This window comes from Amborella trichopoda, chromosome 5 (assembly GCF_054954075.1).
Source record: "Amborella trichopoda isolate Santa Cruz 75 chromosome 5, AtrichopodaSantaCruz75HAP2 v2.0, whole genome shotgun sequence".
In the NCBI taxonomy this organism is placed as follows: domain Eukaryota; kingdom Viridiplantae; phylum Streptophyta; class Magnoliopsida; order Amborellales; family Amborellaceae; genus Amborella; species Amborella trichopoda.
Window position 1 is genome coordinate 7793291 of NC_142340.1, and position 61843 is coordinate 7855133.

At 34.7% G+C, this 61843-nt stretch overlaps 3 protein-coding genes across 8 annotated transcripts; 1 reads left to right on the forward strand and 2 right to left on the reverse strand.

Annotated features, from left to right (window-relative positions):
- Nucleotides 1-3388: 3388 nt before the first annotated feature.
- LOC18443764 (SNF2 domain protein) lies at nt 3389-13581 on the reverse strand. Of its 2 annotated transcripts, XM_020673224.2 has the most exons (6): nt 13129-13581; nt 11883-12745; nt 6019-6071; nt 5635-5801; nt 4700-4848; nt 3389-4081 (listed from the first exon to the last, which is right to left on the reverse strand). In XM_020673224.2, the coding sequence occupies exons 2-6, from the start codon at nt 12736-12738 to the stop codon at nt 3624-3626; spliced, it is 1683 nt and encodes a 560-aa protein (XP_020528883.2). In that variant the 5' UTR covers nt 12739-12745; nt 13129-13581; the 3' UTR covers nt 3389-3623. The 2 variants fall into 2 exon arrangements, with proteins under 2 accessions (XP_020528883.2, XP_006854008.3); XM_006853946.4 differs by having other exon boundaries at nt 11883-13581.
- Nucleotides 13582-13890: 309 nt separating this feature from the next.
- Nucleotides 13891-25515, forward strand: LOC18443762 (nucleophosmin). 2 transcript variants are annotated; one of them, XM_088867306.1, is made up of 7 exons: nt 13891-14192; nt 14743-14853; nt 21430-22912; nt 23243-23374; nt 24574-24651; nt 24740-24862; nt 25153-25515. In XM_088867306.1, the coding sequence occupies exons 4-7, from the start codon at nt 23246-23248 to the stop codon at nt 25336-25338; spliced, it is 516 nt and encodes a 171-aa protein (XP_088723432.1). In that variant the 5' UTR covers nt 13891-14192; nt 14743-14853; nt 21430-22912; nt 23243-23245; the 3' UTR covers nt 25339-25515. The 2 variants fall into 2 exon arrangements, with proteins under 2 accessions (XP_088723432.1, XP_006854006.2); XM_006853944.4 differs by having other exon boundaries at nt 21430-21498.
- A 3587-nt stretch (nt 25516-29102) lies between these two features.
- PRMT11 (arginine methyltransferase 11) lies at nt 29103-49980 on the reverse strand. 4 transcript variants are annotated; one of them, XM_088867304.1, is made up of 10 exons: nt 49265-49980; nt 40174-40275; nt 35382-35392; nt 33916-34071; nt 31917-31980; nt 31666-31808; nt 30628-30715; nt 30405-30520; nt 29899-30049; nt 29103-29534 (listed from the first exon to the last, which is right to left on the reverse strand). In XM_088867304.1, exons 1-10 carry the CDS (start codon nt 49494-49496, stop codon nt 29329-29331), a joined length of 1269 nt encoding a protein of 422 aa, XP_088723430.1. In that variant the 5' UTR covers nt 49497-49980; the 3' UTR covers nt 29103-29328. The 4 variants fall into 4 exon arrangements, with proteins under 4 accessions (XP_088723430.1, XP_088723429.1, XP_006854005.2 ...); XM_088867303.1 differs by having other exon boundaries at nt 40174-40416; XM_006853943.4 differs by lacking the exon at nt 40174-40275.
- Nucleotides 49981-61843: the final 11863 nt, after the last annotated feature.

Below are 61843 nucleotides of genomic sequence, written 5' to 3' on the forward strand. Positions count from 1 at the left end.
AAAGGCTACAGTTTTTATGGAGGCCACTATTTAGTGCTCCAGGCCCCCCAATTTTCTTAACCTTCCTTTACTTCATGATGTAGTGCAATTACCCTATTGTAGAGTTGTAAAATAGTATGGTGTAATTTTTCTTGTCTTTTATTAATGAAAAATAGGTAGAGGGCTTTCTCCCTCACTGATTTATAAAAAAAAAAAAAAGTGATGCAACAAAATAATCACATGCATTCTATCCTAATCATGTACCTTCGCAAAACTCTTTTTTACTAGTATTCAAATATTTAATTTTGAATTTTAATATAAAAATATTAATTTCTATTTTCTATAATTAAAATATTAAGAAACTGTAATAATGTAATAGGGTACATAACAACATTTTATACTATTTTTTTATATTCACGCAATCTTATTTTTTAGGACTATATATGGAGAGATTCCTACTTATCACTTATTTTAGATTGATAGAAATTTTTTGAACAATAAAAGTTTGTAGTAAAAAACTAAAAAGTTAATTTGAGATTCTATTTTCATCATAAACATGTAAAGAAACATTATTTAATTCGAAACTATGTATTCTGTAACAATTAGTTTTTTATCACTTAGGTTTACATTATTCAAATAATTAAATTATAAAACTTGAAATCGATTCCATTAAGAAAACTAAAAAAATGTCACAATCTTTTTATTTAAAAAATATTAAATAATTTTTAAAATTAATCATAATATTGGTACTGCGTAGAAACCTTGCTTACTAGGACCCTGAGATTCCTACCTTTAAGGGGGACTATATAATGCAAATTTAGCAACTAAAATTATCATTATTTTAATGATTGTTATCAAATCCAGCAATTATTTCATGATGATGACATACATACATTTTTAATTATTTAATATATAACTTAGAGGGAAAGGAATTCTCGGTTACATGGTAGACGAAATATGCCAAAGAATCCCCTTTAAGGTGCATTCTTCATTGGTTTAGATCGTTGGCCAAAATTTAAAATTCAGCTTTCCATCTATCCAAATTCAGTATAGCATCCAACCTTAACCTACATTGGAATTTGGTTCCTCCCCAAGTTCATGTTCAGGTAGCGTGTTACCTCCTCTTTTAGGAATTTTCAAGCTTAACATTGATGGGGGCATCTAGGCAAAATCCGGATAGTGCTGGTTGTGGGAGTGTTATCAGGAATGATGTACCGTTGGGAACTAATTCAAATAATGCAGCTGAATTCCATACACTTCAGAGGAGTATTGCATCGGCAATAGAGCTGAATTGTATACCTATTTTCATTGAGAGTGACTCTAAACTTCTTATTGATTCTATGTGTCAGTGTTGCAAGCCTCCTTGGAGATTGCGGCTAACATCGATTAATAGTATATCTAAACTTGCAGCTTTTGTCAATCAGCAATGGAAGGTTCAACAAGTTTTATAAGGAGGCTACTATGGCTGCGGACTCTTTAACCAAAGTAGCGATTTCTTTGAATGAAGCTATTGTGAGATGTGTGTACCCCTCTAATTTTGTAATACCTTTTATTTTATTTGATATTGATAGTGTTCCCTTGCCAAGGGTTGCATAAGAGTTGTTCATGTTATACCCCTTTAGATTCTTCAATAAAACGGGTAGGGCCCATATCCCATTGATTCATCAAAAAAAAAAAATATCAGTTATAAATTTTATTGCTCTGTGCCCCGCGTACATTGTACACTATTTTTTACTTAACAAAATGAGTCTCATCTTATAAAATTCCTGCATTTTCCCCAAGGACTTTCCATTGTATTCTTCCATATAATTCTTGATAATTTTCCATTATATTCTTTCACATGCATCTTGGGGGCACGTACTGTCATTAGGATTTAGCATTTAGCATTAAAATTACATCACATCCCAGGTTCGAATCCCATTGCTGACCTACTATGGAAATGGAACGTTGGGTAAAAATTTCTCATGCGGTTAACTGTGAAAATATTTTCATACCAATACATCTTGGTACATCTTTTCATCCCAATTGACAACTAATCGATGTAAAAATATTCCCAAAATAGTATTTCTATTCCCAAACCTAAAGTTTTGCAAATCAAACCAACATATAAACCTACATCTTAAAAATCTCCCCTTATCTATCTAAATATAAGTCCATATCATGTTATATATCTATAACGCCTTATATATGATAAAGGTTTTTTCATAACCTCAAGAAATTATCACTGCAATGATATATATCTACTACATTATCCAAATATAAGTCTATGTAATGTTATGTCTATAGTATCTTATATATCATGAAAAGTATATCATAACCTCCAGAAATTAGCACTACAATTGCATATATCTAGAGTTGTATATCAGGAAAGTATCAAAATAATGCGATGACAACTTAATAAATTGATCAATGACTTTTCTTAATGACTACGTGCTTCAATCAAGTTGTCGAATGACTTGGAATCGATGAATTAATTAATTGAGTTTTCTTTTAGATAATTCTTTGTGCTTTCAATTCTCATGCTTACCAAAGGAGGGTAATCCCATTGATGTTCGCTGTAAAAAGTTGGCTCAAGCGGTATATTGATCGGTTTGTGCATGTTACCTAGCTATTATGGCTTCAAACTGAGCTGATACATTGAAAAAGAATTATACAGAATATTATGTAATCCTTTGCAACGTTTTTTAGTATTTAGGTAAACTTAATGGGTGCATAATTATATGTGTTTGGCTCATTATGTTCATTTTTTAACAAGAGATTAAACAAATTTAAACATATTCATAATTGCAATATTTTTCAGTATTTACGTAAATTTAATGCGTGCATAATTATGTGTTTGGCTCATTATGTTAATTTTTTAATAAAATATTACAAAATTAAAAATATTATAATATTGGATATGCATGGGAACCTTGTTTATTAGAGCCCTATAAAGATATACTCCTATTTTTATGGGGACTATATAATGCAAATCACCAGACACGTTTGGTACCAAGTAAATTTAGTTATATTGGGACTCCCTCTCAGAGGTTAAGTGATGCTTTTTTATAATTATTTTAATGATTATCAAATCTATTAAATTGAAACATAATTATTTCATGATGATGATAGACATACATTCTTGGTAATTGAGTATAAGATATAAAGTTGATTGTTTCCTATGCATAGCTCTTGATTGAGTATATGAATTATTAACTCTTGATTTAGTTATAATTTTCTGTAACCACATACTTATTTGTGATTGAAAGTTGGAGGAGTTAATGAACAAGTAACAAGTTACCTTTGTAAAAAAGAAATGAAGAAGTAAAAAGTACCTTTGTAAAAAAAAAATTTCAAAAAACAAAATCCAAAAAAAAAAGAAAAAAGAAAGAAAGAGCAGCAACTGGCCCTTCCAACCTATTCCAATGTCACCTGGAATATGGATATCTAGTTTTAAATTTTAAGAGAAGTTATCTTACCTCTTAAAAAGCAACTTAGATTTTTTTTCTCTTGAGAAGCCCAAAAAGATATGAATTCCCATATATAAGACATCCAAAACAAGTGCAGTTATCAGATTGCACTATCGGTTACAAGCTTTAAGAGAAGATGCAAGGTGCTCTCATTAGTCAGCAAACCCCATCATAGGCAGTTCCCAGCTACAATCATCATTCACTTGATTCTTCCTCATTATCCACATCACTATGCCTTCCATCACCAAGAGGTGGAGAAGTTTTGTGTTTTAAATCATTGTCGAGCTTGTGCTTGAGAAATTTTACTTGAGATTTTCCACCTCTTTTCTTCTCTTCTTTCCTTTTTCTCTTCTGATCATTTGGTGTGAACTTCATAGACCGGGCAGCGATAGAAAATGCATTATCCATATCGTCACCATGATCATCAATATCTACCTTGCCCTTCTTATCAATGTAAAAGGGGTCATCACCCACCTCTTCCTTTTGTCCCTTCTTTTCAATGTAAAACAGATCATCAGATTTGTCAAAGTTATGCTTGCTCACCTTGTGGAAAAGAACCTGCGTAAAATCTTCATCTACAAACTTAATTCCAAGTTCTCTTATCTTCTCCTGGAATTTTCTTAATCCTTCATCATCGAGTTTGAGTAGACATTCTAACAAAGGCAGAAGTCAAATGCAGAAACAGTGAATATGAGAGAAATGCCAATGGCGTCTAAATAAATAAATACCAGTAGTCAAAGATTTACACAACTGTCAATAGCATTCGGTATCACATGATCCAAAGCTCAATTTCCTTTTGAAATACTATGAAACCACCAACAGTTTCAGATACTATGAAAGCCAAAGTAGAATTTCTTAACATAACAAGCCCATCTGCCTCCTCCCTCCCTCCCTCTCTGAATTTCTCAGAGAAATATGAATTTCAGTTAGTGTGCAGTTTTGGGGTTGAGACTGAATTTCTCAGAGGAATTGGAATTTCAGGTAGGGTGCAGTTTTGGGATTGTGACTGAATTTCTCAGAGCAATTGGAATTTCAGGTAAGGTGCAGTTTCAGGGTTGTGAATTGTCCAACAAGTACTTTAGGCCTGGTCAAGTTAAAGGGAGCAGAAATCTCTAAAGATAAGACAACGATCAGGAAATTGGTAGCAGATTTGTCGAGCTCACAAATTTTCTCAAAAAGTTTAATCATATTTTCTGAAGCTGACAGCTTCGGCACGTATTTCAACAAGTAAAGCAGAAAAAACTATTTCAAAGCAGAGATAGATGACTCACTGAGAAATACTTGTGGGGTTGCATCCCTTGAGTTACGTAGCTTCTCTTTACTGGTCTGAGAGGAGACACAGTTCACCAAAATTGAAGGCACACATGATCTCGAGAATGCTTCTATATGAGCAATAGCTTTCATTTGATTTCCTTTCATACTGTGCCCAAGCAACAATTTGTAAATAAGAAAAAGTGGGACCCCATCTAGTGACAAACATTATACTTGGAAGCTAATTACTGAGCTTAATAGGCTGGACTCTCTCTCTCTCTCTCTCTCAATATGTATATGTGGGTGTATAATATGGGACCCCATAAAATAATACTGTTGACCTTCATACAAAAAGTTAAAAAACACCCCAAGATGTCAGATATAAAATCTGACAGACTGGGATCATTTCTCTATGGAAAGTCCAAAGTAAATTTCCCAGAGTTCAGTCCAATGATACACCCCCAGCAGTCAGATTTCACACCTGGCTATTGGGGGCATTTTTACCTTTCTATATGAAAGTTAAATGAACTCACTGAAAACTCCCCTTACACCCACGTGCACACCCACACCGCGCACGCATGCACCCATGCGCACGCGCACACACACAGCGACCCCAATTTACATGTAAGTAAAACTTAGTTGTGTGTGTATGTGTGTGTGTTTGAGAGAGAGAGAGAGAGAGAGCGTTTGTGTGTATATTGTATTATTGTATAACGATGCATCAAATCATATCCAACACCCATGTCGTGTCCAACAATGAAAACTACGGACTGTCCATATTCTATAGGGTGGACCACATTGCAGGGAGTCAGTCATAGATTTAAATGAGTACACAATGATTAGTGTATGTTTCACCCATTTGTTTGAAACTAAATTTTGATTGTTGATGACTAAAGCACTTAACATCAAATCATCAGATGATCATCCCATCAAAACACCTCTATTCTTCACTTACCTATAAACCTGTACAGCTTGATGGGCAACAACTACTCTCAACAGAGCAAGACTTTCTAGATGAGCATTAGATTGCTTATCTTCAGTGACGGACTTCATAAAAGAGTAATCTACAAGCAACACAGCATCATATAGTACTTCGCGCAACAGGTCCTCATTGACGGAACCCTGCAATCAGATATATTTCTGCGTGAGAGTATGGGAGATATCTAGAAGAGGACATGGTCATGAGGTTAGCACCATAGATCAGTAGCCTGGAAAAGTAAACTCTCTTTCTCATCCCAACACTTGGAACTCTAGTTTGTATAGAGAGAGAAAGAGAGAGAGAGAGTAATTTGTGGATGTTTAGAACCACATGTATAAGTAGGGGAGAAGGGAAGCTTACCAACAGGGAGGTGACAGGTAGAGCTGGCTCCAACAACAGTCGCATAAGTATCACTGGCGAGCATTAGCGAGGGGAAAACGTTAGCGCCAGAAGACTTGAAAAGCGTGAGCAAGACAGCAAAGATTTTATATTAAAGAACATGTCAAATTCAGAATGAAAACTCAGCGAAATAAATGTTACAAGAAGCGGTTGATTCAATTCTAGCAGAACTCTGTTCGAACCATAATTGATTAACATTCAAAACTACAACAGTTCGCTTTGAGCACTTTGAACTAGGATTTGGAAAGTAGTAATGCCATTTTTCCATGTACACTGTCAGTCATCATTAAATCAGGATGATCATTTTTTGGTGGGCCCCATCATATTTAGAGTAGCAAAAGGTGTAAGGGTTTTGTGAGAATGCTGTGATTACTGCAAACCTGCGCTTGGATGAATCTCCATTTTTAAGCCCCAACTAACTGTCTACCGATAATGGTCCTCAAGAAAGGTAGGATTCAGGTGATTCCAGGGACACACCTACTGCAAAGTGCCCACTCGTCCAAAATCCATCTTGGAGATAGATTTTAAATTTAAAACTTCAGTCAATCTCGACCACTAAAGTTATGAGTCTGAGAAAAAAATTGAATTTTGAGCCTTGAAATTGGTCCATCCTGCCCTTTTTCGTATTTGGACCAATCATTTCAATTCATCAAAAATCATCATATCTTCATTGTCTTTGAAGCTCCAAGTTCATGGATCCAATGCCGAAATAGATTTGTAATGGTCGAGGGTGTGTTTCGATCCCTGAAAACTTTGAAAACCAAGGCAGATGCATGAACTCAACAAAAACATTTCCATTCAAGATATAGACCAGAAACACTTTGCATGCAGCACAAATCATAGTTCAGGGAAGCGTGTGGGTATGGTGACGATCCCACCTTGAAACCTCGATCCCACAGTTCCTGTAAGGGATCTTGTAGGGACCCCAAATTTTCAAATTTGTAACCTCGCCAAAAAAAGGGACCACGTTCCATCCAACAGTGGAATCCAATTCCATTTCAAAATATATCCATGCTCCCATCAGCCATGGTCTAAGGTTTTGGTACATTAAAATCTTCCATGTTTGTCGAAACTACTTTCATTAACAAATGATACCATGTTAGCGATGGCCATTGTCCCAAGTTCCCATTATTTAGGAATCACAAGTTCCATGATGGTAGAATCCAGACCCTTGTTTCGCATAGCACAAAGTTCCATTATTTTAGATTCTTAAGTTCCATTATTTTAGATTCTTAGTTTGAACTTTGAAGGTTTAGTCTAGACCCAATGTTTTATGAAGTCCTATTGTTTTAGATTCTTAAATTTTCATAGGATCCATAGAGATTCTTTGATGTTTTCTTCTATTTCACAAGAGTTAGTCATCCCTCTTAGTTGTGAGAATATATATTTCATTGGAAATCTTATATTTATTATGTCCCATTGTTTTAGATTCTTAAATCATAAATGTCATATGGTGTTAGATTCTTAAATCACAATGATGAATCCATAAAGATTCTTTGATGTTTGCTTCTATTTCGAGTAAGCCATCCTCCTAATTGTGAGAATATATATCCGAGTTGTGAGAATATATATATTTCATCTTCAGTAGCTTTCATTTCAAGCTATAAATCTAGAAGAAGCTTCTTGATTTACATAAGAGAGAGAGAGAGAGAGAGAGAGAGAGAGATTAGTTTAGCTTGTCCTCTTGCACCTTCAAAGAGCCAGCCTTTAAGAAACAATTGAAGCGGAGGAGCCTACATTCGAAGAAGATGGCCCTTGAGTAGCAAGACTCTAGGTTGTCTCGGACTGAGAGGGAATGGTGCAGCCAAACTTGTGTCATGGCCTGAAGATGTAGTGGGAGGGACAGGCCTTGGTAATGGAACACTATGACGAACCTCATCATCAGCATCAAGGCGGTCGCCCAATCCTTCTAATTGTCCAACATCATCCTTGAGGTGGTCATCATCAATATGAAATCCCATCCTTTGTATTTTCCATAGTCTAATTGCAATCTACGTAACAACCTGTCATTGTAGTGAACATAAACCAATGACTCGGAGCATTAAGCATTTAACCTGATCCGCTTAACATTGTGAACATAACTATACATACTCCAACACTTCTCAACACATGACGAGTTGACACTCTGAAACAACACCTCAATAGCTAGTGAATATAATTCAGGAACCCCACCACCATATAGATCCCACCACGAAAAAGCTGACATTGTTCCTATGTCAGAAATGAATGCCGAGACTGAGAAAACTTCTTTATTACTTACAAAATCGTTGATGTACAACCTCTCAAGCGCAACAAGATAAGACGCTTGTATTTCTTTATCATGGTATGGCTTTAGCCTCTTCTCCCCAACAGGAGTTGGCATAGTTAACCCTTCCCGAGAGTGATATTTAGGACGTAAAACATAGGCCAAACAATGTAATAGAAGATTGATCCGATCCCATCGATCAACGACTAACTTATGTAATTTTTGATACAAAATAGGTTCATCATAGAGGGCCATTGCAAGTTCGCCCAGCATCGTGTCCATGTGCTCAACATAAAGCATCGTCTACATGAGCTCAATAAAAGGGTGTATAAGGGACTTGAAATAATAGGAGTAGAGATGAGGAAGTAGTTAAGATTGTCGTCTAGGAAGTACAAAAAAGACCACACTTTCGATATCTTCGGTCGATAATCCAAAAAAATGAAAAGATTGAAGAAGATGTGGCACATAGAATTAGAGCTAAGTGGGCGAAGTGGAGATGTTCAACTGGAATTTTATGTGATCGCCGCTTACCAATGAAGCTGAAGGGTAGGTTTTATAGGACAGCTGTGAGACCAGCTTTGATTTATGGGGCAGAATGTTGGGTGGACAAAAAATAATATACCTATAAAATGAGTGTAGCGGAGATGAGGATGTTGAGATGGATGAGTGGCAAGACAATAAGGGATAGAATCCAAAATGAATACATTCGAGAAAGTTTAGCCATGACATCAATAGGCGATATGATGAAAGAGAGTAAACTTAGGTGGGCTGACCATATGTGACATCGACCTAGTACAACACCTATTAGGAGGTGCGAGTTAGTTCAGATGGAAAGATTGAAAAGGGTAAAAGGTAGGCCCAAGAAGACATGGTTGGAAGTAGTCCCAAAAGATATGAGGACTTATAGCCTCACTAAGGATTATGACCTTAAATAGAGCAGAATGACGGATCAAGATTCGTGTAGCTGACCCCAATTAATTAAGATAAGGCCATGATGATGATGATGATGATGATAAGGGACTTGAAATGAAAAATTTTAAATTGTAATCACTTACAACACCATTTTGTACACCCAACAGAAATCTCCGAGAAAATTATAAGTGACTCTCACCAATCACAGCCTTTATTTATCAGTCCCTTTTGGGGTTGATCCAATGGTTTAAAAAACGGATCGGTGACCCGGATCGGGCACCCAAAAAACCGATCCGGATCGGGAATCGGGTGAATCGGTCAGAATAAAGCTTCAAAAAAATCCGAAAAAATTATTAAAATTCATTATAAATATTGTTTTTTAGGAATTCAATAAGAAATGAGGGTACTCCATTAAGAATTTTCATGTTTTTCAATGAATATGCGAATATTGATATGTTCTTTCCCTGCATGAACCGCCATTCAGCATTTAATTTACATCACACAAAAGGATAAATATAGAATTATCATGGAATCAGTATATCAACATACATGGACTATAATAAAGCATAAAATTAGTAACATACGATCTAAAAATAAAATGATAGACGATGTTGTTGTTCTTCTTGGTCACGCTGGTGACCTTGATTGAATTCGTTTGACAATTAATTGAATTGATCTAAAAACGAATCATCGATATTAGCAGGCGTCTGACTATTCCCAAATCCCTGAGTGTTAGTGTTTTGTTGTGTTCCCAATCCAAAATCCCCGAAGCTTGTCCATCCTTCATGCTCACCTGCACTGTCGTGCTCATCCCTACACTGTTGTTGTTGGGACTCGATATGTGAATAATATGGCTAGGATAGGGTGGCCTCAGAATCATCATCTCTCTCATTTTCTCTTTGAATAATATGGATTAAAAAAAAAAATTAACAAATTTTCAAAAAAATCGATCATGGATTAAAAAAAAAAAAATCACAAATTTTCAAAAAATCGATCATGGATTAAAAAAAAAAAATCACAAATTTTCAAAAAAATCAATCATGGATTAAAAAAAAAAAAATCACAAATTTTCAAAAAATTCTATCATGGATTACAAAAAAAAATTCGATCATGGATTAAAAAAAAAAAATCACAAATTTTCAAAAAATTCTATCATGGATTACAAAAAAAAATTCGATCATGGATTAAAAAAAAAAAATCACAAATTTTCAAAAAATTCTATCATGGATTACAAAAAAAAATTCGATCATGGATTAAAAAAAAAAAATCACAAATTTTCAAAAAATTCAATCATGGATTACAAAAAATTCGATCATGGATTACAAAAAATTCGATCATGGATTACATAAAATTCGATCATGGATTACAAAAAAAAAAAAAAACATAAAAAAACAAAAAATTCCATCGTGGATTACAAAAAAAGAAAAAAACAATTCGATCATGGATTACAAAAAATTCAATCATGGATTACAAAAAATTTTATCATGGGTGACAAAAAAAAAAAAAACAAAAAATTTGATCATGGATTACAAGAAAAAAAAACAAACATTTCGATCATGGATTACAAAAAATTCGATCATGGATTACAAAAAATTCGATCATGGATTACAAAAAATTCGATCATGGATTACATAAAATTCGATCATGGATTACATAAAATTCGATCATGGATTACAAAAAAAAACAAAAAATTCGATCGTGGATTACAAAAAAGAAAAAAACAATTCGATCATGGATTACAAAAAATTCAATCATGGATTACAAAAAACTCTATCATGGGTTACAAAAAAAACAAAAAACAAAAAATTCGATCATGGATTACAAAAAAAAAACAAACATTTCGATCATGGATTACAAAAAAAAAACAAACATTTCGATCATGGATTACAAAACATTTGATCATGGATTACAAAAAATTCTATCATGGGTTACAAAAAAAAAAAAAAAAAAAAAATTCGATCATGGATTACAAGAAAAAAAAACAAACATTTCGATCATGGATTACAAAAAATTCGATCATGGATTACAAAAAATTCTATCATGGGTTACAAAAAAAAAAAAAAACAAAAAATTCGATCATGGATTACAAAAAAAAAAAAAAAAACAATTTGATCATGGATTACAAAAAAATCGATCAAGTATTACAAAAAAATCTATCATGGACTACAAAAAAAATAAAAAATAAATAAATAAAAAATAAATAAATAAATAAATCTGTTCTTCCGTACGGGACTTGCCGATTCACTGTACGAAACTCACCGATTTCGTACAGTGAAGCGGCGAGTCACTGTGCAGAATCGTCCGGTTCTAGAGAGAACCGGACGATTCCCGTTTTTTTCACCGATTCGATCCGTCCATGGCAATTCCCGAGTCGAACCGGGCGACTCAGCGTTTTTTTAAACACTGGGTTGATCAATTGGGTTAAGTGGAAATATTTCTAGTTCATAAATTAATTTGAACAAAAAAGCAGCTAGGAGAAATTTGTTCGAACAAAATAAGTAGTTAGGAGTGAGACATGACTAACTATTTCATTCACAGGAGCATGAATACTATCATTCATTGAAGCAAAGTAGAAAGCCAATTAAACCAAAATATATCTGAAATTGAAAAGTAGAAGAGGAGACAGTCCAAAGCAATCAGAACTTAAAAAGAAGAAGACAGTACTCACCAAAGAAACTGTTATTTCTAAAGCCAGTAATAGCACCAACTGCCCACGCTTTTAATTCATTCACTTCCACACCAGGTGCTTCGTGAAAAGTCCGAGATGGCTGATTCGGAGAGACCAACTTCCAAGAGAGCATTAACAAGAACACCTCACTAGTAACCAAACCAGATAATCGCTCAATGCTACACCCTTCTTCAAATAACACATCTCTTGTATATTCACCAATCAAAGGATAAAAATCATTGAAGTTTCCTTTATCCCTGACCTTTCCATATTTTTGAGAAAAACCCATCATCCAAATTTTTATCAGATCATCAAAACAAGAAAGACTTGAATTTTTTTCTTCACCATCTGCGAGAACTGAGCAAATAGCATCACCATTACTATTGCAAATGCTTATATGGGCAGCAATATCATCAATCAATTTCTCAATTTCATTTCCCAATTTCTTATCTCGCTTCTTCCAACCGCTGTGTGATGCCACTGTGATAAATCCATTGATGGCTTGGTACAATTCAAACACCACTGGTGCCATGGCAGCAATGGACTTTGGGCCAGTGCATGAAGCCGTACACAAAGCAATGTGCTCAAAAATCTTTCGAGTCGAAGAAACATGGCTGAGAACATTGGTTTCTTCTGAAGTCTCTTCAAAGAAGATTGTTGCGGAGAAGCACCATATGACTTCTAGAGGAGGATCTATTCTTGCTTGAATCAGGCGACCAAATAGTGATCGAAGTTCTGAAAAGTCACAGTGTTCTTCATGAAGTGCCTGTGAAAAGCGTTCTATTGCGTCATTGAGGACTTTTCTGTAAGTTTTGGCACTCAGAAGGTTCGAATTTGGTTTTGCTTCTTCATTCATCAAAAGACTGACCATGTTTGGAAATGACAAGATGGTGAGAAAGATGAACCAGATTTCTTCTCAACTACAGGTTTAAACTGAGTATTGCTATAGAATAGAAATTCATGTTAATAAACAAAACAAAAAAGGACTTCTGAAAAACTGGCAGAGAAAAAGCAATAAAGTTAACCCAAGAAAGGGGCCAAGGTGTTGAAGCAACGGAGAAAAAATGGCGTTTTCCGCTAGGCACCAAACTAGTATTCTGAAGCAGATACAGGAAAAATCCCAACAAAAGAATCTAAACTTTGAACTGCCACAAAGACGAAAATTGGGTTTTTAAAAAAGATAGTAACAAAAATTAGGGTTTAGAGTAGCACATCTGAACTTAAACTAAGCAGCATATGGAATTACCTCACGGTTCTAAACCACCAATAGGGGAGCAGAAACTAGGGTTTCAAACTAAGCATAAAAAAAAACTAGAGATATGGAAACCCAATATTGATGAAAGAGAAACAGAGAGAGGAAGAACTAGAGTTTCAGAATGCGCTAAAAGATTTGAAGTTTGAAAATTTTATTCAACTAATAACCATGGTTTCTGAACTGAAGTAGGGTTTCAGAATGCCTATTAAAGAAAGAGGCTAGGGTTTCTAGGGTTTCCAACTGAGCTATTCCGCCATTTTTCTCTGCACTACGTCTCGTATGTGCCCTACTGTCTGTGCAGAAAATCTAGGGTTTGGGGGTTTCAAAATTTCGGCTCCCGATCAACGGTTTCGCGCTAAACTAAAGAATGCCTCGAATATTAGACGAAATTTCGGTGCGACCATCATCCTTGAGCTAAGTTGAATATAAAGCATCCGTATGTCCTTTGAGCGTCGACGGACGAGATTGAGCTAAAATACGTAGTCTCCATATATTTTAAACCGTTAATCTTGGTAACCAACGGTGAATTATGCGCATATGTTTTATAATATACAGAAGTTGTGCTTGAAGAAGGGCCTTAGAAGAACGATTTCTATTTCAATTTACGCTTATGAGAGCGTGTGCTATGCTCCCGCGGGAGCATAGTTTAATATTACTTAACAAGGCATTGGTGGAATTATTTGAAAAGATTGGGGTCTTTTTCGATAAAACAACGGGGCACATGAAAACTCTGTGCCTCACAAGACAAGGACTGCAACATTCTCAGACAAGAGAGAAAGAGGGTGGGCTCAGTTGCAGAGTTCAGGAGGGCTCCCTGCCCTAATCGACGTTGTTTTAGGTTTAGGGTTAGGGTTTCCATGGCGAAGGTTGAAGTTATTTGTCTACTATATTTTCTTCTTCTCTCTACAATCCCTGTTTCACTCTGCAAAAGAGGAACACAAGCGGTTGCAAGAAGAGAAGATATTCCCTTCATCAAATGTCAAGTTTGTCAAACCATCGCCCAACAAATCCACTCTCTGGTTTCCAAGAAGGGAGCTCAAATATCACCTAAACAGGTCCTTCCCCCCTTCCTTCTCTAACGATATTTTTCTGGATTTAGCACATCAAAATATAATTTGTTAACTATAAAAAAAAAAAAAATCGGAATCGAGTTTAGATTGAGGAAGAAATTTCAAGGCTAATTTTTGCTATCTTAAGGCTCAAATGCTTGTGTTGTTTTTAACATAATAAGAATCAAGGGACTGTATTTGAATGGTTAGGTGTTCTCTTTCCTCTCCCTTACTTAGTGAAATTCAATTTCAATTTCCGAATTTCACATTATTTTTTTATGTTTCTGGGCATTTCCTTTTTTTTTTTTTGAATAGATGTTTCTGGGCATTTCCTTACTTATCCGTTTCATGTTTTTACAATCGTAAGATGATTTTTTGTCTTTTTATTTCATTTATGCAAATTTTGTGTTTTGGCTTGATTGCTCAAATGTTTATATTTTCTTTTTATAAGCGTGTGTTTTGATATTTTTTTTTGTTTTTGTTTTGGTCAGTTTTACAAGAGGTGAATTGAGCTTATTTTATTTTATTTTTTTCTTTTTCAACTTCTTTGGATCAGGTTTCAGAATATCAGATCATAGAGATAGCAGAGAATATTTGCAACCTGAAAAAGGAAGAAGCCGATTGGATCCTTCGTTTTGATATTGTTGAACAAGGGGATGAATTGAAGGTCAGTTGCTCATTCTCAGTGTTTTTTGTATTTTGTTTTTATTTTTTGGTTCATAATTTTGAGGGTCTGGCTAGGTATTTTGCGATCGGAGATTATTAGTGTGGCTTCTTTCAACTGCGAAACTTTAGCTGATGCTTTTAAAGTAAAGGCTTCCTCATTTCTTGTTTGCAATCTGTAGTTGCATCAACCCTTTGATTCTGTTTACTATTTTTCGTAAGATGTGTAACATTTACGATGTTTATGTCTGGCATGGACTAACAAGTCTCCTAGTCTTGAATATCTAAACTTTGAATGAGTAACCATCCAAAACAAGGGAAAATCTAACATTTGCATGAGTTTCACTTTAAGATATTGATATAGTGAACTACAAAGAAGAAATTTGGTTTGAGTTGAGTCAATTCGTCCCAGACTAGTCAAAATCAAATGAATTAAGAAATACGGGCATGTCCTGAAAGAATCTGTCAAGTTTGTTTGAGTTGTTAAAATACTTTCCCAATTTGATTGATCCGTTGACTTGATGATCTTTCCAAAAGTCCATTTTCTTCTCAGTTGATTGGGAGCAAAGAGTGTTAAAAATCAGGAAGATGTGATCAATTTTTCTGGGGAAACATTATTTTCAAACAATATGAGGAGTGCAATGGGAAAACTTCTGAATTTATCAAATGATAGTGACTAGCACAAATCACATGTAAAAGTTAAAACAATCAAATAAACTAAGAGCTGCCCAGAGATGCTATGACAATTAAGAGTCATAGCGGAGCTTCAGTTGTCTTTCTATTCCCAATACACAAAAGTAACCTATACTTGATGAAGCATCAAACCACCCCCAAATTAATATGTCAAAAACCTGAAAGTAGGGAGAAAAATAATTTAAAACTTACCTATTTGCAAAAGCAGGTTAATATCTCCCTCTCTCTTTTATAGAGAGTTCTCTCATTCTCACTCTCTCCATTGAACTCGTTGTAGTCCATTTAAAATTTCCTACAGTTGAATCAAGAAAGGACTTAAAGCAAGTGATGAACCAGGATTTTCAATGTAAATGAATGTCTTCCATTTTGGCGATCACATCTAATCAAGTTAGGGGAAGCATGAAACTCATTTTTATTTAATGAAACTTACAGCCCGTTTAGTGTATTTTGGGGTTCATTTGGTCCATCAATAGACCTTGTCACTTTTGTGTCATTTATAAAAGAAATACATAGAGAAAGATGCGTACTTCTCTTAGGGGAAATATAAGCAGTAGATATAAAAAGGAGCACCAATGGAAAAAAAAAGAATGTGTCAAGATTCTCAGAAAACAAATCAGGTACCCTACCAAGTATGATGGAAAGAGATCCAAACTGAGAAAGGTGAGCAACTTCCTAAATCCATCAGCTAGCCTCCATAGGAGACCAGATTTATGCTAAGCCCATCTAATGGTGTTAAGAGACTTCCCCTCTGCACAACTAGCTCAAGAAAATATAATCTAGGTCTAGATCGGAAAGTGGACAAATCAATTATATAAAAAAAAGAGTTAAAGAGTGCAGACATTTCCACTTGGATGTAACAGCTAACTATGACTCTCCAAGAATGTTGTAATCCTAAAGGAACCAAGATACCTAAAAGAGCTACCTTTAGCTTGAGGGAACTCACAAGAGGGATATCCAACAAGTAAAAGGTTATGATACTCCATGCATGCCCTCCTTGACCATTTCTTTCCATGAATTCCTTATCACATGAATCATCCTTACTCCTCGAGTCTCCTTTGACCCAAGCAACATTGTCATCCAGAAGTGATGGAGGGCCAAATTATTCTTATTTTTAATTTTTATTCAATTTCGAAGGATGTATATTATAGTTTTATTTTTAAGGTTTATTTCTAGGGGTTTTTAGCTTTTTAGGAGTTCCAGGGTTTTTTTTATTATTTTTATTTATGATTCACTGGTTGCTGTTCATAGTTACAGGTCATGGGTACTATTTATGTGTACTGTTCACAGGGGTAAAACTGTCATTACAATATTTAAGTTTATGTTAGGCTATATGGGTCGATGTACTATTTATTTGGACACATTTTGTACTTGGAATATTAAATTGTAATATGTAAGAGGTGTGTGGGGCCTTGAGGGGGTCATTATGCATTACTTTTAGAAATTGAAAGAGAGAGAAAAGCTTAGGCATTTGCAACCCTAGCTTGGTTGTGGAGAAAAAACCTTAGGTTTATTTGAATTAACTTGTGTTTAGATTTGTTTCTTACTGATTTTATTGTTCCCTCAATTTTTTTTGCATTAAATTGGTATCAAATCCCGCAATCCATACGGATAGTACTGTAGCAAGTCACTGTAGCATGGTACTATAGCACGGTATTGCAGCATCGCTTTTTGTGCCTTAGATCAACAACAAAGCTTAGATCTTGTTTTTGTTGATGATCTGCCTAGGATTTGTGATTTTTACGATCCCATTGCAATGAGAAGGGGTTGTATAAAGGGGATTTTTGTAGATCCTCTTCGTGATCCCATAGATGATGGAATTGAAGAACTTGAAGGGAAAGTTCAGCAGTTGACGCAGCAATTCGCCAGCCTCAATAATAGTCAAGAAGGTGATCTTTTAGCCTAAGAGGATGTCGAGTAAAACCCTTTTCACTTTTGTGCTCCGCATGGGGAGTCAAGTGTTGAGGATAGCGATAGAAGACCAAGATGTGGGGAAAATCACTTTAGGGTTTACTATTTGAAGGATAGATGATTAATTTTGACACAAATTGTATCGAAAATCTAGAAGAAGTTGATTGAAATTCACCACCAATCTTCAATATATACTCTGATTTCTTAGGAAATCTGATAACAACAAGATTTCTTAGGAAATCCAATCTATGATAAGGATCAAGATGATAGGGAAGATATTTTGGAAGAGGGTTAAGAATATGGAGAGAAAGAAGCAGGAGGATTGATCCAAATCATGGCTTTTGAAGATTTATTAATATTGAAGAGGTGGTGGCGCATTTAAGAGATTTACTGCATTGGAATCAGAGTAGTGCAATGAAAGTATGGCCGACTCAAAATTTGCAAATTATGGCTCTGGATTTAGAGAGTAATGAAATAATGTCGAGAAAACTTCTACAGACGATAAAATTGAGTTTGGTTTTAATGGGAGTTCATGAGCAGCCGAATTTGATAAATTTGCATCAATTCCTTAATATACATATCAGGATCCGTTTCTTGAGGTATTCTTTTACCACGGATAATATTTGAGCTGACAAAAAAAGATGGTTGAAGGAGGTGGTTTTGATGCTGAATCCATCTTAGCAAACTTCAAAACTCGACAATGAGTTTTCTCCAATTAGGGGAGAATGATGGAGGGCAAAATTATTCTTGTTTTTAAGTTTCATTAAATTTCGAAGGATGTATATTACAGTTTTAGTTTTAGGGTTTATTTCTATGGGGTTTTAGCTTTTTAGGAATTCTAGGGTTTTTTATATTTTTTATTAATTATTTATAGTTATTGTTCACAGGCGTAAAACTGTCATTACGAAATTTAAGTTTCAGTTAGGTTATATGGGTCAATGTATAATTTGTTTGGACCCTTTTTATACTTGGAACTTTAAGTTATAATATATAAGAGGTGTGTGGGGCCTTGAGGGAATCATTCCACATTACTTGTAGAAATTGAAAGAGAAAGAAAAGCTTAGGCTTTTGCAACACTAGCTTGGTTGTGGAGAAGAAACCCTAGGTTTCTTTGAATGGTGCTTGTGTTTGGCTTTTGTTCTTGTTGATTTTATACTATTTCTTCTGATTCTCCTGCATCAAGAAGCAGCCAAAATTCTCTCATGAACCTAGACTTCTGCCTTCTAAGTTTCTATGGTCCCTTTCCTCTCTTTCCCTAGTCCCCATAAGGTAGCAACCAAGCAGGGTTTCTAAATAACGTACCCTTTCACTTCTAAGTAGGGATTGGAGAGCGCTAGAAAGAAACAAGGTCACTAGGACAGCAACTGAAGATTTCATCACAAAGTAGCACAAGCATTGGTCCATAATAAAATACCAAGTTTCTTTAGCAAGAGGGCAATCAATCAAACGTATAATGCAAAAGTTTGGAAAGCTGAATTGTTTTTTTTTTTTTTTTTGTTGGGAGGATAAACTTTTGCTTTATTCTATTGTGTGCTATTTCTCTTGGGATGTTTTAGTAAATTGGGATGTTTTAGTATTTCTAGCTCTGCATGTTAGCATCATTTGAGAGTAGTCTTGAAAAACTCGCTCAGGCTCAGGACTCGACCCCTACCTAAGCCTAGTAACTCAAGCGAGTTTGAGAGGACTTGGCCAAGTCTTCAAACACTGTTTGAAGTAGTGTTTAAAAATTCAGTGCCTCGATCCGGATCAGGTGTCGGTTAGACCCTCCTGGATCTGGCTATAAGGATTCGGCCTATTTGCTACAGTAAATCGTATGTATGACATCATGCATTGGTGCATGCTGTCATGGATCATCCCGCCGAGTCCGTGAAACTTGGGCACATTTGAAAAAAATTAGAACTAACGGTATTAGCCTCTTCGCACAGAAACACGTGGCCCCACCTACCCAACATGTGCTCAAACAGCAACACGTGGACCTACCAACCCAACATATGATGCCCCACATGCTTGTAGGCGTGTACGTTAGAAATCTATTGTGCAAGCTTTTATAGGAAATCTATTGTGTAGGCTTTTATACAGGGAAAAGTGACACTCATTCTTCTATGTGGGATTAATCGTCCCATTCACCTTTGAATTTTTCCATCACAACTTCTAAGCATCCTGTGCATTTTTTCTTGTAGCGTGTTATGCGTGTTGCATGCTGTCTGCACTACCATATGAATTTTTTTTTTTTTTTTTGAGAAGCGTGTTGTGCATGTTTCTAAGACATCACAACTTCTAAGCTTCTTGTGCATTTTTTCTTGTAGCGTGTTATGCGTGTTGCATGCTGTCTGCACTACCATATGAATTTTTTTTTTTTTTTTTTGAGAAGCGTGTTGTGCATGTTTCTAAGAGGTTGAGGGATCCAATCCTCACGACTTCAAAATTTTATTTAGGAGGTTTTGTAGGTACTACATCTTTGTCAAAAAAAAACAAAAAACCTCAGCCACTTTATTTAATGTAATAACATTGAAATTTATAAGGGGTTTTTATTTTTGTTTTTAATCATATGATATGGAAGTGTTTTCTAATAATTTTTAATAATATTTATCATATTATTATAATTAATAATTATACATTGATAACCAAATTTTGTATTTTATTTATTAATTTATTTGTATTATAAATTATGTAATATATTATTTTTTCTTATTGTTGTAAATGAGATTTTTTAATTTATACGATATTACAAGACATTTTAGATTTGTTCTTATTTGTATACTAAAATAACTATAAAATATAAACCAACAATTTCAATTTTAGTATATAATATTATAGTTTGTTACGTTGTAATAATTTTGGATGAGTAAAGCAAACTAATAAATGTTGGATACTTTCATATGATACTAATTTAACTTTATATGGGAAATTATTATTTTTAAAATTATAATATGGAAGTGTTTGGTAATATTTTTAAATTATTTTGATTCAATGTTGTAATAATATATTATAATTAATAATTATATAGATATCCATACAGGAAAACAACTTCTCAGTATTCACCTATTTTACAAAGTAATGAAAGTATACAATGCACCACTCCTAATTTCTTTTTGAAATTAAAAGAACACTATTTTTAGAGATTTATAGTGATTTTTTGAAAAAAAAATTGGAACAAAAATTGTCAATTCGTCCAATTCTCCGATCTGACCATCTATCCAACACGGGTATGGCTGTGACCGATTCGAGTCACCGATCTGTTTTTTTCAACCTTGGTTTGAAGTAACATTTATTGTACGCCTCTTGCGAACTAAAATATCTTGCATCCATTGACCCCTAAATTTTATATGTTTATCTGCCAAGGACATTCTTATCAGTAGTTATCATTGAGAATGAGTCTCACGTTGTGAAAGAGCATTAACTGCCTAGCGTGTTTCGTTTGTTTTTTTTTCTTTTTCATGGAGAATTATTACGTAATAAACAGTTGCTTGGTATTGATACTGTTTGAGCAAAATTGTTTAATCAATCAGAAACAATGGATACTAGGTACAGTGATAACTGTATTTTTCATCCAATCTTGAAGAAAAACCAAATATATTCTAAGAATTTACTGTTACACCTTCAGATTAAATGCAATTGTCCTTGTTCATCTGCAAGCTATAAACTGTGTGTGACTTTTGAAGTTAACTGTAACGAGCTGCCTGCTTGTCCTAGGATGTGCTTGTAGATCTTTGACTCACAGAGGCTACCATCTTATGTTTAGGTTAGTGCAGATGTAAATTAAGGCTTGGAAACGCAGAAATGCATGTGATACTCATTTTTATAGTTTCATCTAAATGCCAGTCAATTATTTGTACAAATTGAAATGCTGTTGTTTCTAGTTAGTTCCTTTGTGATGTTCTCTTTTGGTTGTGTTGTATGAAGAAGTTTATTTGCAAATTTGTATTCACTATTAGGTTGAACTTATAAGCATGTTCTGATAATGATTTTTTCCACTTAGCTTGTTGATCAAGAGACTGAAGGGCAATGTAATTCGAAATGTAAGACTATTGAACGCACCTGTCAGGAGGTAGGTATTTTGAAAATAGCTATCATATGAATCTTTTTCAATTTCCATATTGCAAGAAACAAATTTTTTTTTCTCTTACCTCACATACATCTTCTGTGTTATGTTTAATTTCTCAAAAAGAAAACTTTGGATTGTGGGCTGACTACAGAATCTGTATTAAAAACCTGGTATTTTATATAATTACATCTTTCTCCCCAATAGATTTTCAAGGAGAGCGCGATGCTGGTGACTTGTGCTTGTGTATGTGCAGGATTTAAATGAGAGCCACCTTGATTGGTGTTCTTCTGGAAAAGGAATTTTGTTTCTGTTACTGTTAGTTTAGTAATTCTTCTCTGGATGTTTTCAATAAGTGTTTCCTATTTACCAGGCCCTTATCTATGCTTGTTTATATGTATGCATTGCCCTTATATTTGCATGTTTTGTGCATGTAAGGATTCATGTATGGAAAAAGTTTATATAAGTGCGAGGCTCTAAACAATCAAACTGGGGCGCACCTTAAAAATTTCATTAGAAGAGGGTTGTTTTGATGCCCAAATATCCTCAAATTGATCATCTCATCTTCAAGATGCATGCACATGAGAAAAATATGGATTTCAAGTTTTGGGAATAGTGTATCTTGTCATGCATTTTTGGACCGTCAATTTTAAAAAATTTCAAGTTTTCATAGATTTATTCGATCTGCGCTATTTTTTAAGCTTTAAATTTTACAATTAGAGATGAAAATATATTTTAATGCTATCACAAAGATTTCCAGTATTGAAACCACATTTGTCTAGAGCCTCGGCTTTATACAAACCGCACCCTTCATGTGTACATTAAGATCTTTTCAGATAGTTAAAACCATTGTATATATTGGTTGCTTCTCACAGATGGCATGTTCCACCTTGTGATTCTGTTATTATAGTGTCAATTGCTTTTCTTAATTCGATGTATAGATCGTACTAGGTTGCTGCCTTGCCAGCCATACAGATTCTTCCTGTGGTGTAATTATTCCACTCATAAGTAACTCCGAGAGAAAAAGGGAAATGGCTGATTTTCAGCAATAGGTAAGGAGGGCTGGTTTAACGCAGTTAACTAGATCTGGGGCTGATGCTGGTTTTCCATCAAAAATGGAATAGGGACTTGTGCAGTTAAGGAAGCAAAGTTTGCTTCAGGAAATTGATTAGAGAAACCACATGGACCTCAAGCTCATTGTGATAGGATATCGAACGCACACGCATGAACACACACACCCACAAGCACTCTTGCCCACCCAACCACAAACATGCACACTAAGGCAATTGGTGAATATGACTGTCTTAATATGCAGTGCCAGAAATACTTAGCATTAGAATTCCCTTGGTGTCTATATGGGGGTGTCTTGATGCCAGCAGCTTTATTTTGAAGGTGCTGCAAGCCAGATCTATTTTCCTAGGTGAGGCATCTTGTATCCAAGTGGTTGCAAAATTATGCTTGCAATGAATGGTTGCCATCATGGAGTATATACTCCATGTTTATGTAGCATCTGTTTTGCATTGAGTGATGCTGCACATGTTGATTTGATTGCATATGTTATGGAATTAGTTAATACGCACTTCTCTAATCTTTGGAAAATTCCATGTGTTATTTTTCCTAGCAGACATGAATGACTGTATGCCTGATCTTTTGCTTTTCTTGTAATTCCCTTGTTATTGCATTATCAAATTGAACTACATTTGTGGTGTTATCTGTTATTCATAGATATCTTATTATCACAATTATGCAGATCATGGGGTATACTGACACTGATGTCGCCGAGTTTTTGTTCAAAACCAAGCCGCAGATTGATACTTTGACAAATTTTCTTTGTAAAGATCTCAGTAAAGCATGCTCTGCCAAGCCCCCTCCAGTTCCTAAGGCTAGTACATTTCTATGATTTTCAAGTGCTTTAATGAATCTGTGATGAATTTGAGGGTTTGATTCTCATCTCTAGTTGTTTGATCGATTCCTTAGACTATGTCAAAGCATTAATGAGTCAGACCTGCAGAAAAGAAAAAATACTCCTTCTGGAAACATAATAAAAATTTTACCATGGTATCTGGCTAGCATTTCTGTTCCAGACAATCTATGTTTTTTTTTGTTTTTCCCCTTTATGGTTTGGATTCTTTGAGAAACTGCTTCAAAAGTATCTCCAAAGTAATCATACTACCTGCCAGATTTTAATCTAAAACATTTTCCCTTCATTTTGGTAAGCTAGAATTCAAAACTCTCGAAATTTGACCCTTAAGATAGAGGATCCATCCCACTAGGATACTGTGGTCAATCCTATGTGTAAATTCCAGTAGAAGAGTTTCTTGAAGGCGACCAAAGTCCGACTATTTAGCCCAGGAGCATGTTCAAAACTCATTTAAGTTTTTCTACCAACCCTCAAAATTCGGACTTGATGCTCGCTCTGATTCATCTGACAGTGCTGTAATGAAGTTATGGATATATCTTGCTTTCCTTTTCATCTGAGGCAATAGTTTTTGTGTTTCTTTGGTTGGTCATAGTTGGAATCCGAAATCAAATTTAGCGATAGAATTTGCTTTTGGACGTGGTTAGCATGCGGCCAGACCGCATATTGTAGAAATACGGGCTTGGCAATATATGTATTTTTGAAATATAATTTCATCCTAATTTTTAGAGAATATATAATCTTTAACATGGAGATCATGAATATGAAAAAATAAATAAATTTTGAAAAATAGAAATACTATAATATTAAGAAAACGTTTGAACCGTTAGTTACAATTGTTTTTAGGTGGACCACCTATTTGCATCCATCTTTAAGATGGATGCTTTATACCTCTGGACCGCATATTGTAGAAATGCGGTCCAGCCCGCATGAAACATTTATTCTTTGCTTTTATGTTATAAAGTTATGATAATTATCATGCTCTCTTAAGTTGTAGCATTTGTATGGTTCTAGCAAAAGCTGGAGACTCACTTCAACCACTGGGGGAACGATAGCAGCCATTGGATTGCTTGTTTTTTTCCAGTTGCAGTTTGTTTAGATGTTTAGTTGACCATGGTTTTCACCATCTATTGTCAAACTTAGAAACCATGTATGATTTACAGGATAGAGTTCCAGGAGAACCTTTTTTTCCCAAGTCATCTAAAGACGCAGAGATGGAAAGGCTTTTGAGATCCATGGAAGTGAGTTTGCTTGAAGTTGGTTGGTGGTTACCATATATGTTTCACCAACTTACTTTTTTTGCATCCTCTGAAACTTTTTCTTTGTTAGGGCATGCCTGGAGCACCAAACATGCAGATGTACTCAAAAGATGACCTATTGAATATGAAAAACTTTGGTGATGATGAAGGGGATGAGGACGAAGATGAGGAGAATGAATTCCCTTCGAAATTGGTAAGCACATATTCTACCTAGGTTAAAATGTTGATTTTCTGATAGACCAAAGGCAATAAAACGATTTTTTGAACTATTCCATGTCTTGCATAGTTACCATGATTTAATCTTTTGTAATGTCACTGAAATTTGGTTCTGACCCTGGTGCAAATTAAAAATGAAGCAGGAAATGACATTTAGTATCCACTGCCATGCGTTCATTTGCAGTGGAAACTAAGCAAAGTTAGATACTTGTATTTCTATTTGCATGTGGAACATCTTTAATTGGGTCTGTTCTTGATAATCTGCAGGGGAAGGTTTTGAGAGAGAAAGAATCCAAGAAAGGCGATTGGAAAGAAAGGATTGTGAACAAAATCAAAGGTACTGCGGCAGCAATAAAAAAGCATATCAACAAAGCTGCTCATCATGTAAAGAAATGGTGGAGGACAAAATCAGGCCAGAAGCCTTCGAAGCCCACCAAAAATGCGGAGCTTTAAAACTTGCATGAGCATCACTGATTTATTCTGGCAAGTAGAGCTTTTTCATTCTTTTTGCTTTTCTTTCTTTTTGTGCAATTCCATGAGAAAGTTTTGTTATCCTACTGTAGTCAAAAGATACACAAGTTTATATGCAGATCAAACCTGTTTAATGATTAATGTATCACAGGTTGCCTATCTTCTGTGATTTCCTTTTATGATATATTTTTGTGAATGTCTGCCATAGTTTCTCTCTCCATATGCTAGCATATCAGGCTTATAACTCTTTATAGAGCAATTGAAGATCATTTCTCAAGGTGTTTGTATTTGGGTTGTCTCCTAGCACTTCAGCAAAATTTGTATTATGAATTTCAATTATTTTGGGGGGTTTCTTGAAAATCTACTCTCTAGTTACCAGCGTTCACAATCTCTGAGTATCGGCATCTATCAATTTTTCTGCGTTTTGATACCTTCATTTTGTAGATTCGAGCATTTTGACAGTGTGGAAGTATTGCTCAACTTCCCTTCTCCAGCGTTGAGAATGAGTTGGGGCCTTCGCAGTAGTACCAATGAGCCCTATGATGAATTCTCTTGACTCCGTTCTCACCAAAGGGTAGATGCCCAAATCCCTTACCTTTTTTTTTTTTTTCATTCTCGAGCATTGGGGGATTAAGTGGTAGGTGACAGTCAGTAGCTAGCACCCACAGCGAAGGACACTGGGAAAGCCCAGCCGAACCAGTCCAGTGCCACTAATTGAATGTGTTGCTAGATCGAACCACGGACCAAAATGACATCCTACTATAGGGGCTTGACGTGCTACATAATAGGGTATTCACTAAAAAGAAAAAGAGGGGAGACATTTTCTTATATATATTCTGATTCTTCATGCCATCCAAGTTCCCATCCATCATGGTACTCATTCTAGATCACATCATCTCTTTCACAGTACCTTCTCTTTTTCAATTGCTCAATCTGTAATGGGGGAGGAAACATTGGAGCATTGGTTTCAAATTGCTCAAGCGTTCCTATTTTCTAAGAAAAAGTTAAAATAATTGTGTAATTCATAGTTCCTTTTCCTACCAAGTTTGATGGGTTACTGAAATGTCCGGTCTTTTGAGAGAATCAAGTAGTTTCATTTCTGGATGAGCTCTCTGCAATCTTTCTTTTTCTCTGAGAATGAACTCTCCAAATTGAATTTCCTTATTTTTACGGAATTTTAAAACTCGTCGCAATCTCTCATCAGGTACCGGGTTGTCCCTCCCAAATCTCCAAGATTTTTATATCTTAAAATAGAGGAGCATCACCACTTTTTTTATTTCTTTTTAAATTTTCCTTCTAAATTTCAATTAATCATGTATATGCACGGAGGAGGCTGGAATTTAATTAGAGATGGTTTTAATTGGAATCTGTATACAAGGGATTTCGATAAGTTGTATCCTTTGCTAGGATTCAACAACCTTATAAATTACCTGAGTCACGCATATGTTCACTATTCTTTTTTATGATATTTTACGATCTTACCAAATTTCCAAAACAAATACAGTTCAATATTTTTCTTTTAAAACTCAGGATTCATGATATCTTTTGGTAAAAATTTACATTGGTTGCCTATCGACGACAACTCAGGTCTTTCACTCATGCTACCCATGCATGGGACAGGTTGGGATAAGGTTAAGAGAAAGTTTAAGGTTCTTACCTTTCTTAGACCATTCCCAAAAAGCTACGATGATGATGGTAATGATTTTTTATTTTTTATTTTACTTTTTTTTTCAATTGGATTTGCTTTATAATAGTTGAAATTTTTGGTTCAGCTCTATTTCTTCATATATTTCTATTATTTGTTTGAGGTAGTGATTTTATGCAATGGTTGTATAATAATATAATGCAATAATCTTTAAAAACTATGTTGGAACCATTTGTTTGATATAAATTTTAAAATATATTTTTTTTTAATTTCAATGAGCAATCACAGAAAAAAAAATTTTGAAAATGCAACTTAGAAAGTATTTTTTTAGCCCAATAACATAGGCCGTCCATTTGTATAAGATGCTTAGATCTACGCTTCAAAAGAATTTCATTTTTTAAAATTTTTCTAGATGGCTCTATTATAATCAGATTAACAATATTAAAGCAGAAAAAAAACGATTTTGAGCTAGAAAAGATTAAGATCTTTAAATTCACCAAATGAATGGTCTAGATTTGTTTTTAGAGGGAACTCATTTTGACCATAAAATTTTTTCTTTTTTTTTTGGGATTGATTATTGACATGAAAAAAGAGTGGGCGTCAAATTTTGAATCACAAAAATGCTATAAACATGATTTTATTAAATCATTGTATGATTGTTTGAAACCCCAGTAGTTTTGTACCTTTGGCATAAATTACTAGCTGAGAGCATCTTGAAATGCACATGCCGTTGGCGGGTTGCTTCTACTGTAGGTCACGCTCCCGTCGTGGAAGCAACTTTAAATCGAGATCAGACGTCTCCGGAAGGCATTATATTTTCTAAAACGGCCTTTTTTTTTTTTTTTTGTACGAAAGCATTATAAAGGGCAGGTCTTAGTTCTTTTTGCTCAGAACTTACGTTCGTATCTCTCTAATCGAAATCATTTCTTGGAAATAAGCCATCTATAATACAAGTAAATTAAATACTTCAAATCTTATGTTGAATATATATGTTTAATCAAATTTTGATTTACATACCTTCTCTCTCTAGAATGTGTTAAAAATTAATGCTTATTTCAACGAAATCATTTGGGGCATTTTCATTAAATATAAATTACGACTAGAGACCAACTACATATATTTTAATGGTAATATTGTTATTTAATATATATAAGAAAAGATCATATCATCCCATAAGTGTAAATCCAATGGCCTAGATTGAATCTTAACCGATTTGATGGTCACACATATTCAAATCACATGAAATATAAAGCATCTACTCTTTTCATCAAGGTGCATCTAATAAAAATATTAAAAAAATAATTTACAAAAACTGAATAGATCAAAATAACTTTAAAAGTTTTGGAAGTAATTTAATCTATTTAAATGTTGTAAATTAACTTTTTGATATTTGTATTGGATTCTCCTATTTTTAAATAAGGAAAAAGATTATATAAGTGCGAGGCTCTCAACAATCAAATTATGGTGTATATCAAATATCTTACTTGAAGACGTTTTGATGCCCAAAAATCTTTTAATTGATCATCTCAACCTCAAGATGCATGGACACGAGAGAAAAAATGGATTTCAAGTTTTGACAGTAGTGCATCTTGTAATGCATTTTTGAACCGTGAATTTTCAGGATTTTTTAGATTCATAAACATGCTCGATCGATCTACACTATTTTTGAAGCTTTAAATTTTATAATTAAAGATAAAAACAAATTTTAAAGTTATCACAAAGATTTCCAGTATTGAAACCATATTTCTCGACAATATTTGAAGGTGAGATCTACTTTGTTTAGAGCCTCGGCCTAATATAAACAGCACCACTTCAAGATACAAGTGAATTTTAGTAGCGGTAGACCTGCATCAAAGGTCATGAGCTCATATCTTTTTGTTTTAGTTATAGAAAAGTTTAACTAACATCAAAAAGATGAGATTCCGTAATGTATGTTGTTTGTAGATGACAACTTTGTTTGATAAAACTAGAGATATCGCCAACACAAAATTAGAACTTGGAAGAATGATCTAGAATATAACAGGTTTAAAATTTTTCAGACCAATAATAATAGCAAACAAATCGAATGCACACATCCAATTCCTGAGCAACCCCCTGAGAGTTTAAAGTCAATAACATGAATCCATTATAAATAGGTTTCTACAGTACAAATCATTATCATCATAGCTTTTTCTCAATTAATTGAGGTCAGCTACACGAATCTAGATCTACCATTCTACTCTATTTCTAGAGTACAAATGCAATAAATAAAAAAAAGAAAGGGGGGGGTTGTGGTTGTTTGATAGAGTTGTACCTAAAGACAAGCAGCATCAAGATTACCACCACTATCAACGCATCTTGTAGTGCTGAGTTCTTGAGACACGGCAGCGTTGGCCAGTTAATGAATATTGGAGCACAATATCCACATCTCGTGCGTTCTTTTTATTGGGTGACACAGTCATGCTCCCAACTAACTCTTCCCCTTCACAAATTGTCAACACATCTTCGAGGTATAGAACAGTCTGTTTCCAATGCGTTCCCCTTGATCTAGGCCCTACATAACAATAAAAGGACAAATATGATCTATACATACAATTAGGTAAGGAAAAACATGACCCAACACAACAATACAAAATAAAAAAATATTAAAGAAAGATGCGCTATATAACACGCCGAATCTTCCCCAAAAGTAAATCAAATCATATGGTTGAACAGAAATTTCTTTGTGCTTTCAGAAAGCACATGTTGTAGATTTGTTGTCAGCCAGCATTAGTTTTCCCATCATCTTTTACTGAAACCATTTACCCTTTTCCTTTTTCTCTTTATTCCCGTCTACCAGTCTTCTAAAACTTCAAGGCTCTTTTTATGCAAAACATCTTACAGATGTCAAAAAAAAAAAGGAAAAAGGAAGCCATTACCAGTGGAAAAGCCCATGAACTTGTGACACTTGGTGAATGAGACGTCGAAGTACGCTACAAGAGCATGGATGTAATCATTGCGCTCTGCCACAAGCTTAAAAGGAGCAGTGAAGGCAGCGTCACCCGATGTCATATTGGATATATCCATTGTCTAACAGCAGAGATTAAAAATAACAGTCACATTTAACAATTAACATATGCATAACTTTTTTAGAATCAGCAGAATATGACAATTATGAACATAAGAATACTGATATTCTACACAAAGCATAGACCAACTGAATATGGTTTTAAGGATCAAAGCATATTTCCCAATTCAATAGACTATGTTATACTCAGTCTACTAGGGGCAGTACATTCCAAAGAAACGATGCACAGTGATGAGAGAGCCAGGACATGGCCCAAATGGTGTGCCCCAATCTCTTTCCATCACTGCCCACTGTTTCATCAGCAAGTGATGACCCAGTGGATTACATGCAGAGCGCATCAGAATTTAGAATACATACCTTAAGCAAATGGCAGTTTGTAACAATTTGGTTCTGATCAACTGTGTCGATAAGAGGCTCCATCATGGATTGCTTCTTGATACAGCTCATGTTGAAACCATACACATTGTTCCAGACTAAACAGCACATATTCAGTAAAAGATGATGCAGTTAAATTTTTGTCTCTGTAAGAAATGTTTCGGTCCATAATTCACCAAAAGCAATTAGGACAAAGTATGCTCACACTCTATCTTGTCTTCTTTATATTCAGAATCCTCAATAGCTGTCAAATATAGAGAAGCTTTGTCTGGCAGCACAATGCCATCAGTAATCTGCAAACATTTGAGGTCCATATTCAGAATAGATTACAAATAATACCGCATACTTAAAAAATAAGAAGCACCAGTTCTAAATTGATAAATAACCAACTTGTCTATCAGCCATGACAAAGTGCATCAAGGATACCTGGGATGAGTATGCTGAATCATGATAAATTCCAAAAACAGAAAAGTAACTATTGTGAATATTGACAATGCAGACCCAAACAATTTGGGGCTCTAAAGTTGAAATGTTATAGGGGGAACTGTTGTTGATCTTCTAGCTCAACTTCACCTAATGGAATTGTCTTTTAATTTTCAGGCATAAATTGTTATTTATATGGGAAAAACATAAAACTTATGATCCTTTAATCTTAAATGAGTAACAACTTGCTTTTTCTAAATTTTTTATTTCTTGTCAACCGAAGTAATACATTTACGACTGATGACAATAAAAATATGTCATCAGAAATAATTGATGAACTTTTGTTACATGTGTGCCAATCACTAAGTTCAGATTCCTATTCCCCTTAGAGTGGATTGATTTGCATCTAACACAATTCAACAAATTATACACTGTTTTTAGTAAGACCAACTCAAATCAGCTCATCAGATCTTTCAAGATAGATTTTCAAGGATTTGAAGAAGACTAGAAGAGTGCCATTTTAAGTGGCTAAAACTTGAAACCTTTCCCTATGGATTGAGTTGGACTTATATGCACCCTTGAAGTTTCTTTTTTTTTAGTTATCCGCAGAGCAAGATGCATTACCACAACAGCCATGATACTTATTGCACCATTCACTTTAATTACGAACTACAACACAAGCATCAAAATACAGATAGATAACGAATAATTTATAGAAAAAACAAATTAGTACACGGAAACAGAACATCTAATACAGAAATAATACATATAACAATAACATGACTTTGAATTGTTCTTGGCAAGAATACAAGGCACTTACAAGCCATTTATCCCGTGCATACAAAACAGTGTTCAACATATTTTCAAAGAGTAAAAAATAACCCATCCACTCTGATATGATGATATCCACATGGGGAACTGGCAGCACAATCTCTTCCACCTTTCCCTTTAAAACCGTTATGACTGAATCAAAAAATATAAGCTAATGTCAATAAATGTTATAAAGCGATAATAATATGAGACCTCAGAAGCAGACATAATCAATTTTGACTTTTAGAGGAGGATACCCACCATCAGCATATCCATTAACTTGCACAATCTCTTTAGCCATGTCAGCCATCAGAGAACATTCAACCTGCAACCAAAAAGCTTGATCATTCTTTTCTTTGATAAGTCTGAAAAGCGCTACTTTCCACCAACGGCAACTAAGAATGCATATCGACAGATTGATTAAACAACTACAGTCTACAAGTAACATTCAACCTAGTTATGGAAAAATAACATACCAAGCACAAGAACTCTCCCAAATATACAATTATTTCAACATGGCAATCCCTTGGTTGGAAATAAGCATTGAATACATTTTGATATACGAACAAGTTATGTATGCAATACAAGTCAGATAGACATGTCTGTCTACAAACAAGGATAGGTGCATTGCAGGTAACTTTTTTATGCAGGTGCAACCAGTAATGCGCCTGCCTGCATGCAAACCTGGGAAGTATGCACACAAGCAGGAAAGGGTGTGTGGGTGTCATAGATTTAAGGCAGCTTGATAGTCCTCGAAATTATACAGAAAAAATTTTCAGAACACATTTTAGAATGGGTTTCTCATATACATATTCCAATAGGCCACCAAGAAGACACAATAAAAGAGAATGGACAAACACTTAATTGCCAGGAATCAGAGAGAGAGAAAGACAGAGAGAGAGAGAGAGAGAGAGAGAGACAGACAGACAGAGAGAGAGAGAGAGAGAGACAGAGAGAGAGAGAGAGAGAGAGAGAGAGTGAGAGAGAGAGAGAGTGAGAGAGAGAGAGAGAGAGAGAGAGAGAGAGAGAGATCTATGTTATAGATTTAAGGCAGCTTGATAGTCCTGAAAATTATACAGAATGATTTTTCAGAATACATATTAGTAGGGTTTCTCATAAAAATTCCAATAGGCCACCTGAGAAGAAAGACACAAACAAGAGAATGGACAACCACTTAATTGCCAGAAATTCCCCTCAGAAAGGAGGGAGCTAGGGGGGATTCACTTCCCCCATCAGAATTAGGAACTCTTGGGTTGCACGCCTCATGATTATCCCATTCCAAGTGAAGAATCAAGTTGGCAGGTAAATAACTATCCAATGGTCAAGAGCAGCAAAGAAAAGCAGTTTTGAGGTCCTTGAGGCTCGTCTATATGCTGCCCCACAACATGTTTTAGGCTTTGGGGCTGCATTTTTAGGTGATACGAAGTTTGTGGTTAAGTGGCTTCTTTTGATGCCATGTTAGAGCCCATTTAGGCATGGGCATCCCCAAAAGACAACACTGTTTTGACACTGAGAAGAAGATTGAAAATACCAGGTCTCAACCCACTATGCAAATTACCACATTGCTGGAACTCAAAACACAGATAACCAAAATATATATTGCCGCCAAACCAGGGTTCAGTATCACCGTTGGCAAAAGTTTTTCGATTCAGAGGAAATGCACACCGATAATGTGTCAGAAACTGTTCATTCTCTTGATTATAAAATTGACCATATAATAATCCAACCTATTTTTATAGGTATATTACCAAACAAAATTCAATGCTCATCAATTCACTTTGCAAATTACCACATTGCTGGAACTCAAAACACGACCAAAACATATCTTGCCGCCAAACTAGGGTTTGGCATCAGCATTGGTAAACTTTGTTCAATTCTGAGGAGGAAATACACACCAATAATGTGTGAAAAACTGTTCATTCTCTTAATTATAAAATTGACAAATATAATAATCGAACTTATTTTTATACATTTATTAAAAATGAAACTCTAAGCTCATCATCAAACCATGCCTGTCCAGGAGGGTAAATAATCAAGAAAGAGATTCCAGTGTAAAAATGAGGTTCCAAAAATGTCCCTCTGAAAGTTATATAGCACAATATTTGTGACTCAACAATTTCTCTAACAAAATAGACAGTTCACACTGAACTTTCCACTTAATTCTTGATTGTAACTAGAATGGTCTATCCTGTAAGAGCTTTTTATGTAACTTCCAACTAGAAATAATAGAATATAAATTAGAAAAAAATGAATCACTGACCGCATAAACATGTTTTGCTCCAGCTTTGGCACAGAAAAGTGAGAGGATTCCAGTCCCAGCTCCCACATCAAGAACAACCTTGTCCTTAAAGAGAAATTTGTTCTGGTAAATAACATTTTGATATGTTTTTGTTCTCACAGTGTCTTTGAGCATTTCCTATGGTACAAAAGAGTGGCACAGAAAACTCAATATCAGTCAGCCAATTAGCATATGACGGGAAAAGGTAGAAACATCTACCCATCCAAGAGAAAGGAAAAAGAAAAGATAAGGTGGAAACCTCTAAGCAGAAATTGATATCCTAATATGCATCATGAGAGAAAAAATTGCAGGTTTCTACTGTACCCTCAAATATAGTTTTCTTCATGTGTCTCTCTTAATATCCTCAATAAGTTAAAAGAAAGAAAGGCATATGTTTGATACGTCTCTCCCATTTATTTTTTGCATATACGCACACTCCCAGTTTTAATCTCCAGATGACTATAGCAACCCCTCAAACAGGAAAGGTTCTCATATTTTTCAGTGCCATATATATTTCTTCCTGTTATCTTTTAAATTATTCCATTGCACAATAACATTTAGATTTGAACGTAATGCCTCACCTTCTCTCTCATCCTATAATCTACTGATGACCGTATAGACCCCGCAAACAGACAAGTTCCTCATATTTTTTAGTGGCTGGATATTTGGTTCCTGTTATCTTTTTTTTTTTTTTTTTTTTACCCATCCATCTAGGCATGCTCCCCCAAATTTCATTGCACACTAAATTTCAAATTTGCATGCATGCCTTACTTGCTCTCTCTCATTCTCTTTTATTTATATTCACTAACTTCTTATTTCCAATGCACCAGCTAGAATCCAAAAGACGTAATGGGCGATATACTGCAAAGTAGACAAACGTCATATCGAGGTTTTACAAAATATGGTTCTAAGCTCAAGAGCCATCTGTAACCAACAATGATAGTGCTTTTCATGAACTTGGCAAATTCCCTGGTATATAGAATTATCAGCGATTTGTTGTTTAACCATGATATATGCAAGTGATAAAGAATCTCTACACTTTCAAAATGACACAGAAGAAGCAACAGAAACTTGGCTCGAAGTCCTTCTTCCGCCACCAAGATATGATCCAAATAATAAATTGAGTAGAAACTGTGTAGTCAAAGCAAAACTCTTTTACAACAATAGTAGGACAAAGATCGGTTCTTATGTGAACTTGGAATAGTCAAATTCTCTGATACATAGGATTATCATTGATTTGCTGTTTAAGAAGGAGTAGGTGATGGAGATTCTCAACAATTTCAACAAGGATACGGAAGGAGCAGTGGAAACTTAACGCGCTAAGTCCCTCTTACTCCACCCAAGATTTGATCCAAACAATTATTTATCAGTAAAAGCCGTGCAGTGAAAGCAAAACCCTTTTACCGCAATAGAAGGAAACAAAATTGAGGTCCAAAAGCAACACTTACTTCATGTATACCTGTTCACAAAAAAGAATCAAAAAACAAAATAAGATTCAAGCTGCAGGCTCTATTCATGCAAATTTTATATGTAAATTAAAAACAAAATACAACAATCAGATACAAACAAATGTATAATACGTCACCATAACCAAAAGGAAGAATATTATATCTGTAGATGTACTGTCTCCAAAGTTCAAACCAAAATGACAACAAATGGGTATGAAAAGTTCAGTGTGCCAATATAAATACAGAAGTCATAATCGGTCTCAAATTGAGTCCTAACAAAAAAAGGAACCTATTGATAGCCAAAAGAAGAATCATGAGCTATAATACATAAAGGGTGTGATTTTCTATAAGGTTGCAACCTTAAACAATCCAATTAAGGTGCACCTCCAAAATTTATCATAACATGTAATTTTGATGTAATAAATTTTTAGGATTAACTGAAAATCTTTTTTATCTAATTATAAAAATTTAAACTCCAAAAATAGCTAAAATCAAGCAGATCTATAAACATATGAAAATCTTGAAAATAGACGGTCTAGAAAATGTTTTGCAAGATGCACTATTTCTGGAACTCACAATCTTCTTTTTTTTCATATTCATACATCTCAATATCGAGATGATCAATTAGAGAGTTTTTCAACATTAAAACAATATTTTCCGATGGATTTTGAGGTGCATCTGTAATTCTACATTTTAAGGTTGCATCCTTATATAAACTTTTTCCATACATAAAACAAGTGTAGACGTATAGATACTTTCAATATGTAAGAAAAAACAAACAAAAAAGAAAGGGGAAGACAGAAAGAACACAAATGTGCAGATACAAAACACAGAACACAAGGAAGCCAAATGCCAGTTACATTCTTGCTAAATAAGCTAAAAGCGATCCAATCAAACCACTAACCCCAAGACCTTTTTCTTCTTTTATTAATACCAGTTAATCAAGGGTCACTAAAAGAGGATAACTAAATCATTTCATTGTCAAAATCAAAAAAAATGAAACATGGAGTTACTAATCATAGGAAAGCCTGTGATGGTTTCAGTAATGCTCAATTTTCTGATAACTAAAATTAGCAGAGAATTCTGGTAAACAGTACAGAGAGATTCATTAACATAACAGTATCACAGAAAAACAATATGATCTCACTCCATACAGTTCCTTTTCCCCCCGATAAGAAACACTCAAACTTCTGTAAAGGCATTATTTCAGGATTACAAATAGAAGTTTTATGACTTCCGAGCATGGTTGAAAAACTACGAACACCGGATCAGCTCGGCATCTTAACTGTGCACCCGACCCAGCAACCTAAGCTAGAATCGGTCCCTACAACTTAGCATATATACATATGTCTATATCTGTTCGCAGGAACATGTGGAGAGAGAGAGAGAGAGAGAGAGAGAGAGAGAGAGAGATTTACTTACATTAACTAACTAATAAGTATGGTCAGTAATTTGATAAATTGAATATCTAATGCCATTTTTTAAGATAACACAAGCTATAATAGACTTGTTGATATTGCTATAAGATAAATAACGATTAGTCCCGCAGTAGTAATGTGAAAAAATTGTGGCATCCAAAGCTCCTTAAATAACAGAGCCTTACTCACTGTCATCTAATGTGGCAGCTATAAAGGAGGCCCATGGGCAATCTATTTTCAAAATCAACATGCCTGATTTATTTACCAAGCCCAGCAGGCAGAGGGTTGGGTAGCACCAGGGCAAGTGTGCGACCAGCTAGTTTTAAAGTCATGATTCTGAGTGTGTGTGCTGAACAAGATCTCAAAAGAAGTCCCAAGGGATAAAATATGAGATATACAATATCAACATATTCACGGAGGATAGGGCGGTTATTAATTTGACTAATAAGAAAAAATAAGATGATCTATAGTTATCAAAACATTAAAAAGCCACCATGGATTTTCCAAATTTAAAATTAAGCAGTTATATAAAAGAACACTCTGTAATTTTCCCCTCAATTTTGCAAACAATATCCAAAGCCATTTTGATTTTATATAAAAGAACTCTCTAATTTTCCCCTCAGTTTTACAAACAATATCCAAAACCATTTTGATAGCATTAAACTTGCGTGGATGGAGTTGTACCTTGAGAATCATTTATTTTGATGGCAACGCACTTGAGATGACAGAATACGTTGCTTAATAAACATCTAAAGTCAGTCAAAGACCTCTACTTTGTTGAACTCCAAGCACTCTTATTAGCTTAAGATGGCAAATATTTGTTATGGATAATATTTTTATCAAAGTGATGTGAAGACTGAACTGAAATGCCCAGTTCAACTGCAAACCGGTGGCCTTTCCAGTCCAATCCACACCCTGGACCAAATGGCTCACCAAACTAGTGCTTGATCAGTGGACTGGCTGGACCATCGGTCGACCGGTGCAACACCAAACCAGCAGGTCCCGATGGGGTCCGAAAATTGACATAAATCCCAACGGGTCCTAAATTGACTTTATTAAGGGTATTTTTTTATTTTCAACATTTGGGTGGGTTTTTAGAATTAAAAACATCTATTTTAGATCTCTCTCTCTCTCTCTCTCTCTCTCTCTCTCTCTCTCTCTCTATATATATATATATATATATATATATATATATGGAAAAAGATTGGATTGGCCGGCTCGCTCATGGCATTGAGGTTCGCCCAACGACGTTGATTTAAGTTGCTTGTTTGGACGGCCACGATGCCATGCCGCAGGGAGCGTGCTTGAAAGTTAAGAAAAAAAATTATTCCCGTAGGTACTGACACCTGCAGACGAAAACAGAGAGACGGGCACCTTTAGATGAAAACATAAAGCATATTCTCTCTCCTCTCGCACTCTCTACGCAAAGTCTCTCTCCTCTCACGCTCTCTGCACATAGTCTCTGCCTCAACAAGCTCTCTCCCTGCGTGTTCTCTCTCCTCAACAGAGAAGCTGATCCCTGTCTCAACAAGCTCTCCCTGCGTATTTGCTCAAACCCGCGGATCTCACTCAAGGTATGCTAACGCTCTCTCTCTCTCTCGGTTTTCCATTTCCATCTCTCCCTTTGGTTTTCCCCATCGATAAAAACCAAAACCCCCAAATAACATCACCCAATCTGAGCATTTTTGCCCTAATTTTTGGGGGGTTTAGTGAACGTCTTACTATTTCCATTTGTCCCTCTGATTTCCACCATCGATTAAAACCAAAACCCCAAATAACAGCACCCAATCTGAGCATTTCTACCGTAATTTTTGGCGGTTTTGGTGAACTTCTTTCTATTTCCATCTCTCCCTCTGGTTTTCACCATCAATGGAAACCAAAACCACAGGGTTTTGCATCAAATATAGAGAAACTCGAATATCCCAATATTTTTTTTTTCATTTTTCTATTTCCATTTTTTGGGAGTTTTCGATAAAAAACCCTAAATTTTGGGGTTTCATTTTTCTATTTCCATTTTTTCTCAAATTTTGTTTTTGAAACTCGAATATCCCAAATACTTGTGTTATAGTTTTTACATTGTTCATTTTTTGGCAAATATATGTTTTTTTCTCTATATCTAATGCAAAACATTGTGGTTTCGTTTTTTTATTTTCCAGATTTTGTTTTCGATTTGTAAATATCCCAAATACTTGTGTTATAGTTTTTCACTGTTCGTTTTTTAGCAAATATATGTTTCCTTCTCTGTATCTGATGCAAAACCATGTGGTTTCGTTTTTCTATTTTCCATATTTTGTTTTCGAGTCTTGAATATCCCAAATACTTGTGTTATAGTTTTTCATTGTTCGTTTCTTGGCTGATATAAGGTTCTTTCTCTGTATTTGATGAAAAACCCTGTGTATTATGGTCTCCAACTGTTGAATAAGTATCGAGGTAAAAATGTTGCTCAGTATTTGGGATATTAAAATATGAACATACTAAGCAACATACTACTCAGTATTTTGAATATCCCAAATACTGAGCAACATTTTTACCTCGATCCTTATTCAATACTTGGAGACCATAATACACAGGGTTTTGCATCAAATACAGAGAAAGAACCTTATATCAGCCAAGAAACGAACAACGAAAAACTATAACACAAGTATTTGGGATATTGAAGAATCGACAACAAAATCTGGAAAATAGAAAAACGAAACCAAAGGGTTTTGCATCAGATACAGAGAGAAACATATATTTGCCAAAAAACGAACAATGAAAAACTATAACAAGTATTTGGGATATTCAAAAATCGAAAACAAAATCTGAGAAATAGAAAAATGAAACCGCAGGGTTTTGCATTAGATACAGAGAAAGACACATATATTTGCCAAAAAACGAACAATGAAAAACTATAACACAAGTATTTGGGATATTCGAGTTTCAAAAACCAAATCTGAGAAAAAATGGAAATAGAAAACGAAAACCCCCAAAATTTAGGGTTTTTTATCGAAAACTCCCAAAAAAGGGAAAAATGGAAATAGAAAAACGAAAAAAAAAATATTGGGATATTCGAGTTTCTCTATATTTGATGCAAAACCCTGTGGTTTTGGTTTCTATCGATAGTGAAAACTAGAGGGAGAGATGGAAATAGAAAGACGTTCACCAAAACCCCCAAAAATTAGGGCAAAAATGCTCAGATTGGGTGTTGTTATTTGAGGGTTTTGGTTTTAATCGATGGTGAAAACCAGAGGGACAGATGGAAATGGAAAGACGTTCACCAAAACAAAAAATGCTCAGATTGGGTGTTGTTATTTGGGGGTTTTGGTTTTTATCGATGGGAAAATCCAGAGGGAGAGATGGAAATGGAAAACGAGAGAGAGAGAGAGTTAGCATACCTTGAGTGGGATTCTGAGTGAGATCCGCGGGTTTGAGCAAATACGTATGGAGAGAGCTTGTTGAGGCAGGGATCAACTTCTCTGCTGAGGAGACAGAATACGCTGAGAGCAAATACACAGGGAGAGAGCTTGTTGAGGCAAAGACTATGCGCCGAGAGCGCGAGAGGAGAGAGACTTTGAGCAAAGAGTGTGAGAGGAGAGAGAATACGCTCTCTGTTTTCCTTTGCAAGTGTCTGTTTTCCTCTGAGTGTCAGTACCCGCGGGAATAAAAAACAAATTAACTTTCAAACACGCTCCCCGCGGGGTGGCATTGTGGCCGTCCAAACAAGCAACTTAAATCAATGCCGTTGGGCGCACCTCAATGCCATAAATAGCGGAAGGAGAATCAATAAAATTCATTAAATAGAAAGAATAACATTCTAACATAATAGCATTAAATTATAAAATAAAACAGAAGTATAGAAGCAGAACAGAGATAGGCACACATGAAAGCTCGAAGTAGAGGTAAGAGGCAAACTTAAAGTACTCCTAGTAAATACTTAGGCTTACAACAATCACTCAGAAATCACTCAAACTTACAACAATCACTCAGACTTACTAAAACCTTAGCTATGATATGTAGAAAGAAATCCCAAGGTGTTCTCCTTCTAAGGCATGGTCCTCCTTTTATAGGAGAGGGGAAGGCGGATTCCAAACGTTCTTAAGTCCGCACCGACAAGGTAAGATGCCTTTTCCTTCATGTCAAAGCAAAAAACAAACATTCTTGTTGTTTTTTACTGTAGCAACAGTGTCGGCAATAATGCTTCTTTTACTATAGCAATAGTGTTGGCAATAATGCTTCTTTTACCGTAGTAATAGTGATTGATGTGTTGACAGTCTTTTGTTACCGTCATTTTTGGGACTCGTGTCCTGAATGGTGATGGAGTCGGACCGTCCCTGATATTTTATCTAATTTAATTAGAAAAATATCCCCATACAATCATCTTCATTTGGAAGATCCAAATCTTCGATTTCTGTATCATTTGAGGAAGTTGGTATTTTAACTTCTACTTCTTCTTCCAGGGCAAAGAGTAATTTTTCCTGAGCTCTGCTTTTGACAGAGTAGGATTTTTCTGTTGCATTAGAGCAATGTAGTCGGAGAATCCCATATCTGATTTTGGTGAAGAGTTCGGAATTGCCTTCATACAGATTTTTCCTAGATATAGAGAATCATTCTTAAAGTTGTCCCACCATTTAATTGAAATTTGCCTTTGTAGTTCTAGAATATAATCCCACCGGTCTGAATCATCTTCAGAAATTTGGTAGGACCATTTTAAAATCCAGGGAACCTGATATAGGGCCATGAAATATATGCAATAGTCTCGTTTTAGACTAGCTTTATTATATTCAGAGAATTTTCTCTATGATATTTGGAATTTTTCTGAAAGTATTTGGCTTAATGATCCCCATAACAGGAACCAACTTTTAAACCAGTTTGGAAATTCTATTGGCTCAGTTATTTTAAACTGCACATACCAGCTGTGTGTATTTTTTGCATTCTGGTAGGCAAAGACTTCGTCCCATGCCTAAATGCATTCAAAATAATGATAGGATTTGATTTTAAATCCTTTGGTAATTAGTGCCCTTGATTTTAAGGGATTCAAACCCCAATCATTATAAGAGATAATCTTATGTATTTGGAATTTTGAATATGTTATTTCCGAGTCATTGTTTCTATAGTGGTGTACTATTGACACCGACCCGGTTTCCATTAAAATAGCTTCATACCATTCTCTACATCTTTCTCCCATATTAGGATGTAGATAATGGCGCAGATATATGGCGGCTAATTCAACAGGGTCTTTTTCCCTATGTTCATTTTCTATTATGATCAGCGGGATATAGGCTATATCAAGAAATGGAGTACTATCAGGGTTTGGACTATTGTAGCTCAAAGGGGATTGTTGAGGAGATATTTGGATCTCTTGAGCTTGCTTTCTTATTAAAGCATTTGGATTTGATGAGGATGCCAGGGATTTTCCTGGGCTAGAACTATTTGTAGCCAGGTGTTTTCCTGGACTATTATATATAGTCAGGCCTTTTCCTAAGCTAGGGACTATATCCATCGACTGTATTCTCGACTGTTGGCTTCTCCTTCCCTCCCTACAAAACTTCTCTAGTCAAAAAGTCGGGAAGATGATTATTTTTCCCTTGAATATGTTCAATATCAAAATCAAAAGCGGAAAGAATAACTTGCCATTGAGCGAAAATTTGCTTGGTGACGATATTTTTGACATCTTTTTCTAAAATGTCTTTGGCTGATTAGCAATCAGTCCGTATGAGGAATTTTTTGTTAAGTAGGTCACTTTAAAATTTTGTGACACAATGTATTATTGCTAAGACCTCCTTTTTAACAGTAGAATATCTGTTGTGCCAAATTCCAGGCTTTAGAGGTAAAGCGTATAAGTTGTTCCTCATCTAGGATTTTCTGTTTAAGGATACCTCCTAATCCTATTTCAGAAGCATCTGTTTCAATAATCTTAAAAGCTGTACGATTGGATAGAGCTAAACAGGGTAATTCTTTGGCCTTTTGTTTTAATTTTCTGACTGCCATGGTATGCTCATTAGTCCACTCTGGAGGATCCTTTTTTAGTCTATGGAATAAAGGTTTAGCATATAAGGCTAAATCTTTATAAAAATTTGAAATATAATTTAGACATCCTAAAAATCTCTGTCATTCTTTTTTATCTTTTATGATGTCAAGAAATCTGAAAGCAAATTCAATTGCCCTATCGATAGGAACTATCCTTCCTTGAACGATATTATGCCCAAGAAACCTAATTTTTGTTTTAAAAAGATTTATTTTTCTTGCAGAAACAACTAGTCCGACATTTTTTATAGCTTTTAAAAATATATTTAAATGTTTCCAATGTTGGTCAATATTATCAGAATATACGAGGACATCATCAATATAGATAATAATGAATTTAGTATATGGATTAAAAATGTCATTCAAAATGTTCTGAAATTCTGAAGGGGCACTTTTTAACCCAAAAGGCATTACATTCCATTCCATTCAAAGTGCCCGAAAGGAACATTAGATGCTATTTTATATTTATCTTTTCCAAAATTTGAATTTGCCAATATCCTGATTTTAGATCAAACTTTGAAAAAATACAAGCATTGACTAATCTATCAAGGAAATCCCTTTTATTTGGAATAGGGTAGCGAATCCATCTCAAAACCTTATTCAAGGGTTTATAATTTATAACAAGGCGTGGGGCTCCCCTTTCAATCTCCGAAGCTTTTTCTACATAAAAAGTTGCACAGCTCCAGGGTGAAGAACTTTTTCTAATCAATTTTATCAGTTTTTTGTCAAGGAGTTCATGTATTTCAGTTTTACAAATTTCTAGTAGTCTGCTATTCATTTGTATTGACCTGGCTTTATTTGGAATTTTCTGTTCGTTAAAGACTGGTTCATAAGGAAGTTCCACAATGTGTTGCTTTCTATTCCAAAAAGCGTTAAGGATTTCAACACCAACTTCTTTTTCCAATATTGTTTTGAAGTTATTGATTTTACTTTATATTTGTGGAGATGTTAATTTTTCATCAACAGTTTTATACTTAACCTCTTCTTCTAAATGAAAGAGAAATCTTTCTTTTGTAGAAATCTTATTTTTGATGCTATTTATTTCATGAATTCTTGGTTTATCAATAAAGTCAAATTTTACTTCATATCCTTCAATATCAGATTTATCTCAGTATTGTCAATTTTAATGGGATAGAGCATGTTTAAGAAGGGAGTTCCAAATATCATAGGCTAGCTCAATCCTTTAACCATTATAAAAGGAAATTTAAAGCATACACCATTATTACAAACTGCCGCATCAGATAGTTTATATTTTATTATCATTTTACTACCATCAGCAGTACAAAACCTGGGTTGTTTTGCTAAAATATTTGGTTGGAACCAATCCTTCATTTATACAGTTTAGATCGGCTCCTGAATCGATAAGAGCAGTAGTTTGAAAAGTGAATTCCTTTTGTACCACTATTTTTATGATGGTAAACTATCTTTGGGTTATCACTTTATCCAGGAGGTTTACATATTTATAATCTTGTATGTTTCTTAACATATTACAGTTATTAGAAGTTTGTGGATCGTCTATTACTCTTGGGAGTGTATCTTCCATTTCGGGTGGTAACAGATTGTGATTATAATCATGCATTAGATTATTAAATTCTTCTTCAGAATTTTCTTCTTCATTCCCACTTTCATTTTTAGTGGCTGCTACTTCAAGAATTTGTACTCTAGTTTTTAGATTTATTAATTCATTCCGGACCTCATTTATTTCATTTTTTAGAATTGTAAGTTCTTTTTGGTGTTGAGTTTTATTTTGAACTCTTTTCAAAATATCACTAAAGTTGTAATCTTCATTAGTAGGAACTAGAGTTGGTTTAAGAGCAAGAGAACTTGAAGGTTCTTTGGCCATGTTGATATAATGAATTAAGGCTTCTCTTTTAGCCTCAGGGTCACTTATTTTATCAATTAGGTCAATTATGAGATTTTCTGCTTTGGTCAGAGTATTTAAGTTTAGGTCTTTCAAAAAATTGCACCGACAATTTATATCTTCAGAATCTGTTTCAGAATCTGAACTGGAGAAAATCAATTCTTCATCATATATTCCGATGAGCATTTCTTCATCAGAGTCAGAAGATTCTTCAGAATCATCTCTTTTAATTAAGAGGATATCAAATAATTGCTTTTTTACTTCAAGGTCTATTTCTAAATCATTTATTTTCTTTTTCACACGACATTTATTTTTATAGTGTCCTACTTTTCCACAGTTATGGCAAACTGGTATTTTCCTTTTTCCCTTTTGTTTAAGGGAGTGATCTTGTAAGAATTTCTTAGGAAACGTATTTTTCTTTCTTTTTGAATATCTAGACTTTATCTTTCTAGAATCTCTGGCTTGGAAGTAGGTATTGTCTTAAAGCCGAATTGCTCACAAAAATCTCCCAATTCCTTTTTCCCCGTCATTCTTTGTTTCTCCAATTGTCTTTTCAATTTTAAGTCTGTGCATAAAGCAAGACCTTTAGCACATATTTCTGCTGATAATTCTCCAAGAGTGTACAAAGAATAAGGAATAATTCCTCCATGCTTATTTTTCAATCTTATTTTAACCTTTATTCCAAACAAATGAGGAAGTCCAGTAATGAATTTTTCTTTCCAATGGTGAGCTTTACTATCTTCTCTGAATAGCAGTTTGGAATAAAATACATCTTTATACCATTTGAAATGTGAGAGAGTTGGACAACGAAGATTTGAAAGTAGATCCTCAGATCTAGCTGATAATAGAGTCATACTCCCCACAAAGTGAAGTGTGATGGTATATATTAGAGTATTTACTGCATCTCCATCAGTAATTATGTTCTCAAGAACTTGTCCTGGTCCTACCTCACTTTTAACAACCCATTGCTTAGTAGCATTTAGGATTTGATTTTTTGCTTCTTCGTCCATATGAAAATCCCACCATCCAGTAAACCCACATATAATGGCTTTAGCAATTTTATGGTCTTGATTTCTACTTGCTTTACATGCAGTGGCATACATAGTCATATGTTTCATGAGATCGAGAATTTGATTCTCAAACATCCCATCAATTTTCCAATTTACTATAGATCGTCCTGAATAGAAGACTGAGGTAGCAATGAGGTCATCTTCTATTTGTACATCTACAGGAGTGGGCCTAAGATAATACATTCTTGTTGGGGCTACAGGCCTAGTCTTTTTCCCATAGTCAATCCTATTAAGCTCCAAGCTTTCTGGTTTAAAAGCTTCTTCTATTTTAGATATTTCAATATCAAAAGAAAATTTTTCTTGTTGAAGCACTTGGACATTACCTGATTTTTCTTTAATGTCTAATTTTTCAAATCTTTTCATCAGCTCATCTACCAATTCTTTATTATCTTCTTTCCTTTTAACTCCTTGCAGGTTAAATTTTCCTGCAGCAATACTCGGAGGCGGTTTGAATAAAACTGCACTCTTTTCTTTATCTTCTTTCTTCTCTTGAGGTTTTATTTTATTTAAGACGTTTTCTATTCTATTGGTCTGTTTTCCTATAGTCTGTAGGAATAGAGTTGTATAATTATTTTGTTCTATTATATGGGGTATAGCTTCAATTTTAGCCCTCTGATTATCAGAATCTTTTGGTCCAACTTTGAAAGGTGAAGCTTTTATGTCTTGTTTTTCTCCTTTTAGGTTTAGGCTAGTTTCAGGAGGATAGATAACTTCAATGCTTTCTCCTTTAACTGTATGAAAGGTTTGAAAGGTGTTTTGGACAGTATTAATATTCTGGATAGTATTATCCTGAAATTCTAGGTATTTTATTCCTTCCTTTTTAAGGATATACCTAAGCCACTTAAAAAAAAATTTGTCTGAAGAAAATAAACAAATAAGGGAATGGTTCCTCAAAGAATTTAGTGAAAGACTAAAAGAACTCTATCATAGTAAATTCAATAAATTTATGATACAACATAAGATATATATATATATATATATAGAGAGAGAGAGAGAGAGAGATCTAAAATAGATGTTTTTAATTCTAAACACCCACCCAAATGTTGAAAATAAAAAAAATACCCTTAGGGGCCGTTTGGATACCTGGAAATATATTGTCTGTGAAAGATATTACTGGCGAAATACATTACCTACAAATGGATTGCTACTGTTGGGTAGTATTTAGATGCAACCTGGGAAATACATTGCTACTGTTTAGCTATGTCTGGAAGAAATATGGGAAATACATTACCAACATTTTACCAGCACTTGCCTATAAACTATCTTTCTTTCTTTTTTGTCACAAAATTCCACTGAAATGCAGAATTAAAGTCATCATCACACAATTCCAAAAAGATTTTCCAATAATAACATCATCACCATTCTAAAAACATTTTTAATAACTTATATCATTCTAAAATCATCATCACACCATTTCCTACTTATTTTGCATGCCTTTGGCACTTACATGGAATCACATGTCTTCTAACATGATTAGACTTTGGTTTCAACATGATAAGTCATTGGAATAATATGATTGGAATAACATATTTTTATTCTGATAAGCCTTATTTTTATTTATTTTTTATAGAAGTCTTTCAAATGTCTTTATATAATTTCAAATAAGCAATAAATTTATGATATCAAATTCAAAATCTTTATAGTACAAGTTAAAAAATGGGAAGAAGTTTGATTAGTAAACTAGAAGGTTTGGAAATTGCAGTATAAAATTTTGAAGCATTGGAGGAGACTAAAGAGGTAGGGCTTATCCACACCAAAATGTGGGAGGACCTTATGCAAACCAAAAGATTCCCAAAAGATTAGCCGTCTAAGAGAGACGCGCGCTAAAGATTTCCCATAAGATTACCATTTCTTTACTATTAAAGTGTCCCCAAACAGTGGAAATGACATATTTCCTTGTAATCTATTGTCATATAATAGATTTCCAGATACCCAAACGGCCCCTTAATAAATTCAATTTAGAACCCGTCGGGATTTATGTCAATTTTCAGACCCCATAGGGACCCGCTGGTTTGGTGTTGCACCGGTTGACCGCTGGACCAGCTAGTCCACTGATCTAGCACCAGTTTGGTGAAACATTTGGTCAAGGGTGTGGATCGGACTGGAAAGGCCACCGGTTTGCAGTAGAACTGAGCATTTCAGTTCAGTCTTCACATCACTTTGAATTATCTGTTTTTCCAATTTTCTGTATTCTCCCTATTTTCTTTAATTTGTTTTATTTGATCGGTCTAAGAGGTGAACCAATCCAGTTCCATTGGGCTGACCGGACCAGTGACCTCACCGGTCTAGCTTTAACACCATTTGTTTATCATGATGATATAATATCTAGAAACTACAAAGTTCAAATCCACTAATGACATTTTACAAATAGTAAAGATGCCATATGCAATGTGGAAAAAGCTGACAAACTAAATCCTCACTTGAACTTCTAATAAAATAAATAACAGCAACCGAGTATCTATCTAGTCAAGATTAATAACTAATATAACTCTCCTAAGCAGAAGGCATACAGCTCTTTGAAACTCAGACTTGACTATTATCACTCCAAAAATAATATTAATAACCATGCCCCAATATTCAAACTTCCAAGAGTTTCGATGCCACAATGTATGAGATACCATCTCTTAGCACCTATCACCAATCTTCATGCTTACTACGACGCTCAAAACTATTGAGGTTCTGTAGTTTTTCTTTTATCTCCATTCTTATTTTCTCATCTTAAACAGAAATATTGTATTTTTATTCAAAAAAATAGCAATATTGTATTTCATAGCGGTAGAATCTTACACTTTCAGCAACCTAACCATGTACCCGAAATAGAGTAATTTCATATGAATAAATTGGTTATGCACATCAATATTACATGTTCCTAGGCCCAAATATATGCTTGCCCAATTCCTATAAGGAAAAAAATCGTGGATAAAGGCAATAGAATAGAATTTTCCTAGGAAAACAATGTCTTGTATTCTATTCTAAGAGAGGATTGGATCTTAAGTCTGTAGATCCATAAAAAAAAATTTAGATGAGTTGCACGGTTGTAACATTGTTCTACATGACAAATTTTCCCAGGAAAATAATGTCTCTTCCATGATAGAAAAGAATGTCTGGAGTTTGACAACTATTTAGTGAAGAGACACTTTCTTATTGTTTTATTAAAAAGAAATCCTTGATGAAATGATCAATCAAAGACTTAACTGGCTAGAATAATTGCCAAGGTGAGGAGAAAAAAAAAGATTAGCATCTAATAAACAAACCAAATTCTCTAAAACCTAGGCCTCACACCATAAACCAAGTAACCACTAACAAACAAACAAACAAAAACTCAAAAGAAAGAGAAAAGCACACCAAGAAAAGCACATGGGCAGCACACTTTGCACAAAATATTACAATCCAAACAAATAACATAAAATTGAAGGGGAAAAAAAAACATCATCATCAAAAATAACATTCAATAGAGTAATGAGTCAACAAACAAGGAGAGGAGAGGGGAGTAATACATCATGCAAAAAACTTGGATTTTTGGGAGCGTACCAAAATGTGAGTACGAATCAAAGTAATAATCTGCACTGGTGTGATCGTTTCCAATGATAGTTTCAGGGGGTTCAGCACAGGAATCAAGGGCTGAATTCTCATCCATCTCCTCCACACCATTTTCATCCACTCTCATTTTCGTCACTTGCTCATTGAGAATCCCATTGTTAGTGTCATTGGAATTACTGTTACCACTAGAGGAGCTTCCTTTATTGGCTTTTTTGCGACCCATACGTTACAGCTCAAGTTATAGATTGCAGACACACTCTCACTACTAATTATCTTATCACGTAACTACGGTTGAAAGGGGAGAGACGAAAAAGAGAGAGTTAACCACAAAAAACACAGAGCAAGAGAGAGATCACCAACAAAAACACAGAGCAAGAGAGAGACCACCAACAAAGAGAAACTTAGAGGCTCTAGAACAACGAAAAGGACATTGTAGTCTGATTCAAAGAAAAAGCACGCTTTTTTAATGGAGAATGATGAAGACTATGTAAAACAAGAATTTGGAGAGAGAGGGATAAGAGGCCTTAGGCCAGTACACAAAAAAAGTATTGTATTGTGCACATATACCCCTTTAATGGAGAAAGCAAAGGTTATTTGAAAAAAGAACAAGAGTTGGTTTCCTCATACGGGGAAAGAAGTTGCAGAAACCATAATAGAGGTTAGGGTTTTGGTCGTTTAAAGAGGGCGAGATCTTTTATAACCTTAACAAGCCCGGCAAACAAGCGTAGTGTAGGGTTTTAAATGTTTAGAGAGAGAAGGAGAGATGTTCAAGTAAGACGGAGAGGGCCGCTGGACTTTAGAGAGAGAGGGTTGAACACACTCAATTTAGGGCTTAGGAAGAGGAAAAGAACGAGACCAACTTTTAAACCAGGCGGGTCGACCCGATTGTGATTATTTTTGGGCCCAACAGATCTGATCCGGGTCTAGATGCTTTATTTTTTCCATTGCTACGGGTCTAGATCAAAGAAGCAGGCCTTACGGCTTGATCGGCCTTTCAAACTAAAGGAGATAAAAGAAACAGTTTTTGACAGTCTAAGGAGTGAGGCTCTAGGGCCTAACGGTTATTGTATGGATTTTTTCATCAATTCTGGTATCTATCAGTTTGATTTGACTGAACTTTTATCGGCTTTCCTTGATCTCAACTTTCATGGCCTTGATCCCGAAAAAAAAATACCACTAAGCATTTGAATGAACTTAGGCCCAGAGGTCTATTAGGTAGCCTACACAAAATTATAACTTGCCAACAGGCTTTAAACAGTTTTGGAATCCCTAATCTAACAGCCTCAGTTGGCCTTCATTCAAGGCAAGCAACTTTTTTTTGGTTTTCTCTTACCTCGATCTTCATAACCTTCATCCTGAAAAAAATACCACTCAGCATTTGAATGATCTTAGACCCAAAGGTCTACTAGGTAGCTTACACAAAATTATAACCACAGTGATTGCAAATAGGCTTAAAGCAATTTTGGAATCTCTAATCTCATAGCTTCAATCGGCCTTCATTCAAGGCATGCAAATTATAAATGGTGTTTTGGTCACCTAGGAATGTGTTAATTCTAGGATAAAAGGAGGGAATGACAGACGTTTTATAAAAATTGGACTTTGAAAAGGCTTATAACTGTGTTAGTTAGGAATTTTTATCTTCTTTGATGGGTTTGATGGATTTTAGACCAAGATGGAAAGTGTGGATTTATGGTTGCTTTTTTTACACCCACTATTCTATTTTGGTTAATGGTAAAAGCCATTAAAGGAACCGAGCAGGGGGTAGGGTGTTGGATTTGGTGCTGTCCAAAATTACTCACATTAGAAATTTTCATATTTTGTGGGATTGATATTGATATTGATAAGTTTTTTAAAGAAAATAGAAAACCAAAAAGATTATGACTCTTGGATATATCTCTATGGTTTTGGGTTTTTAAGATATATGTAAAATCTATAGGAAGTTTTCTATTTAATATAGATTCATAATTTTATATATATGGGATAAAAGTGCAGAGCATTCGTGTGCCATATTTGGGTCACCATGATGGTGGTTCCAAAGGAGGCATGGCCTCCTGGGCATAAGATACAAGGTTGCCTCTTAGAGAGCTTCTTTTGAATAGGAACATTGTGATAGTTTCTTTTTCAGATTCCCGAAGATTGAGACTCTTGTTTCTTTTAGAGAAACGGTTCTCATTGAGATTTTGAGTGGTTTTGCTTTTAGTTAGAGAGAAAATCATTTTCTCGTTGCTCTCGCCTTTCTATCTAGTGTTGTCGATCATGATTGCCAGAAGTAAAGAGAATGAAGGGCTTGGGTTTTTTGTTGAGATTTATTCCAAAATCTTTGTGTAACTTTCATTGGTACAATGGAATTTTGTTTGTCGCGCCCATGGATATAGCCCTGTTGGGATGAACCACATAAATATTTGTGTTCTTATTGTATGTTTTTCATGTTTTATTTCTCATACTTTATTTGCTAAATATTAATCCATCGGGTTTAAAGCTTCCGTGCGTGCAACAAGTGGTGTCAGCTTGGTTTGGGATCGTCGGTATGGTAGTAAAGGTTTTGAATGCAAAGCTCGAGATGGAGAAATGTAATGGCAAACACTATTTTTAGCAAGAATGATGAAAAATTTATTTGACAAAAGAAAAAGAATTTATGAAGCTATTCAATAAATGTTGGCATGGTGAACAGGTGATTTTGATATCAAGGTGGAAATTATTGGATTTGGTGCTATCCAAAATCACATTAGAAAATTCCATATTTGTGGGATTGAGATTGATATCGATAAGTTTCCTAAATGAAATCGAAATCCAAAAAGATTAGGACTATTTGATATATCTCTATGGTTTTTAGTTTTTAAGATATATGTAAAATTTATAAGAAGTTTCCTATTTAATATGGATTCTTAATTTTATATATATGGGATAAAAGTGCAGAGAATTTGTGTGCTCTGTTTAAGTGACCATATGGGAATGGTGGTTCCTTTATAAAGAGAGAGAGGCACATCCTTCTGTGCATAATATGCAAAGTTTCCCTCTTAGAGAGAAGTGAGCTTCTTTTGGACAGCAACATTGTAATGGTGCCTCTTTTAGACTTTCAAAGATTGAGAGGTTTGTTTCTTATAGAGAAGTGGAGGAGCGGTTCCCATTGAGATTTTGGATGGTTTCGCTTTTAGTTAGAGAAAAAGTCAGTTTCTCGTTGCTCTCGCGTTTCTATCTAGTGTTGTCGGTAATGATTATCAGGAATAAAGATAATGAAAGGCTTGAGTTTTTTTGTTGAGATTTGTTCCAAAATCTTATTGTAACTTTCATTGGTATAGTGGATTTTTGTTTGTTGTGCCCATGAATTAACCCTTTTAAAGTGAACCACGTAAATCTCTGTGTTTTTATTGTATGTTTTTTTTTTATTTTTTATCATACTTTATTTGTCAAATATTAACCCATCGGATTTAAAGCTTCCGCGAGCACAACAAGGGGGACCCTTTATCGCCATTTCTTAACAACTTGGTTGGAGATTTTTTTAGCCAAATGATTTGTTCAGTTAATGAGGAAGGTTTTTCTTTACACCTTGGTTGGAGAATTTTTTATTGAGGGATTTAAAACTACCAACAACGGACCACTGGCTGCGCATTTATAGTACTCAAATGATATTAACATATTATTGGCACTGGGCAGGCATCAGCCCCATACATGGTCTTGCAAATTTGCAGAGGCCTATGTTTTTAGTAAATAGTCGCCGGGGTCATGAGGTAGAGCAAGAAATTCTTGATCTTTGGTTGTTTTTAAAGTGCTTTGAGGTCCTCAGTGGAACGAAGATCGATATGTATAAAACCACCATTACTGGAATTCATTGTGATGAGACTACTATGTAACCGTTGGCAGACTTAATGGGCTGTGGTGTAGCTTCTTTTCCTTGCAAAAATTTGGTCTCCTAGAACTATCTAGGATCCTTTGATAGAGAGGTTCCACAAGAACCAAGTACCTGGAAATCATGATACTTATCTCCAGGTGGGAGAATTACTCCAATTAAATCAACGTTATCTCCCTATATATTTTATGTCGCTCTCTTTTGTACCCTCTCATATTGTAAAGAAGTTGGAAAACTCTCGTGTGGAACTTTTTTTGGGTGAATTCTGAGAAAAAGGAAAATTTTCATTTAGTTCGTTGGAATAAGGTCTGCACTCCTAAAAAAGAAGGTCTTGGTATCAGAAGGCTTAATACCATGAATGCGGCCCACCTTACCAAATGGTGGGGAGATGGACCACTCAAACACAAGGACTATGGAGGCAAGTCCTTCAAAGCAAATCTGATTCATAACTACGTCAAAATGTCATCGAAAGCCCCAAAAGTTGTTGCATAGTGCTCCTATCTTTGGAGGAATATTGATAAATTTAAATCCTTTTTTCTTAGAAATAACAGGGTCTTGGTTGGGGATGGAACTACTACTCGTCGTGGTTCGATCATTGGTTGGGCACCTCAATCCTCTTAGCACAATTCTCTCATCTCTTCCAGAAGGTGAAAATGTCAGAAGCACTTGTGGATTCTCTAATTTTTAAGCACCAAGATGACTGGAATATTTATGATGTTATCATAAGGTGGATGATAGAGTATCATAGGAATTCATGTCCTTTATTTCCCTCCTTGCTCTTTACATTTCTCTCCTTCAAGGCCTGATCAGATTATTTGGGTTCATCACTTGAAGGTCAGTCTCTAGCAGGAATTTTTTGGTCCCCCACAAAGTTTAGGCTTTTGTTTGGCTGCGAGCATGGATAACCTAAGAAAAAGAGGGAAAATACTTCCCAACATCTGCTTGATGTGTACAACTGATAAGGAAACTATTAATCACTTATTTCTTTTATGCCCAACAATTGTTTAGCCTTTGGCTAGGCCAACATCCACTAGGTTGATACCCCTAGCCTTAGAGACTTTTCCTTCTTCAATGTTTCCATCCCCTACTTCTTGAATCGGTTAAGTCATATGGAGGTCTCTTCTGGCGTCTACCCTTCGGATTTTGTGGAACGACCATAAGAATAGAATTTTTTAGGGCACTTCATCTTCAACTAAAGCGATCTTCAACCTTATCCTCACAACAGTGGCAGCATGGGTTACGGAATCCAAAATTTGTTCCTCTATCTCCAGGCGGCATGATCTTATCTATAACTTAACAGTAGCCTTTAAACTCAAGGAGCATGCAAGTTGTCAGAAGCCCAAGTTGGCGTCCCTTGCCTGTGGATAGAATTCAACTAAAATTTGAAAGTAGTTTTTTGGGCAATCCAAAGCAAGCTGGGATAAGAGGTTTGTGAAGAAATTCTATGGGAGATCAATTGTTTTCTCTTGCCCTTTACATCCTTGTTCAGCCAACACAGCCAAAGCTCATGCACTGTTGCAAGGTCTCCTCTTGTTTAAAGGTATTTAGCAACAAATTATTGTTGAAGGAGACTCTTTAAATGTTATCCAGTGGGTTAAAGGAGGTCAACAAATTCCTGAAAAATTGGTACCAGTTTTTTTATGGGATAGAGTCCAGGCTTCTAACCATCATATAGTCTTTTGCCATTGTTATAGATAATGTAACTCCTTGGTTGATGCTTGGTCAAGCAGGGAGTTTCACTCCCCTCATTGTTGGTCACACCAGACCTTTTTTTTGTAACCTTTGTGATGATGTTAAGGAAAATTCCCAATGACCATTCAAAAAAAAAGAAAAAAATAAGTTAAATTGTATGAGGTGGGGAAACATAGAGGTAAAATGTTTGAAAAAAAAATTATTCCATAGAGGATATTGTGCCACATGATGGAAGAGATTAAGATATAGGCTGGTAATGCATATACGGTGATTTCACTATAGTGGAGGTTATTAGGTTTGTTAATAGATTGAATCATCGCTCATATTTTCTATGTTAGGGGTGTTATATCCTTTGATTAAAAGACAAAGAGGGTATCTTTAAGCCCAAAAACTAAATGATCAGAACCGGCCTTACTTTTTTTTCGATCTCTTTAATTTTTTAATGACCGGATCGTGGATTTGGATTCCTGATTTGCCAAACCAGATAAAAAATCTAGATGTGTGTTACGTCACCGATCCGTTTTATAAAACCTTAGGTCATGAAAATGAGATCTCCAAAAAAAGAAAGGGGTCTCCAAGAGAGACATGCATGACTCCTAATTAAAGCAATTTTCCCGTATGGTTTAGGTTCGTCAACTTTCCTCTTCAATAGAGAGATAGAATCACGGTTGCTCTCAAGTTTTATTGCTAGCAAATATGTACAGATGTGAAGATGAAGTTAATCAACAATATTATTCAGTAAGGATAATAGGTACATAAGAGAAAATCAACAAGTTTTTTGTTTTTTTTTTCCATTTTATGTAAACATACACTAGATGAGTAATTATGGTTATCTGGATATACAATGTTTAAAAAATAATGGATCAATGATGTGGGTTGCGCGTCCATATTTTTTACTTGGTTCGGCATATTGGAGAAAGGTCTACAGAACCAATCATTTAAAAAAAAAAAAAAAAATAATAATAATAATAATAATAATAATCTAAAACAGTGGAGCCGGTTCTGATCGGTTTTCTAACATAACTAGTCAATTCTATCCAAGAACCAGTTATAACTAGTCATGTCATGGGAGGGATCGATCAGTTCTCGATATGTCACAAGAACTGATTTGTCCCTGCTCAATTCGGATCGGCTAGTCTCAATCTGGATCGGCATTTTTTAAGACCTTGGTGTAAAATCTTATTATAATGACAAATCCCTTGCCCGATGATTTAGAATACTCTAAGAGGATGTTCATGATCGATTGGAGGGATTGATCACGGGATTGAGGGTAGATATCACAGTTACAAAAAAGTGTATCAAAGATTGATTGCAATCTTAAAATATAGAATTAAAGATGGATCCAAAAAATCCATCAAAAAAGGTTGTTTTAATGAGGAAAATCTCTCTTATTGATCATCTCAACATCGAGATATATGAATAAAAAAGGATTTTGAGTTCAAGAAATAGTGCATCTTGCAACACAATATCTAGACCGTCCATTTTCAAGATTTCCATATGTTTATAGATCTACTTGATTTAAATCATTTTTAGAGTTTAAAATTTTATAATTAGATATAAAAATAGATTTTCTAATAATCCTAAGAATATTTTACCCTAAAATCACATGTTAAGACAAAATTTGGAGGTGTGCCTTAATTCGATTGTGTTAGGTTGCAACCTTATACAAACCACACCTTTGGAGTATTATTGCACCATACTTCATTGAATTTTCATTGGATTACAATATATTTTCCTTCAATTTTCCAAAAATCGGTAGTTAGGATTGGGAATTGCTTATTCAAACCGGGAATCGATCTAGACTGATCTAGTTCCATTGGAACCTAGGAACCAAGATTCATACTAGTTGAGTCAACCGGTTACCACACATTACATTTTTTTATTTTCTTTTTAAAATTTTATTTTTATGGATTGATTCCAGCATGACAGAATCAATGTGATTTGTTGCTCCAAATGGGTTTACCAGATAGCTAGTTCGTCCAGTCAATCCGGGTTTTTAAACACTTTCATTTCATCAAAAGGTATTGTACACAATGAGACCATTTACCTTCGGTACAAATTTTTTTTTTTGGTAATTCAATGGGGATGACAAGCCCCTACCCATTTTTTTAAATCGTTAATGGTTTTTTAATGCGTTAGGTGAAAATGAAAACCTAGACCTTACTTAGGGTACAAGTGATGCTACCACCACGACCCCAACCCCATTCTCACCTTTGGTACAAGATGGTCACAATTGCTTACAACCATCCGATGTAAAATTTGATAGTTTCAATATGCCACAAAGTTCAAGAAAACTTATTTTGAAGTTTGAGCTTGATCAATTGCAACCACCCAATTTTATGGTCAAAATTATTGTGACCACTTTGTACTAAAGGTAAATGATCTCGTTCCATACCTTCTCAATTAAAAATACTTCTTCACATTTTATTGATACCATCCTTCAAAGGCAGCCAACGATTAGATTGATTGCGCAATAATTAATATAATAAAGTTTGACTTTTTATAATATTTAGGAATAAGCATGGGCAAAATACCTCCTTACGAGTTTTAGGGTCGTCTTATTTTGTTCAATGCGTAGTTTAAAGACCCACAAACAACATACGCAGCAACTAGCTCGTCAAGGTGAATTTCTTTCATAAGAAGTGTTGGGTGCAGTTTGCCTACGGACGCCTCCGTACTTGTAGAGGTAATGTACCCTTCAAATTTTATCATGGGATATAATTTTGATAGTAAAATGTTATTAGGATTATCTCAAAATCTATTTTTATATTTAATTATAAAATTTTAAATTTTAAAAATGGTTAAAATCAAGTAGATCTTTAAACATATGAAAATCTTGAAAATAGATGGTGTAGATAATATGTTCTAAAATGCATTATTTCTAAGACTTAAAATCTTCTTACTTTTCATAGTCATACATCTCGATGTCGAGATGATCAATCAAAGGATTTTCAACATTAAAACTACCTTTTCCGATGGATTTTTGAGGGGCATCCTTAGTTCTACATTATAAGGTAGCATCATGATATCTTCATCAAAAAAAAGGTAGCATCCTTATATAAACTTTTTCCATAAGTGTTACGTCAAGGTGAATATATGCATTTGAATGAACCAAGGTCTAAAAAAATGCAATTTGGGATCGCAATCGCCTAATCTAGACATGAAATCGGGGGCTAGTCTGACTCCCCTAGTGGTTCTTTGGCCCCATTATTTTTTATTATTTTTCTTTTTGATCAATTTTTTCTTTTTTTTTTTCAATTCTCTTAGCTAGATCGCCGATCCACCGGTCTAGATTAGTTATTGGGATTGACGATCCGCAAACTGATCCGTATTTTTAAACATTGGAATGTAGCCTACCTTTTTCAAACTGCATGGAAGCCTACAACAAAGAGAACGTCTAATTAAGGTATTAAAATTAGATCCCTTTAAAGTACCATTAGTATAAAAAATTGGAAATTTGATCCGTATTTTTAAACATTGGAATGTAGCCAACCTTTTTCAACTGCATGGAAGCCTACAACAAAGAGAACGTCTAATTAAGGTATTAAAATTAGATCCCTTTAAAGTACCATTAGTATAAAAAATTGGAAATTTGAGTACCGGTTTCTATGCGACCAAGCATATGTAGAAATGCAGGCTTATTAATAAATCTATTTTTGAGATGGATTTTTTGACTTAATTTTTAAGGCCATGTAATCTCTAACATGGAGATCATGAATATGAAAAAAATAAGTAAACTTTAAAAACTAGAAATAATAATTCTAGTAAGAAAAACATTTGGACCGTTAGTTTCCATTGTTTTTAGATAGAACACCTACTTGCATCCGTCTTTAAGATGGATGCTGTACTATTTTTGGACCGCATATGTAGTCATGCGGTCCAGCCCACATGAAACAATTTTTCATATATATATATATGTTTCTTGCAAATTATTTTTTTGAAATTTTTATTAGATTCTTATGTTTTGAAGAATACACGTTTAAAATTTCAAGTTATTTAAATTTGTACAAAAAAAAACTAATATTCAAATATAAAATGAGGTAGTGACCGTCAGATCAGTCCAGATTCAATCTGGACTGTTGGGCTCATATGTTCATATGAGCTAATCTCATCATATGAAAAAGTTTATATAAGGTTACAACCTTATAATGTAGAGCTACAGATGCACCTCAAAAATCCATCGGAAAAGGTACTTTTAATGTTGAAAATAGATTTTGAGATAATCCTAATAACATTTTACATCAAAATTATATACCATGATAAAATTTGAAGGCGCACCTTACCTCTACAGCTACGAATGCATCCATATGCAAATTGCACCATATATATATATATATATATATATATATATATATATGAAAGTAATGATCCTATAGGACCGTCCCCCACTCATGTGTGTAGGACCCCAAAAGATCACTATTAAAGTTGGCATGGATCTCAAGAAAAGTTATCACATGAGTGTAGGACTTAACTTTTTTATATATCTGTGTCAAATTTAATGGTGATCATTTGAGGTCCTACACACATAAGTGGAGGAGGATCTTATAGGACTATTTCTCATATATATATATATATATATATATATATATATATATATATACAAAAAGATCACATACACAGTCTCACGTACATAGTCGCTAAGCGGTGGAGATTCAAAATAATAAACAGACAGAGCACGATAAACAATTTTTTCATTTACTTTTTCTTTCCATACACTTTTATTTACTCCCCACTCGCCCCTCTTCTTTTCCCTCTCTCTCGTTCCGCTGCCTCACGCATCATCTCCTCTCTCTCTCACTTCAGCACACCATAACCCATCTCTCTCTATGCCATGCATACCTTCTTCTAACTGTTCAAGCTCGTCATTTGTCAAAACCTAGTCCTCTATGGACCATGGAGGCGACTCAAAATCGACCTTGCGCCAATCCACCCATCTCGACTCAAATGATAACAACCTGTAACTATCCTAGCTTCCTTACTCCATTCTTCAATAAACCCAAACTCTCAATCCAGAGATTTACTTTAGAGGGGAAAAAACCACGTCTGCTTTTTCTCTCAGAGCGAACTTCAATTTCTCTCTGTTATGATTTCACACAAATCAAAGTCCCCAATTCAGCAAAGGATGTGATTTTATAAAGTAAACAACCCAACCACCTTTAGTCTTTCTCTCTCTAACGATATTTGAAATAAGGACGTGATTTTACAAACTAAACAAGCCAACAACTTTTTGGTCTTTTTCTCTCTAACCATATCTGAAAGATCTTCCATAAGTCATAGAACCCGAGTTGGATTCTCTCCATCGCTTTTGAGAACTCAAACACCCATCTAAGAAAAAGAGGTAATTTTACAGTGAAAAGAACCATGTTTTCTTTCTCACTCTAACCACCAATGAATCGCCTATCACATGATAAACCATTGGACACAAGCTCGAAAACAGCCATGTTGCAAAAACCCACGGGGTGGTCGCCGTGTAGAGAGAGGTATGCATGGCATAGAGAGATATGGAGAGAGATAAAAATGGGTTATGGGGTGCTGAGATGCGAGAGAGAGAGGGTATGATGGTGAGGCGGGAGAGTAAAAGAGAGGGGGAAGAAGCGGGGCGAATGGGGGAGTAAATAAAAGTGTATGGAAAGAAAAAACGAATGAAAAAATTGTTTCTTATGTTCCGTCTATTTATTATTTTGAATCTCCACCGCTGGGCGTATAACGACTATGTACGCAAGACTGCATATGTGATCTTTTCTTTATAGGAAGATGATAGGGTGAATCCACTAGCTCACAGAATAATATAAGCTCAATGGTCCAGATTGAATATAGGGCGATCTGACAACCGATAATATTTGAATTTTAATTTTTTTTTCTACAAATCCAAATCACTTGAAATTTTAGGTGAATGTCCTTCTCATAAAGCCACACCTAATAAAAATATAAAAAAAATAATCGGAAAAATTAAAAATGACCAAAATACCCCAAAAAATTTACAAGGGTATTTTGGTCATTTTTCATAAAAATATTTTTTTTTAATATTTTTCGAATATTCACCTATTTTTTTATCAACACACCTTTAAAATTTCAAGTGATTTGGATTTGTAGAAAAAAAAGAAAAGTTTAAATACTGCCGAGCATCCGTGATCGTTAGATCGGCCCATATTCAATCTGGACCATTGGACTCATTTTTTCTTGTGAGTCCATTGGCTAACAAAAGCCTTATATTTATATATATATATATATATATATAACCCAAATAATTGGGAAAAGGCATGACCTTTTTTCTTTTTTTTACCAAAACGACCTTTATTTGGGATTATAAAAAATCTGTAATTCACTATAATAATTCTCTATGGCCTTCAGCAAGCTAGCAAGCTTGTTCCATGCAAATAACACTTCGGATTTCTATAATAAGAAGTTTAGAGAACTTCGGATTTTCTAGGTCTAGAGTACTTTTAAGCCTTCTAACCTAAGAAGAAGTTCAATTGTTCTATTACAAAATATTAAACTTTAGCTCTTGAAGATCTGAACTAAGGATAATATCATCATTTTGAAAAAAGTAAAAAAAAAAAATATGTATATATAATAAGGTAGGGAATTTTGGGATTTCTTAAAAAGTGTAGGTTCTATAAAGTTGCAACCTTAAACAATCTAATTATATATATATATATATATATATATATATATATATATATATATATATATATATATATATATATATATAATAGGGTAGAGAATTTTCGGATTTCTTAAAAGGTGTGGGTTCTATGAGGCTGCAACCTTAAACAATCGAATTAAGGCGCACCTCCAAATTTTAGCATAATATGTAATTTTGATGTAAAAAATTCTTAGGATTATCTCAAAATCTAATTTCATATCTAATTATAAAATTTTACAACTCCAAAATGGTTAAAATAAGGTAGATCTATAAAGAAATGAAAATCTTGAACATGAACAATCCAGATAATGTGTTACAAGATGCACTATTTCTAAGACTCCAAATCTTTTTTCTTTTTTTTTTTCTATATTCATACATTTCGATA

Coding starts and splice junctions, on each gene's coding strand:
- LOC18443764 (XM_006853946.4), bottom strand. CDS start 12,753: ATGGTCAGTCTTTTGATGAATGAAGAAGCAAAACCAAATTCGAACCTT. Junction 6,072..11,882: donor TAGAAATAACAGTTTCTTTG/GTGAGTACTGTC, acceptor AATGCTCGCCAG/TGATACTTATGCGACTGTTG. Junction 5,802..6,018: donor TACCTGTCACCTCCCTGTTG/GTAAGCTTCCCT, acceptor ATCTGATTGCAG/GGTTCCGTCAATGAGGACCT.
- LOC18443762 (XM_006853944.4), top strand. CDS start 13,995: ATGGCGAAGGTTGAAGTTATTTGTCTACTATATTTTCTTCTTCTCTCT. Junction 14,854..21,429: donor AACAAGGGGATGAATTGAAG/GTCAGTTGCTCA, acceptor TTTTCCACTTAG/CTTGTTGATCAAGAGACTGA. Junction 24,652..24,739: donor GGCTTTTGAGATCCATGGAA/GTGAGTTTGCTT, acceptor TTTCTTTGTTAG/GGCATGCCTGGAGCACCAAA.
- PRMT11 (XM_088867303.1), bottom strand. CDS start 49,496: ATGGGTCGCAAAAAAGCCAATAAAGGAAGCTCCTCTAGTGGTAACAGT. Junction 30,521..30,627: donor TAAAGAAGACAAGATAGAGT/GTGAGCATACTT, acceptor TGTGCTGTTTAG/TCTGGAACAATGTGTATGGT. Junction 30,050..30,404: donor CAAACTGCCATTTGCTTAAG/GTATGTATTCTA, acceptor CTCTGCTGTTAG/ACAATGGATATATCCAATAT.